This window comes from Haliotis rubra, unplaced genomic scaffold (genome assembly GCF_003918875.1).
Source record: "Haliotis rubra isolate DU_JTF1 unplaced genomic scaffold, ASM391887v1 Scf156, whole genome shotgun sequence".
Taxonomy (NCBI): Eukaryota; Metazoa; Mollusca; class Gastropoda; order Lepetellida; family Haliotidae; genus Haliotis; species Haliotis rubra.
The window spans coordinates 669,672-738,413 of record NW_025765514.1 but is presented as its reverse complement, the minus strand read 5'-3'; the positions used below and the strand labels follow the sequence as shown (position 1 = coordinate 738,413).

The 68,742-nt window shown below is 42.4% G+C and overlaps 1 protein-coding gene and 1 long non-coding RNA gene across 2 annotated transcripts; both read left to right on the top strand.

The window, feature by feature from the left end:
- The first annotated feature begins 11,542 nt into the window (after window positions 1–11,542).
- Window positions 11,543–12,637, top strand: LOC124270909 (5-hydroxytryptamine receptor 7-like). Its single transcript, XM_046705969.1, has one exon. The coding sequence runs from the start codon at window positions 11,543–11,545 to the stop codon at window positions 12,635–12,637; it is 1,095 nt and encodes a 364-aa protein (XP_046561925.1).
- A 14,104-nt stretch (window positions 12,638–26,741) lies between these two features.
- LOC124270905 lies at window positions 26,742–51,039 on the top strand. The gene is made up of 3 exons (XR_006896902.1): window positions 26,742–26,752; window positions 39,711–39,718; window positions 50,966–51,039. It is a non-coding gene; the product is annotated as an uncharacterized LOC124270905 (long non-coding RNA).
- The last annotated feature ends 17,703 nt before the right edge of the window (window positions 51,040–68,742 follow it).

Below are 68,742 nucleotides of genomic sequence, written 5' to 3'. Positions count from 1 at the left end.
TAATTGAAAGTGACTCATAAGCTGAGACGGTTAGGTCAACATAGTTTTCGATATTGTGTTATGCAATGCGAATCCAGGGCGCATCTATCCAAAGTTTATGCAACTAGAATTGTGGTGAAGTTTCACTAGATCCCTAGACACCATTCACTTTGGTAGTGGCTGAGCACATATAACAAGGCAACACCTTGTCAGAACCCGATATATAGCTTTGTTATGGACTAGAATTCCCAACTTGTTTAAGTGGTACTGAGATAGTGGTTAATGAACTGTGACAAAGTCTTGAAATAGATTTGATACACATGTGAACCTTGTTTCATCTACAGCATACAGTATGATTGAATATGTTTTGTGTATGATTGTTAATTAGTTATCATGAATCAGTTATTCCAATTGAACCATTGATCATCCCAAAGTAATGAGAAGCCTGTCTTCAAGGAGTTGCTCTTTGTGCAATTGTTTATTATGTAAAGTTAGATCTGTGGGGTGTTGGTCACACCCAAACTTCAGAAGATAGTCCTTCTGTTGTCCTACCAGTAACATGATGCATTTAAAGCTATACTTAGTGAACACTGTCCTTGTATAGTCAACCCTCTTCCTCCCCATATAGCAGCATAATTTATACCCATGTCCACCACATCCACTATCTTGTTGTGTTTTACCTGTGATCCAAGTGTGTTCAGTCTTTCGCTTTGTGGAAATGTTCCTAGTGAAGCAATATCATTACTCCCACGATTACCAGAAATATATGTACATATGTGTTTGTATGCTCAGCAATCACGATGCAAGAGGCCCGTTTATTAGTCTACAGAGTGGTGTCAGATATATTTTATTGAATATTTTAACACAAAAACATCATTGCACTCATGCTATAGTATTTTATTATGTGATTGATTTTATGTCAAGGAGATGGTTGTTTCTGGGTATATCTTGTATATGAGTAGATTTGTGTTCATAATAATTGTACATAACTCCCCACAAAGCATTGTCAGTTCACAGTGAACAAGATTCAAAACACATTGTACAAATGGTGTGCTGTTTAGACTTGTGTCATTTTTAGAGTAGGGACGTTTTGTTGGTACCTTGTTGAATGCATGCCTATTAAGACACTGTCTTTGTCTGAAGCAAGACAGCAGTGTATTGTGAACATGTTGTCTTGGCTAATAATCTCAGACGAAATCATAGGCAGCAACTGACATTCCAATACCTCCTTTGTGAGGGTCTTCAGTCAGCATGTCACAGTTCAATCACACCATCCCTGGTTTACAGAACACGGAGGACAGAGTATCCAGGCTAACATTATGCATGCAGAACAAATCCAGCCTCCATGAACATGCATGTAGGAAAGAATGACAATCCGGCCTTCCATCTTCATTCATTCATTGAACATGCATGCAGAACAGAACATGCATTCAGAACAGCACATCAGAACAATCAATGACCATGCATGCAGAACAGCACATTCATAGAACATGCATGCAGAACAGTGCACCATGCATGCAGAACAGCACATTCATAGAACATGCATGCAGAACAGTGCATTCATTGACCATGCATGCAGAACAGTGCATTCATTGACCATGCATGCAGAACAGTTCATTCATCAACCTTGCACAATAGTACTGTCCATTCTAACATCCACATGCATGCTGTAAATGTGACACTCCAACTCTACACACATTATGACGCAGCAAGCACCTTACAATCATGTCTCCCATCAACATGCATGCAGAACACATACAATCCAACCCATGTTAATGCATGCAGCACATGTTTAACAATCATATCTTCCATCAACATTCATGCATCTCACACACCACTATCTAACATATTCGTGCAGTGCATACATCAAGTAGTCATCTTTATGAATGCAAAACATAATCAACCCGGTCACCATCATGCCTGCAGAATATTACAGATTAATGTAACCTGCCACTGATATGCATGCAGACCTTTGTCACCATTGTGCATGCAGTTAATGTAGACGGCCTACTGTTCAGTAGACACTTGTGGCACATGGAGAACACTTCACTATTCAAAGAAATATACCGCAGTGGCTCAGTACACCGTTTCATATGTAGAAAAACTAAACTGGCCCGTCCTCATTATCATACAAGCTCTAAACATACCAGTTTTGTGACGGTTATTTACCCGCACAGGTTATACATGTACCTTAGGATGAGGTACTGGTTGATATTTCCGTGCCGGATTTCCAACGTGAACGAAGTGTGTACCTGAACCATTAGGGTTACAAGAGAGCAAGGCCTTCCTAGAACATGTGTTTATATAGATGATAACCTGTCATGACTGATCAAGCAGGATTTCGCCAAGTACCCTTCGTGATGGGGGTACTGCTTAAAACGGCTTACACTTCCATCACCGGAGAACAAGCCCACATGCTGACGCTACTAAAGAATCAAAACTCCTTGATCATAGTGTTCATCAAACCGTGATCGTTGTTGCACTAGTGGACGTGAATGCCTTTCTCCCATATGTCCACTACGTGGACAGGAAGCACAAACGTGTGTGGACTAAACCTCCTCGAACCGTTCAACAACGTACGCTGTTCATGAACACATGATCAGTCGATATTTCCCCACATGTTGGGTCTCATCAAACGCACTCTTCAACCTTGCCATTTTTCTCCATTAGCCACTGAAAAATATACATTTTATTTGAATTCATGTATTTATATCAATGTTTGTATGAGTGTTTGAATCTTAAACCATTTATCTTGGGTTTATTTTTCGTCATGAGATTTATACGCAATTGGTCATTATTGTGACAGGTAAATTTGGCGACGTTGATTTGACTTCATGCAATGAATGTATGAGAATCTATCAGTATACCCGCTCTAGCTTCCCCCTGTAAAGTCATCCCCTCCACCGCCACACTGAGCATCTGTACATATGTAATCATTATGGTATTGTGGCCTTACACGTTACACCACCAGTCAGAACACCGTCTCCTGGTTATGATAATCATTAAGTAAAACAATACACAGCCGAGTTTTTCAAATGATTAACTATAGCAATATGAAATCAGTATGATTGTTTCAAATGACGCTAATGCATGTTACGGATAATTTAGTTCCATACTCTCTAATCTTAGTTTGGATTATATTCAAACGTTTAGTTTTTTAACTCTCAAATCTTAGTTCATTTAGCATTTGCTATAACATTGTTTTTAAATCAAATCATGTCAAAATAATATTCAAATCGTTTCTGGACATTTTGAGAAAATGTCTTTCTTTCTGTTCGTGTCGGTGATGCGACTTTTGATGAAACGACGGAGTCGAGTGCTGTTACTGGTGGTGTTGTATCCTCTGTGTTCACCCCATGCCTCCCCCTTTCTCCACGCCCTTTGTCTCACACGTGTCTTACCTAGTTTACCAGACATGCAGTACCGTGTATTTGTATATATATGAGACAACTGGTTACCGTTGGGTTGTTCTTGTTGCTACGAATGTGTTTGACAATTAAACTATTTGAGATATCGGCCTGGTCTGTCTTATTTATCATGCCCGTGAACATCTTCAGAATTGGTCTACACCAACCCATGCTTGTATAGGGGACTAATGGGATCGGGTGGTCAGGCTCACTGACTTGGTTGACACATGTCATCATATCCCAATTGCGTAGATCGATGCTCATGTTGGTCACTGGATTGTCTGGTCCGGACTCGATTATTTACAGACCGCCGCCATATAGCTGGAATATTGCTGAGTGCGGCGTTAAACAACAAACCAACCAACCAATCTTATTTCTGAAGTGGAGGTGTTGCCCACAGTGCGCGTCCTGTGTTCAGGACTGCCCGTGAAGGTCCGGCTGAGAATTGTTGTTAGTCACCATCCAATACCTATTACGTGGGTCGATGATCGTGCTGTCAAACATTGTATTGTCTGTACAAACTCGATTATTTAGATACTGCCTTCATACACCTGGACTAAGGAGATCGGGTGGACTTGGTTGACACTTTTCATCGTATCCCATGCGTAGTTCCATGCTCATGCTTCCGATCACTCGATTGTCTGGTCCAGACGCGATTATTTACAGACCGACGCCATATAGCTGTGTTTATATGGCAGGGTCAACGTGAGGCAAAGCTTACCAACACTCTGCTGGGGTGTGAGGTTATGTATTTCTGTAGGATGAGGACTGATAAACCGACACCCTGTAACAATAAATATAATAATATACTATACATCTTACACAATTCATACAAGATCAATATAATTCCATACAAGGGTTTTATACATATAGATAATTACCAATAATACTGTAGTTACTCAAAGTATGAATAACCATTACTTACTACATATATGGAATATGGGAATTATGAAATTACATCATTACGTATAATGTAATGATAATACATGCATACAATGTAATACACACAAGATTGGTAATAATACACCATTACGCTTTAGTCGTAATAATAATATACACGTTTCATCACCACGCATTACGTGATGGTACTATATACAATACATGGATATAAAAAGACATATACACACCCTGTGGGTGGTACAAGGGTGTACAACAATCAGGCACAGCACCAGTCTTATGGACGGGGACGTATCTGTTATAAAAAATAATAAATATAATATGAAAGGTAATGTGGAGTAGGTTTAGGGCTATATTCATGAACATAAAATTATTTCCACACATTGATAATTATACTTATAGTTATCATAGTTAAAACAGCAACTTATATTAAAACACATTCTCTCATCTCACACATTCAGTGAAAGGGGATAGTAAAGATAAGAATATATTAGTGATACTTATTTATGTTTATAGCTTAGGATTGGAAAGCTAGCATAATTACATATAGCACACTTACATGCTATACAATTTAATACCTATTTAAATGATAGTAAATAGATATACGTTTATTATATATATATAATTCAAGGATTAAATGCAATATTACTTTAATTACAACAAATACTAACCTTAATGTTACACTGTGTGTCTGTCCAAGCTGTGTTCACGTGGCAAGAGTCGGTGCAGAATGAGAGAAATTGTGCATGGAGTTAGTGAGACCAATCAGCCGAGAAGCGTCATGGCTTGGGCAATTAGTGAGAGAGGCCAAGCTCTAAAGCTTTAACCGTTAAAGTGCCTATTGATAACATAGCTAAAGGGAGAGAATAATAAGATTAAAATAATATATTTACACTAAAATACATCTGCCACATTTACATCTATTCCTCGTGGTGTGGTGTTTATGTTAAACTACCCTCTTTGCACTAACCTTCTCTGTTTACAAGAAACAGCAACAAAAACCTGGTTGAACGTATTCATTTGTGTTTCTCCTCTATTATTAAGCCTGATCCGACAGTCGATTTGGTTTCTTGTTACTGAAAGACGCCTTCCAAACCGGTGAGTCACTGCGTGCTATAGATTACGACAGTCTACAGACTCCCACCTAGCACCTGTAATCATGTGTTGTGTGGGTTACACCCCACTCGGCAATGTTCCATTTTCGTCATGGCGATTGAGAGGTTCAGGTCGTGGCCAGTGGCACCCAGTCACCGAAGTCCACAGAGACTGTCCACCGGACTCCACCCAATCCACTTCTTCGTCCTCGTCTCGTCCAGAATCACCACAGTGGTAACATATACTGTAAACAAATGAAATCAATATGGATCAATATCAATTTCGACGGCTTTTGTTTTTAAAACTTTTACATTCACTGTCCATATGGTAACAGCCGCAATTCGTTATACCGAGTAACGTCCTTTGGTTACGACTGGAACCCGTGATCGTGGGTTGTTTCCAGATTTGCCCTGAATGTGTTTAGAAGGTTTACCAGCTCCCAACCGTGTCATAAACGTCTGTGACCAGCTTTATTTTGGTCTTTCTTCCCGTCTTGTAACAGTAATTCCAAGGGGCAATAGACCCTACTCACTTATTCCCCAAATACATACACAGGGGCGTAGCAAGCCTATTTTTTCGTGTATTCCCGATAGGCTGCAAAGCTTTATGTTTAGATATCATTGAGGGCTTGCTCAACTAGTAACAACAATCATGTGTATTCCCGATAGGCTGCAAGGCTTTATGTTTAGATATCACTGAGGGCTTGCTCAACTAGTAACAACAATCATGTGTATTCCCGATAGGCTGCAAGGCTTTATGTCTAGATATCATTGAGGGCTTGCTCAACTAGTAACAACAATCATGTGTATTCCCGATAGGCTGCAAGGCTTTATGTTTAGATATCATTGAGGGCTTGCTCAACTAGTTAACAACAATCATGTGTATTCCCGATAGGCTGCAAAGCTTTATGTTTAGATATCATTGAGGGCTTGCTCAACTAGTTAACAACAATCATGTGTATTCCCGATAGGCTGCAAGGCTTTATGTTTAGATAGCATTGAGGGCTTGCTCAACTTGTAACAAAAATCATGTGTATTCCCGATAGGCTGCAAGGCTTTATGTTTAGATATCACTGAGGGCTTGCTCATCTAGTAACAACAATCATGTGTATTCCCGATAGGCTGCAAAGCTTTATGTTTAGATATCATTGAGGGCTTGCTCAACTAGTAACAACAATCATGTGTATTCCCGATAGGCTGCAAAGCTTTATGTTTAGATATCATCGAGGGCTTGCTCAACTTGTAACAACAATCATGTGTATTCCCGATAGGCTGCAAGGCTTTATGTTTAGATATCACTGAGGGCTTGCTCAACTAGTAACAACAATCATGTGTATTCCCGATAGGCTGCAAGGCTTTATGTTTAGATATCACTGAGGGCTTGCTCAACTAGTAACAACAATCATGTGTATTCCCGATAGGCTGCAAGGCTTTATGTTTAGATATCATTGAGGGCTTGCTCAACTTGTTAACATCAATCATGTGTATTCCCGATAGGCTGCAAAGCTTTATGTTTAGATATCATTGAGGGCTTGCTCAACTAGTAACAACAATCATGTGTATTCCCGATAGGCTGCAAGGCTTTATGTTTAGATATCATTGAGGGCTTGCTCAACTAGTTAACAACAATCATGTGTATTCCCGATAGGCTGCAAGGCTTTATGTTTAGATATCATTGAGGACTTGCTCAACTAGTAACAACAATCATGTGTATTCCCGATAGGCTGCAAGGCTTTATGTTTAGATATCATTGAGGGCTTGCTCAACTTGTTAACAACAGTCATGTGTATTCCCGATAGGCTGCAAGGCTTTATGTTTAGATATCATTGAGGGCTTGCTCAACTTGTTAACATCAATCATGTGTATTCCCGATAGGCTGCAAGGCTTTATGTTTAGATATCATTGAGGGCTTGCTCAACTTGTTAACAACAATCATGTGTATTCCCGATAGGCTGCAAGGCTTTATGTTTAGATATCATTGAGGGCTTGCTCAACTTGTTAACAACAATCACGTGTATTCCCGATAGGCTGCAAGGCTTTATGTTTAGATATCATTGAGGGCTTGCTCAACTTGTTTACAACAGTCATGTGTATTCCCGATAGGCTGCAAAGCTTTATGTTTAGATATCATTGAGGGCTTGCTCAACTTGTTAACAACAATCATGTGTATTCCCGATAGGCTGCAAGGCTTTATGTTTAGATATCATTGAGGGCTTGCTCAACTTGTTAACAACAATCACGTGTATTCCCGATAGGCTGCAAGGCTTTATGTTTAGATATCATTGAGGGCTTGCTCAACTTGTTTACAACAGTCATGTGTATTCCCGATAGGCTGCAAAGCTTTATGTTTAGATATCATTGAGGGCTTGCTCAACTTGTTAACAACAGTCATGTGTATTCCCGATAGGCTGCAAAGCTTTATGTTTAGATATCATTGAGGGCTTGCTCAACTTGTTAACAACAGTCATGTGTATTCCCGATAGGCTGCAAGGCTTTATGTTTAGATATCATTGAGGGCTTGCTCAACTTGTTAACAACAATCATGTGTATTCCCGATAGGCTGCAAAGCTTTGTGTTTAGATATCATTGAGGGCTTGCTCAACTTGTTAACAACAGTCATGTGTATTCCCGATAGGCTGCAAAGCTTTATGTTTAGATATCATTGAGGGCTTGCTCAACTTGTTAACAACAATCATGTGTATTCCCGATAGGCTGCAAGGCTTTATGTTTAGATATCATTGAGGGCTTGCTCAACTTGTTTACAACAGTCATGTGTATTCCCGATAGGCTGCAAAGCTTGATGTTTAGATATCATTGAGGGCTTGCTCAACTTGTTAACAACAGTCATGTGTATTCCCGCTAGGCTGCAAGGCTTTATGTTTAGATATCATTGAGGGCTTGCTCAACTTGTTAACAACAGTCATGTGTATTCCCGATAGGCTGCAAGGCTTTATGTTTAGATATCATTGAGGGCTTGCTCAACTTGTTAACAACAGTCATGTGTATTCCCGATAGGCTGCAAAGCTTTATGTTTAGATATCATTGAGGGCTTGCTCAACTTGTTAACAACAGTCATGTGTATTCCCGATAGGCTGCAAGGCTTTATGTTTAGATATCATTGAGGGCTTCCTCAACTTGTTAACAACAATCATGTGTATTCCCGATAGGCTGCAAAGCTTTATGTTTAGATATCATTGAGGGCTTGCTCAACTTGTTAACAACAGTCATGTGTATTCCCGATAGGCTGCAAGGCTTTATGTCTAGATATCATTGAGGGCTTGCTCAACTTGTTAACAACAGTCATGTGTATTCCCGATAGGCTGCAAAGCTTTATGTTTAGATATCATTGAGGGCTTGCTCAACTTGTTAACAACAGTCATGTGTATTCCCGATAGGCTGCAAGGCTTTATGTTTAGATAGCATTGAGGGCTTGCTCAACTTGTTAACAACAGTCATGTGTATTCCCGATAGGCTGCAAGGCTTTATGTTTAGATATCATTGAGGGCTTGCTCAACTTGTTAACAACAGTCATGTGTATTCCCGATAGGCTGCAAGGCTTTATGTTTAGATAGCATTGAGGGCTTGCTCAACTTGTTAACAACAGTCATGTGTATTCCCGATAGGCTGCAAGGCTTTATGTTTAGATATCATTTGAGGGCTTGCTCAACTTGTTAACAACAATCATGTGTATTCCCGATAGGCTGCAAGGCTTTATGTTTAGATATCATTTAGGGCTTGCTTAACCTGTTAACAACAATCATGTTTAAGCCCCGGCTTTCTTTTCAAAATGGTAGCTACGCCCCTGACACAGACTTAACTTGGAGAAGCTCATTTTATCGTTACTTGAAAATATTTCACCATAAGAATTAATTGTCTGTTGTTCGCCTTTTGTATCATTCATGAAGCACGATGGATGCCCTATCTAAGGTTAAAACACAGGAAGGAAATGAACAAGGATGTATGACAAACCTCTAGTTATTCGCAGGCTCACTGAATATATGTGCTACTGAAAAGACACGAGTTTTTCATATGATTATATATAGTTCATCAGTCATAGCTTCGTTTCTAGGGGGGGGCGGTGGGGTAGCCTAGTGGTTAAAGCGTTGGCTCGTCACGCCGAAGACCCGGGTTCGATTCCCCACATGGGCACAATGTGTTAAGCCCATTTCTGGTGTCCCCCGCCGTGATATTGCTGGAATATTGCTAAAAGCGGCGTAAAACTAAACTCAGTCAGTCGTTTCTAGGTACCCGTGAAGGTCCGGGTTAGAATATTGATCTTCAGTAACCCATGCTTGTCGTAAGAGACGACTAACGGGATCGGGTGGTCAGGCTCGCTGACTTGGTTGACACATGTCATCGGTTCCCAATTGTGTAGATCGATGCTCATACTGTTGATCACTGGATTGTCTGGTCCAGACTCGATTATTTACAGACCGCCACCATATAGCTGGAATATTGCTGAGTGCGGCGTAAAACTAAACTCACTCACTCACTCACTCGTTTCTAGGTATAACATATATTCCTCTCTGTTTCCTACTGGCTGAGGTGTATATTTGACCACGCACCTGCGGGAGAGCCTACTTGTATATCGATCGGTTTACTGTACGATGTGAGTGCGTTCATTGTGACCTAGGACATGGATAGGTGCTCATGCTTTCGGTCACCAGTTTGCCAGACTCGATAGTTTACTGGCCGCCGTGATATGGCTGAAGCAGGCTGACCGTGGCTTCAGAAAAAGAAACTGAAAACCAGTGTGGGAAAGTACGTTAACTAAATGTGTTTGTGTGTGTATGTCATAATGATACGTTTTCACCAATTCCGACGCTCGTAAAATCTCACACACTCATTCAATGTACTTCTTACGTCCTACAGAATGAAAACAGTCAGGGCAATGGAAAAACACAAGGTGACCTGGCGGAGAGGAAAGGGCCACCACTTGGGTACTGTCGTTGTGTACTATCTGCTTCTTAGTGAGTAAGGGTTTACTTCGCTCTTAACATTATTTCAACAATATCAACCATTGTACCAATGTGGGGAATCAAACCCGGGTCTATTTGACGAGCGAACACTTTAACCACTAGGCTACCTCACCGCTCTTCATCCTTCAGTGACCCGTGAAGATCCGGGTAGAATAGATCTTCAGCAACCGACCCGTGAAGATACGGGGTAGAATAGGTCTTCAGCAACCCATGCTTGCCACAAAAGGCGACTATGCTTGTCGTAAGAGGCGACTAACGGGATCGGGTGGTCAGGCTCGCTGACTTGGTTGACACATGTCATCGGTTCCCAACTGCGTAGATCGATGCTCATGCTGTTGATCACTGGATTGTCTGGTCCAGACTCGATTATTTACAGACCGCCGCCATATAGCTGGAATATTGCTGAGCGTAAAATAAACTCACTCACTCATCCTTCAGTGGGGGCGGTGGGGTAGACCACTGGTTAAGCGTTCGCCCGTCACGCTGAACATCCTGGTTCGATTCACCACATGGGTGCAATATGTGAAGCCCATTTCTGTTGTCCCCCACCGTGATATTGCTGGAATATTGGTAAAAGCGGCGTACAATCATACTCACTCACTGATCCTTCAGCCTCTACTTAACAGCTACAGAGCATCAGAATGAAAACAGTTCTTTTGCAGCAAATTTTGTGTATTACTAATATATACAACCGAGTTAAAGGATTTAGCGTGTCTGTCGTGCAGAGGGTCACCTGAAGGTATGTAGATAGAGTGTATACGATACTATCTATACAAGGCATGTGGCTGTATTAACTAGCGGTCGTACTCTGAATACCAATAGATTATCAAGTCACGACATCATGCTATACTTTCAATGAGAGGGAAAAGAATCTGGTGAAGTGTTTATGTTGTTGTCAAGGGTGAAATATGGACAGCAGCTCAAAGCCTCTAGATCTAGACAACGAAAGTCAATCATTGGCCAGGACGGTTCTACATTCAATTGTGCTACACATGTACACGCATGGGTCGCCATTGTCTGTTCTCTGGTTGAATAGGGTGTCATTGTAGCCGTGTTTTCAAGGCAATTAACCACGAATCTCGCACTCCGTTTACCCATACAGCTGAGGAGCAATAAAGGCTTCTGATTGTTTCCTAGCCTAGAGTCTCTCTTGCCCAGGGGACGAGGTAGATGTTTGGGTGAGACTATGGCAGACATAGCTTCCCGGGTTTGGCTCGGTGTCACTTTGGTTCTCATTGCTGTGGTGTCGCTAGTTGTCAACATAATAGTCATAGTTGTGTGGGTTAAAACCCAGAAACTCCGAGATCCCAAGTACTATTTCTGGATTAACCTAGTTGTGGTGGATATCATCGGAATATGTATGTGGACATCCTTGTCCGTCACGGCCGTCGTCGGCGATGCATGGATCCTACCAGACGTCGTCTGTAACGTCCACGCGTACTTCTCCACCTTCTGCAACGTCATCAACCTTCACACACTCACAATCCTGGCCCTGGAGAGGTTTCTGAAGTTCTTCAAACCGTCTAAACATGAAGACATATGCATCGGGTTCTTCCTGATTCTTCTTATATGCGGCGTGTGGTTCTTTGATGGTGTCGTCTGCGTCTTCACGGCCATTCATTGGGCGCAGGTGAGATACTACCAAGCCCAGTATCAGTGCATCCCGGAGCACCAGCTCAGCACCTCGCACCTGAACTTCATGTTTATACTGTCATATGGAGTTCCTCTTGTTGTCATGGTCGCGACTTACACGGCATGTTTTATAAAGGTCATCCACATGCGGAGTCGTGTCCAACCAAAAGGAGCCCTGGTGTTGGAGACCAACAAGAGCGCCAAAGGAGACTCGTACTCAGAGAGGATGAAGCGATACACTGACAAGTTTCAGAACGCAGGAATGAAAAACAAGAAGCCCAAGTTGGAGAAGACGTACGACTACACTAAAGATGGCTACGTCGTGAAGTCGGACACTGAGGACGACGTTCAGCCGAGTGATACTAAATCTAGGTTCAAGAAGAAGGAGTATTCACTGGCTAAAGAGGATTACATGCTACTGAAGGTTTACGTCATCACTTCTTGTGCTTACGTAGGCACGTGGATACCTTACGTCATCAGCAGTTATGTGTGGACGTACTCCCGGTTCAGCCCTCTGCCGGCTGGTGTGATTACCTCCCTCGTGTGGTTGTCCCACTGTGGCGCGTTCGTCAAGCCGCTTGTATATGGACTGTGTTTTGAGAAGTTCAGGTCACGTTTACTGACTGTGTTGAGGAGGCAGGAGACGTGACCAAACAAATATACAGTCACGCTTTTGGACCCGACAATCAAACATATGATGGAATGCATTTATTACACATTTATTCACAGTCAGGTGAAAGGTTCTGTTTCATACAGTTTACGTTTAATTCTGGTTGGATGGTTTTACACAGACGCCATGTTTTGTTTGACTGTACAGTTGATATAATTTGGAGCTGACATCCTCCTCGCTTTACTACTCTGCACATCATGTAGAATAATATCATGGATTGCGTGCTAGTCTAAAGCAGTTGCTTAAACGATCATTTAACGTCATTTTAAGCTTTCAGAAGAAGAATACAATTACATAGAATATCATACAACAATTTCTTTATGACATTCGTTTAAAACTTAATTTTGTTTTGAGTATTTTCTCAGTTACAGCAACCAATTATTCTCAGTGACTTTCTTCAGAATCTATCTATGAAATCGATGACACGCATCCGGTAAGGACGGCCACATGTATCGTTGAACATATTTTAATACATGCTCATTGAAACGAATAAGGGAACACATGAAAGTGCAAGTGTTCCTTTATTCTTTTCAAGAATTTCACCACAGTGCAAAACAAAGCTTGTGAAGAAACCTGGAAAGGAAAAAAGGAACACTTGTACTTTCATGTGTTCCCTTATTTGTTTCCATGAGTATTTACCTGTTGATCGACATCCATTAGTTGATATTAATCTACTTGTTCGTTCTCTGTTGGTCACTTTTACAAACGTGTCTATGACACAACGTAATGCCTCTTTGATTGACATCTATTAAAGCCATGTAATGTCTCAAAGATAGTTGTCTATTTAAACCCAATAATGGTTTCTATGTGATCCACGTGATGCCCAGGCTGTACGGTGAGTGAGTGAGTATTATTAACGCCGTTTTAGCAATATTACAGCAATATCACGGCAGGGGACACCAGAAATGGACTTCACACATTGCACCTATGTGGGGAATCGAAGCCGGGTCACCAGCGTGACGAGCGAACGCTTTAACCAGTCGGCTACCCCACCGCCCCTCTATGCTGTAGAAGATCGTTGGCTCGATCCCTACCGCGCCATATGGGAATTAACAGGATAAAACACGACTGGGCCGTTCTGAGTGAAGTATTAAAGTAAAACTGCAGCGTGGTGTCTCGCTAGGCTAACACTGTAGTCATATAGTCCACACACACACACGTCTTTATATACTCAGTGCCATTATTGAAGGGTCATGTGTCTTTTGCATTGATAGGAATCAGTTCAATATTATGAATATATCAGTAATGAGAAGTCAATACTGTTTAAAACCCTGTTGACAAAAGGCACCATAGAACACATTAGGCTACGCACATGTCTCAATGATTGAGAAGTTAAAGATATACAGTGTTTCAAAATTATGATCATGTTGAGAATAGTTTTGTTTCCGTGAACACTGTTAATGTCTGCATCGTGGTGGAAAGGCAGCATTTTGTCTTGTATTGCATGAGAAAGTGCGACTTCCCATGCACAGATTTAGGCTATAAATGTCAACTGTAGTCTCGTCCTGACATCATGGTTTCTGATACGAAATGAGACGTTTCCTGCAGTAGCGGAGAGGGGTCAAGCAATTGGTCTCATGCAAGCTGGTCACAGTCAACGACAAGCTGCAAATCACTTCAATGTGAGTCAGAGTGTCATTTGGAGACTGTGGCAAAGGTTTCAAGCCACGGAATCGATGGAATATGCGAGAAGACCAGGTCGACCTAGAGTTACCACTGCAAGGCAAAACAGGAACTTGGTTAACGTCACTTTACGTAACCGATTCTTGACCGCCGGTGACCTTCAGACTGAACATTACAATGTTCATGTTGTCAGGATAATCAGGAACACTATTCGACGCTGATTAAGTGCCAGTGGGCTCCGTTCAAGGCGACCAGCAGTCCGTCCACCACTTGTGCAACGTCACAGACATGCACGTTTAGCCTTGAGCAGACGTCACGGACGTTGGAATCAACGTCAATGGTCGACCATGCTCTTTACAGATGAAAGCCGGTTTAATTTGTATTTTAATGATGGTCTTCGGAGAATATTCCGCAGAAGAGGTGAACGGTTCACTAATGCTACAGTTGTCACACACAATAGGTTTGGTGGCGGGTCAGTCATGGTTTGGGCCGGTATCATGGCTACAGGAAGAACCCAGCTTCACATTATTGATGAAAATTTGACTGGTCAGCGGTATCGAGATGAAATCTTGATCCCCTTTGCTATTCCCTTTTAGCAAGCTATGCATGGATTTTATGGTCGGGATCCTCTTCTACAGGACGATAATGCCAGACCTCACAGAGCCAGGATAGTCACTGATTATCTTCAGCAACAGGGTGTGGAACGGATGGACTGGTCGGCATGTTCACCAGACCTCAATCCAATCGAGCATGCATAGGATGAACTTGGCAGACGTGTTTACAGACGTCACCCTGCTCCACAAGATCTACAGTGTCTTCGGAGAGCTCTTGTGCAAGAACAGGAGGCTGTTCCACAGGCATTCCTCATAAACTTGATCAGAAGAAGAAGAAAAGAAGATTGTTTATTATCAGAAGCATGAGGTCTCGGTCTAACTCTGTCCAGGACCAGAGAGGCGGCTACACAATGTACTGTTTGGTCATGGACTCTATTGTTATGACTTTCCGTTTTGGGGGTATCCCTTTGTTTGATGTCCGTATAGATACAGTCGTGATCCTTTTCTCACAACTTAGCACTGAACACTTCCCTCAGTTAATAAACTATCTTAAACTATAATCTTGTCACAGCATACTTTATTTTACATTATGTTATCTTATAGCTGCATGACCCCTCAATAATGGCACTGAGTATATAATTGCAATAATCGTGAACGTGTCTTCAAACCCCATATAGGGGCGGTGGGGTGGTTGAAGCGTCCGCTTGTCACGCTGAATACCCGGGTTCGATTCCCCACATGGGTACAATGTGTGAAGCCCATTTCTGGTGTCCCCTGTCGTGATATTGCTTGAATATTGCTAAAACCGGGTAAACCATACTCACTCACTCACTCCCTCACTCACTCCAGGCCTATATCATCTCCACTCGTTTGGAGAGTCATGTAATGTATCGCCAATGGGCATGAACAAATTCTTGATAACTGTTGTTTGATTGGCACCATTATGTCGGTTAGATGATCGATTTTAAATAATGAGCTTTTTAAAAAAAATGATTAATTCTATTATTTTTACCACTTTAGCGAGTGAATATATATTTATGTCATATTTGGTGCACTTATTTGAAAAGGGGAAATATTGCTAAAAGCGGCTTAAAACTAAACTCAGTCAGTGAAAAGGGGAAGCGTAAATTTAGGTGCGGTAAATATATATAAATATAACAGACCTGTATATCAGTATATGGTACGATACCAGAAAGATTGTTTGAATGGACAACAAGAGCAACGGTAAGTGTATCTGGGCACCATCTGAAGTCATGCGTGCAAATCGATCTACGCAAATGGGATACGATGGCATGTGTCTCCAAGCCAACGAGCCTGACCACTCGATCCCGTTAGTCGCCTTTTACAACAAGCATGGGTTGCTGAAGATCAATTCTAACCCGGACCTTCACGGGTGCAAGTGAAGTATTCACCTGGGTAAACACGTTAAAATACAGTACATGCAAACTTCGGAAATTATAGACTTTTAGACTTTTAGACTTTGAATGGCATTTAGAAGTGCTACACATAAAAGGTGGAAAGTTTGGGATGTCAGCTTATGTATATAATCTGAGGAACAACGTTTCGGTGTGTTCTTATAAATCTTCAACTTTCTTTTTGGTCACTGATGCGTGAAACACAGAAATGTCTTCCACTATCTACCATTTGACGTTTTGGCATCATTTCTAAGGTCTTGAATGCTGTAAACCTGATCAAATCATTTTCATCAGGAAAGTTTACTATTGGAAAGTTGAAGTCATCCATCTTGTCATATAGTCTAGGGGAGAGTGTGTCGTCACTACCGTGACAGATGCTGCTGTTTTATTGGACTTCTATTTCTAGTTCGGGTGGGGACATCAGAGGAAGAGAATGACCTCTGTGACCATCACTGATCGATATCAGATCAAAATTGTGCCCTGAAGATTAATCTAAACCTTTTGGCCTCTTAACCTTGTTTTGATAGTACCAACCCTAGCACCACTGGTGCCCATTGGGATGTCTATTTCTTGAGTAACGTCACATCCTAAATTTCACAGCATCTCGGTTATTCTTTTGTCAGAAAACAGTATAGTGTTTGCTGCCATATGGACAAATCGTCGTGGGCCCTGGAAGATTGAGACGTAATTATCTCTGCGCTATACATGTATATGGTCATCGTGATTAGTTTCATGGAGGGGCGGTGGGGTAGCCTAGTGGTTAAAGCGTTGGCTCGTCACGCCGAAGACCCGAGTTCGAATCCTCACATGGGTACAATGTGTGAAGCCCATTTCCGTGATGTTGCTGGAATATTGCTAAAAGCGGCGTAAAACCAAACTCAGTCAGTCAGTCAGTTTCATGGATGAACTGGTGGCTGATAATAGAATGGGTAGGGCTTATGTTGTAAATTGTTGTGTTTTGTTTTTATTTTTATTATTATTATTTTTTGCTTGTTGTTGGCTTTACTTTTTATTTATATCTGTTTTACTTATTTATTTATTTTGGAGGGAGAGAGGAGGGTGTGTGTTTTGTTTTGGTTTTTGTTGGTTTTCGTATTTGTGTGGATAGGTATATGTGTACGTGTTGGGACATACAAAGTAAAACTATTACGTTCTGAACGTGTGTCAATACGAGCATATGTATTTCACCTGTCTGAGACTTTGTTTTGTTCGTGCACTTTTGAATAATTATTGCCTGCGCCGAATGAGTTGTACTCACAAATCACCAATATAAAACATGACGTAAATGGTTTGATACGTATCTATGTTTTTGTAAGAAATCGTGTAATGTGTATCCTTGAAAAGCAGTAATAAACCCCGCCAATATTCGTCGGATGTAATACCAACAGCAAGAAGCAGACAAGTTATAAAACCTGAAACGAAATAATGAATCAAGGGAAGTAACTCTGTTGAGACTTATCTAAGATTTCTTTTAGCTGCGCGAGATGGCTGGTAGACTGCTCTGCCCTTCAATGTCGCCATAGGTATGTAAACGTTTCACTTTAGGCTTACACACGATCCCATTACGTAACTCACTCTGGACACTATCACCAAGGAGAGTCCGGATGAGGACAGACAGATTACCTATCCTGCTTTTGGCAACAGGCAAGCAAACAGATCGGGTTTGAGGTTTGAGTTGCTTGTCTTCGTACATATGGGACTCTGCTCATGATATCAATCACTGGATTGCCAGGTTCAGTCGATTATGTACAGGCCGACGTCATTATAGCTAGAATATGTCTGAGTGCGGCGTAAAACAACAAACGCAGTTCATACGTTTTCTGGCTTCAGCACATTCGTTCAAGACCTGAAATGAAATCTTGTCTTGTTATTAATCCTAACTAGAAAGAATGTAACACATAAATATTGTTTGATCATATGTATGTATGTGTAAAAAAATGCAGACGTACTTTAATGTCTTACATCGAGAATGACACACTGTTTCTGTTGCGTGATCACATCTACAGGCTCCATATATATCAGTGTGACAGTGACAGCAAGTGGGCTGTAAATCTCCTACTGAAGGCCTTGTACTGCTGTTGTTCGCAACCCGGCCTCCTGAGCGGAGAGTTGAGAGGCTTTCTCGGGCTTTGCTAATAGGGATGATTCACGGGGAAATTGATAGAAATTGCAGCAGCAACAATAGTAGCAGTAGCAGCAGCAACAGTAGCAGTAGTAGTAGAAGAGGTGGCAGAGGCAGTTGTAGTAGCAGTAGTGAGTGAGTATGGTTTTACGCCGCTTTTAGCAATATTCCAGCAATATCACGGCGGGGGACACCAGAAATGGGCTTCACACAATGTGCCCATGTGGGGATTCGAACCCGGGTCTTCGGCGTAGCAGAGTAGTAGTAGCTAGTATAGTATACGCTGTATAGCTACTAGCGCCTAGTATATCCATCTGACTAGTTGCTCACTGGACGCTGTAATCAGAATCTGATTATTATTACCCCGGATAACCCAAGCTGCCTGTGAGGCGCTAGAAGGTTAATAGTCACATGACGTATCTCACCGGGTACCCATTTTCTGCTGGGTGAACAGAGGGACTTGCCTAAGGTGAGACACGTGTATCACATGTATGTTCTTCGTTGTGAGGCTGGACTGAAGTCCTAGAAACTCTCAGGAGTGAAGCTGCCAAATACGGTCACCCATCCAAGGACTCTCCGCGCTCGACGTTGCTTAACTTCAACTGATTTGTGACCTGAGCTCTACGCACAGGACCACACACCACTACTACTAGTAGTAGTAGCAGTAGAAGAAGAAGTAGTAGTAGTAGTAGCAGTAGTATTGGTGGTGGTGGTGGCGGCGGCATCAGCGAACGCTTGCACAGTGGTTTGCCATGAAACAACACATATCTAGACGTACTTCTTTCTGTTTGCACACTAAAGTTAATTTCTACGACAGATATATATACATGTTATATCAAACAAAATCTGCTGTACAGCTAAAATGCATAAGTTGCACCTCTTTGGAATTCCAGTCAGAACCGGTCCGAAAAAGTGATTGCCGTTAGACGGTGTCAGTCAGGCTCGGGGACCGAGTTCCATGTCACGAAACCTTGGGAACCTTGACTCGTAACAACAATAATTGGTTTGTCTGGTCCAGGCTCGAACATTTACTCACTGTCGCCATATATAGTGAGTGACTATGGTAACACGCAGATTTTAACAATATTCCAGCAATATCACGAGGGGAACACCAGAAATGAGCTTCACACATGGTACCTATGTGGGGAATCGAACCTGGGTCTTCGCCGTCACTAGCGAACGCCTTAACCACTAGGCTACTCCAGCCCCGTCATCTTATACAAATCATGTTGCTGAGTGGGGCGCTGGCAGCAGAGACCAGTAAACAGCAGATCATTGTAAACAACAGCAACGCCTTGCTAACTAAACATAACGTACATTTAATAGAATAATCCCAGCTTAACCGGGGGTCCTACTGTATTGCTGTACCGTGCATGTAGTTAGCCAGTTATGGCACCCAGTCAACAGGTTAATCGATAAAACTGATGTAATACAGCGAAAGGAAGTTCTAGCAATAGAGTTTTGAAGAAGATTGATTTTTAGTTATCACCTGGTTGTGTCACACAGGTTTGTCACAGAAACCTAGCCAGCAGACGACACCGTGAAATCGATATCGAGGCTGTCAGATTGCCGCGCCTGGAAAAGGTACGGACAAACTTGTACAGAGCTGGGATGCGTTTGTGTTGTCCGCGGTGAAAGCTGGTATAGCGATTGTACCCACAACAAAAGCGAGTGTATACAACTCGCTAGTGGCGTCAGTGCGGCTTTAAGCAGGACCGTAAACATACTTTACACCGGTGACGGATGGCCCAAACTACACTAGGTGGTTCGCGCAGTCGACATTCCATACTCCGAGGTGAGAGGCTATCGTCTGCTACCTTCACTAGCAGACGACAAGAGAGCACCACCGGAAACGTCGAGAAATAGAGAAGTTTGTGTGTGACTGATGTTAGAAGGGATGTGCCTGTCTGTCACTTTTGCTGGTCGCGATCACGTATGAATGGCATCTATTCTACGCTAGCCTGGAATGCCCAAATCTAATTGTTTCGTCTGGAGAAGCAGGAATTAATTGATTGTGATTGTGTTTCAAGTGAATCCCAAGCATCGGTATGGTTTCCTGAGGCGTGTGGTCAAACTGTTACAGGTAGGCAACAACGTTGATGATGTTGCTAAGCTAATACACAAGCGCGTTATGGATGGTTACATATTTATGTCATATTCAACATCGCATGGTCCCTAATCTGTGACCAGGATTTTATATTAATGACAAGTTCCAAAAGGAAGATATCTTTTCCCCCGGACTCTGTCCTAACAGCCGTTATACAGGATGGAGATATAGCCGAACTGGCACGAATACTACATTCGTCGTCGCCGTGCGTCGATGTCAACACCGGCAGCCACACTGGACTTACTGCCCTCCATCACGGTGTCCTCAGCAACAACCTGGACGCTGTGAAACTTCTTCTAACACACGGAGCTCATGTTAATACCCAGGATATCCACGGATTTACTCCGCTCCACACGGCCTCTGCGTGTGGATTCCTCCAAGTCGCTAGTATGCTGGTTCTGCATGGGGCTGACGTGTTTGCGCTCACTCGTCAGTCTGAACTACCTATAGATCTCGCCAAGGATATAGGTGTCGTTCGGTTGATATCGGAGGAGATGACTCGTCAAATCCACGCCGAGTTGTTCGTTCCCTCTATTGTTATAGCAAAATTCTGGGAGTTGTGTGTCCTTTGCCAAAAGATAATCATTTTGTTATTGACACTGTGTTCCCAGAAACTCAAAGAGGTTTGGCATCGGTACAGACGGAAACAGGATTAAGGAAGGTGGAGCTAGATATGTACCGATACCTATCCGTGAACCTGTTAACTGTGAGGTATGCATGCATGTGTTGATGTTTGAGTGAAGGGTGTGACGCAGTATTTAAATCCATTATAAATAAACACTTGTTCGTTCAAATCGTGTAGCATAGGCTTGAATAACTTGTACATGACTCAGACTGAAAAAACATTTACATTTTCCATTTGCTGTATTTACCTATTGTGTCCTATCCTAAGCTCACCTGTAATATCGCCAATCGCTTTTACAACGTTCAACCATTAAACCATGTATCAATTGAGCTCAAATCTTATTCAGCGCATGTGATATTATACATCTGTGAATACGAGCCCCGTTGAACCACCCGGCATTCAGTAAATCATGCTCACTGTACAATCTATCGGTCTTCAATAAAAACGCAATGTGCAGAATATGCAGAAATCCATCCACATTTTGTTTTTTACGTATTAATGTGTATCAATAACACACGCGAAGGAAGACATGCACATATACGCCATTGATGAGAGTAGGAAATTGATCTAAGTCTTCCTGGTGTCTGTTAACATCTGTACATAAACTGGCTCTGACACACACAAGTGGAAGCGCAGCTGACGAAGGAGTGTTGAAACAGCGTTTTATGAGATCGTTTGAACATCCTATTACAAAATGTTAAAATCTTCAGTTTACTTCTAGTCAACAGTGGTATTACTTTGGCAAGTATTCAGCTTAATTAGGGCGCATGTCGTTAAGCCTTAAAATAATGCCCTTCAGATAAAAGCAATATAGGTTCCCAAGCGTATTTGTTGACATTGGGCCAATTCCTTCATTTGCTGGCTTGCTTGTTGTTTAACACGGCACTCAGCAATATTTCAATTAAATAAGGGCGGTCGGGAGATCATCGAATCTGGACCAGACAATCCAGTGTTTCATGAGCATCAATCTGCGTTAATGGGATGCGATGACATGCTTCAGTCATTTCAGTGAACCTCCCGATCCCAATAGTCGGCTCTATACCAAAAACAGGCATGGGTTGGTGAAGATCGGTTCCAACCCAGAATTTCAAACTCTGCTTAAGTGAATGAGTTATTTTCTCATATTCTTTGATGTATTTTTATCGATTTGTTTATAGGGTTTCTTCCCAATCTAATGCGTTCTGTGACGACAGGTAGCCCGAGGCACCGCTGTGTTCTGGGGGATATGGTGCTGGCTCATTAAGCGCTATTGCAGCAATAGAGAATGGACGACAGAAAACGGTTGAAAGGCTGAACCTGTGAAGAGTGAGCATTTAAACCACTGGGCCACCCTTTCTATCCAACAGCAGGCGCCTGGAGACATTGACATTGAGAGACAATTTACAATCCATCTTTCAAGATATCAGATATACCAGCGAATAGAATGCCCCAGTCTGTCTCTCAGTCCCTGAACAGCATTATTTTATTTACTGCCAAGCCCTGCCTGCAATGCTAAAGCCCTGAATGAAGCAAGTCTAGATTTCCCCAGAATGTCCCAACTCAATGGGGCTCCTTTTCAATTTTAATGAGTATGTTTGTTACTTTTATAGCAAACTTCTATATATTCAGGGACTAAGCGTTAGTCTAAGAATGCCCCAGTGTGCGATATATCCAAGTAGGTAATACCCTAGTGTGCTTATATATCCGAGTAGGTAATGACCTAGTGTGCGCTATATCCGAGTAGGTAATACCCTAGTGTGCTATATAACCGAGGATTAATACCCTAGTGTTATTTATCCAAGTAGGTAATGCCCTAGTGTTCTATATATCCGAGTAGGAAATACCCTAGTGTGCTATATATCCGAGTAGATAATGCCCTAGTGTGCTGTATATCCGAGTAGATAATGCCCTAGTGTGCTATATATCCGAGTAGATAATGCCCTAGTGTGCTATATATCCGAGTAGATAATGCCCTAGTGTGCCATATATCCGAGTAGATAATGCCCTAGTGTGCTATATATCCAAGTAGATAATGCCCTAGTGTGCTATATATCCGAGTAGGAAATACCCTATTGTACTATATAGCCCAGTAGGTAATGCCCTATTGTTCTATATATCCGAGTAGATAATGCCCTTGTGTACTATATATCCGAGTAGATACTGCCCTATTGTGCTATATATCCGAGTAGGTAATGCCCTTTTGTGCAATATATCTGAGTAGGTGATGCCCTAGTGTGCTATATATCCGAGTAGGTGATGCCCTAGTGTGCTATATATCCGAGTAGTTAATACCCTAGTGTGCTATATATCCGAGTAGGTAATGCCCCAGTGTGCTACATATCCGAGTAGGTAATACCCTAGTGTGCTATATATCTGAGTAGGTAATGCCCTAGTGTGCTATATATCCGAGTAGGTAATGCCCCAGTGTGCTACATATCCGAGTAGGTAATACCCTAGTGTGCTATATATCTGAGTAGGTAATACCCTAGTGTGCTATATATCCGAGTAGGTAATGCCCTTTTGTGCGATATATCCCAGTAGTTAATACCCTATTTGCTATATATCCGAGTAGATAATGCCCCTGTGTGCTACATATCCGAGTAGGTATTACCCTAGTGTGCTATATATCTGAGTAGGTAATGCCCAATTGTGCTATATATCCGAGTAGGTAATGCCCTTTTGTGCTATATATCCGAGTAGGTAATGCCCCAGTGTGCTACATATCCGAGTAGGTAATACCCTAGTGTGCTATATATCTGAGTAGGTAATGCCCTATTGTGCTATATATCCGAGTAGGATTTTGCCCTTTTGTGCGATATATCCGAGTAGTTAATACCCTAGTGTGCTATATATCCGAGTAGGTAATGCCCCTGTGTGCTACATATCCGAGTAGGTACTACCCTCGTGTGCGATGTATCCGAGAAGAGAATGTTCTGGTGCACACTATATCCGAATCCGTTCTGTTATTTGTGTACGCAACATCCGACTTATTTTATCTCAGTGTACGCAATATTCCGAATTCGTTTTGGCCTAGTTTTCGCCACATCCGATTTCGTTCTGTTACTGTGTTCGCAATATCCGAATTAGTTTTGGCTTAGTGTTCGCCACGTCCGACTTCGTTCTGTCACTGTGTTCGCAATATCCGCATTAGTTTTGGCCTAGTGTTCGCCACATCCGATTTCGTTCTGTCAATGTGTTCGCAATATCCGAATGTGGTTCTGTCACTGTGTAGCAGTACCTTTAATCTCCAGTGCACGATGTAGGCAGGGTACACCAGGGATGTTATCTGGGATGACGTTTATGACATTGTTTACTCGACCTGGACATCAACAACGTCACGATCGAGGTCACAGACACAGACACATTACGTGAATGTACATGGCTCCCAGCAGCCGTCTGTGATAGATGTGTACATTCCTGCTTGGACGTTAACAGGTGCTGGAGTGTATGTATGGAGACCAGAGGACGTGTCGTGGGGGACTACAGACCGTTACACAAACAGCCTTCTGTCACAGACTTACCTGCAAGGGTGGGTGGGTTAGGTGGGGTCAGTGACGATGATTTTAGGGGAGTGGGGTGGGTTTCACTCATTTTGTTCTGAGCAGGTAGTGGGTCATCAATAATGTACACGTGTAGTGAGGGTGGGTGGGGGTAATTGATTTTGTAGATGACATGCACGGGGTGGGTCGGGGGACTTCCTTTGTGCATAAATTTATAAAGGTGAGTGTCATTCACATTGTACATGCTTCTCCACAAAAATCATCATCACTCTTCCGAGACATAAATTTAGACCGGTCTCTAAGTGATGCGTCGGTTTGCTTCATCACACCTTTGTCCTTTCAAACAATTTTCTGAACTTGCCGAGAGATGCTTGAGTATTTTTATGAATGTTGTTAAATGTTCAGAATGCGTTCCCTATCGATGTCGGGACTTCCCATCATGCCAGACCCCTTCCATCAACCCCCTCACCCCATCTGCGACCCCTTCCATCAACCCCCTCACCCCATCATGTCAGACCCCCTCCATCATCCCCCTCACCCCATCTGCGACCCCTTCCATCAACCCCTCACCCCATCTGCGACCCCCTTTCATCAACCCCCTCATCTCATCATGCCAGACCCCTCCATCAACCCCCTCACCCCATCTGCGACCCCAGATATGTACATAGCTTGCAATTCCACCAGCCACAACCTGCTTGACGTGAGCCTTGAAGTAACCTAGCTGTTTGTATACTCTCACAGAGACCTTGAGAAATAATCGTCGACCTCTCGAGGGATGACTTGCGAAGCTTTTTGATGAATTTCCACTCAAGCGTACTCCAACAGCTAGCTGCGGGCTTCTCCGTTCACAGCTGGCCGGGCGTGTTTCACATTCCATTAAATAGACCTTACTCGTTACTTAATTGCTCCATTACTGAGCTGATATCACGCCTCGGCTGAACCAGGTACTGTCAAAATAATCTTACTTTCATTTGTACAATTTAGTTTATAGCCAGACAGGGTGAGCGAGACATTGCTTGCCCGTTGTTCCCAACCCAGATGTGTGACGGCGACTTATAAATAACCAAGTCTGGACTAGAGTGAGTGAGTTCAGTTTTACGCCGCTTTTAGCAATATTCCAGCAATATCACGGCGGGGGACACCAGAAATGGGCTTTAAATATTCTACCCATGTGGGGAATCGAACCCAGGTCTTCGGTGTGACGAGCCAACACTTTAACCACTGGGCCACCCAACCGCCTCTGAATTAGAGCAACGATCATGATGGCTGATTGTATGAACAAACGCCCACTATGTCATCCAAGATGACCGTCAACCACGTGACAGGTCAATCAGTTTCAGTCCAAGGATGACCAGAAGCTAATAGGCCTCTGAATCCTAAAAACTAGAATTGTCTGCTTGCTATTTTTCAAACTTATGATGTGAGAAGACTGTAGATATTTTGTTTGGACAAAATCCACTTCCAGGCTGAAGGGAAATTTTCTTTCCTTGACTGGTTTGTTTCGGTACGCCGTTATAGTGGGGAACCGGTGAAATACCTACAACGGCAGCATCGGTCGCTGGGAATCTTTTCCAAATCGTGTTTGGGGGTAACCTAGTGGTTAAAACGTTTGCTCGTCACGTCGAAGATCCGGTTTTGATTCCCCATATGGATACAATGTGTGAAGCCCATTTCTGGTGTCCCACGTTGTGATATTACTGGAATATTGCTGAATGCGGCGTAAAACCATACTCACTCATTTCTCTAGGTAAGATGAAACTGCATTTCGTGAAATTTAACACACAGGTGTCTAATGACTAAACACGAATTCACGTGTCTCTGCACCGCAGCAGATCCGTGAAGGTCCGGGTTAGAATTGGCGTTGACTTCAACAACCCATGCTTATAGAAAGAGGCAACTAACGGGATCGGGTGGTCAGGCTCTCTGACTTGGTTGACACATGTCATCGTATCCCAGTTGCGTAGATCGATGCTCATGCTGTTGATCACTGGATTGTCTGGGCCAGACTCGATTATTTACAGACCGCCGCCGTATAGCTGGAACATTGCTGAGTGTGGCGTAAAACTAAACTCACTCACTCACTCACTCACTCCACTGCAGCAGCACGATGTGTATTTAGGTCAGTAGTTCCACAATATTTCTTTTGGCCATACCACGTTCCAGGAGGCAGTCAAGCGAATATGTTCAACGGCCGGAACTGATGCAGAGAAAACAACCAGCGACGGCATGTGTATATCAACCTAGCAAACAGGTATACACAGTTTACACCTCTAAGTGCACACACGTTGGAAGGGTGGATTTGAATTAATAAACGGGTTTTAATCGAGGACTAGTCATAGATGAAACACACAGGTAGAGCCAAGGAATATAATTACCTTCATCGGAGATTAATTATCATTTCCGGTATGATCAGATCTGCACTAAACGTGCTCGTAACAGATTTTAATTGGAATATTATTAACAAAACCCGCTCGTAGTTCATGGGCGGATCCAGAGGTGGGTAGCACGGGTGCGCACCGCCCCTTTTCTGATGAAAGTTTATTAAATGACCAATGAACATTGCAACCCCAACCCCCTTTTCTCAAAAAGCTGTATCCGCCCCTGTAGTACATATAAGGCAGTACGGAACAATATGAATAATGAATTTGTCATGACCACAGTTTTTCAGATATATCAAATTGCATTGAATTTATTGCCACAAAAACATATCCCGAGGCCAAAGCTGTTTTGAATTACCTCCCGACGTATTAAAAAATCCATAAATTCATCTTCATATGTTCAACAGGAGTATTCACATTTTATGTCTTGAGTTAAACTGACAAACTGCGTCACGGTGCGTTATCATAAGTCACAGGTAGGTTGTGTGGATTTATGATTACATTGAAGGCTTGGCCTCATTCGTTACATTAGCGTTTGTTTACGTAAAGCTCAGCTTAAATATGACACATATGTTTCGTTGATTGATTCCAGCCACATATATCTTACCAATGACGTCATTTTATTGGTTTCGCCAGCTGTTCGTGACGTAACACGAGGGCGAACCACTAAAAATGTAAACTCCATTACATCAACTTTTACTCTCATAAAACTGAATACATACATATGACGCATGAAATCTCGGATGTTAACGCGGGTTTTAAGTAGAAGACTCTCTTAAAACTTCAACATCTAACACACCCAGAACAGTTATAACAGAGCACCTGCAGATCACGCGGCGAGTTCCATATCCCCGTCGCCGTGTCATTATGTTTCTCAAGGGAAGAGATAGTCTTGCCTACATGTGAATGTTGATATTTTTGTCAATATTACTTGTGTTACGGGAAGTAAAATTCTGAAAGAACATTGTAAACAGACTTCCTGCTACAACTTCCTCGTGCAGTGCAGTAGAGATACAAATTGGTCATAAAATGACATAAAATAGCTAATGTGAGATAGTTCAAACAATTATGGCGACATCTCACTATTGTTGCTGTTGCTGTGCCTGGAGTTTAATTAAAGGCCATTATGAATAAATTCTGAAGACGTAAAACTGACAAAACTAACTGTTTTCAAATTAAGGAGAAATTATAAACCGTTACATGGTTAAATCGGAGAAATCACGCAAATCTGTTGCTACCGGAAGTAGAACCGGAAGCTTCCGTTACGGCCCGTGGGCGCCACGTGTGGTATTTAGGAGGAAAACCCCATGGCGCTCCAGGAAGCAGTATGATAGACACGGTGCTCTGCTACAGGACGTGGATTTCCAGGTACCAGGGAAATACAAAGAAGGAAAACAGACTACTGGCCGTCAATCTCATTACCGTATTTAACCAAGATTAAATAAATGAATAAATGAGTGATGAACGAACGAATGTAAGTTGACGTTATTCATGTTAAGAGTAATTAGGCATCCAGATTTATGCCTCTGGACGTGGATTTCCAGGTAGGAGGTAAGTACATGTATACGAAGGAAAGATCATCAATCTCAGTACCGTATTTAACCGTAAATAAATGAATGCGCACACACACGCACACACGCACACACGCACACACACCACATACAATAATTGCAAGTCGGCATTATTATCGATAATCTTATTTCTCCATTACATAACCGCTATCTCAATTCCCGTTGAGTAATTATAATCAGTAATTAATTAGGCCCGCGTGTTAAACTTCACGAATCCACGAATCTCCCATGCGTTTAGAGAGAGAGAGAGGAGTGAGTATGCTTTATACCGCTTTTAGAGAGTATTCCATCAGTTCACGACGGGGGACATCAGGAATGAGTTCACACACTGTACTCACGCGGGGAATCAAACCTGGGTCTTCGGCGGGACGAGGGGACGCTTTAACCACTAGGCTACCCCGTCACTGTTTCACGAGGGGAGATTCGGGGGTTCTATTACATGTGTACGGGAGTGGCAGAAACACAATGAACGTGTTTGATGCCGACCACGTTGTCTGTCCATTTAGAGACGAGCGGACTATCTAACTATCAGGCTAACCAGCAACCCCTGTTTTAAAACAAGTAAACCATGAGGTCGTGAATGAATATTGTTTTTCGATCCTTATAATAATATCCTAGCAAACCAACGACTGCACGTGTGTCTCCATCATATTACAAATGTGTAAAAACCACAATGTATTTACAATTTTCAAATATATTTTTCAAATCCATCATCTAATGCATTCGGTTATTAAAATGAGTTATAAATATATCTGTAGAAGGGAGTCTGTTAGGACTGTTTATTTACTCTGAGATTAATTCTGTCTTTGAGTCTTTGCTTGCCTCATTTCATGTTTTAGCCTCAGGTACTGAAATATATCCATTTTCTTCAGAGACCTTTGAAAGACATAGCCCGTATATATTTCAAGCACATCTATATTTGTACTTGTAACCAGAATAACCTTGAAAGAAAGAACCACGGGGTGATAAACAAACACTGGAAGTAACCTCAAACATCACAAGTGGAGGAAATGGAACAGTTTGTTCCCCGTGCATCTTCAGAGGATATTACTTTTTGGCGTGTGTAAAACGTCTCTAATGTCAGTTAACCTCAACTCAGCTGCAACCAGTTAGGTCTGACTTTGACATGATCTATTGTTTCGTAATCCGTCTATTTCTATAATGATTTATCAGTGCAAGTTGAGAATGTCACTTTCACTTTTTTATTGGACGTTATCGTCTTTGCCAAACAGTCACGAAGGCGTAAGAACGTGCAAAACCTGATGACGGACCAACAGGCAAAAGGGAAATATGCACCAATGTCTGATCGAGGTTATAAACGAAAGACCAAAGATGGTGATGTGGTTTTATATAGGTCTGTATGTTTTGGACCAACGTTTCCAACGTTGTTTCGTGGAATGTTTTCAGCCGAGTGACGGTTTGATAAAGTTTGTGATTGTTCGGTAAGATCCAATTTTCAAGTGTAAAGGTTTTTTTTAGCCCGACAGTTAATGAAATCAATGTGTCACTCGTGTAAATAGAACTGCTTAAGCTGATTTGAGGCTTCCACCGGGACGTCATGACGTCTGCCTGAGATTAGTGCGATAAGGTTACATAGATCATATAGCTTACACTGACATTGTCTTGTCCAGTCACGTGACATTTACTCTTGAGTCTGAGACACGCAGGAATTGTTGTTTAAATTTACGTCGAGATAACCAGTCAATTTGAAGAGCCGAATATCTTCAATGTTTTCAAAAGCGGTAGAACGACTGTCACAAGTGAGGACCGCCTCCGTGGTGTAGTGGTTAGAGCGCCGACCCGGAGAGCGGAAGGTCGAGGGTTCGATCCCCGACCGCGTCATACCAAAAGACGTTAAAATATGGTACTTGTTGGTCCCTGCCTGGCGCTCGGCATTAATGGGTACAACAAGGACTGGTCGGCTCGGAGTCAGTATAATGTGTCTGAGTGGGGTATTCATGCTTCACTGCGGCATGGTATCTCAGTGGGCTAGCACTATAAAACCAGCTTCAGTCTGGGCTAGTACAAGCAGCCGCACATACACATACACACGCATGCACGTCGTCATATGAGCGAAATATTCTCAAGCACGACGTTAAAACCCAATTTCACCTCACCTATAAGTGTTACGTGTGATTGTAAAATGAGTGGGTTAGTAAGTAGGTTGGTTAGGTGGTGAGCTATTGAGAAAGTGAGTGAGTGAGTTTAGTTTTGCGCCGCCTTCAGCAATATTCCAGCAATATTACGGCGGGGAACACCAGAAATGGGCTACACACATTGTACTCATGTGGGGAATCGAACCCGAGTCTTCGGCGCGACGAACGAACGCCTTAACCGCTGGGCTACCCCACCGCCCCTATTGAGAAAGTGATTCGTGAGTGAGTCATTGGGTGATAGAGCTTTCCCCCATGACGATCATTTGACTGTGAAAACATTGAACATTGTGAATAGACAAGAAAGTGGGATTTGTGCATTGTAAGCTGGTCATGTGTTGTGAAAATAGTATTAAATACTCACTTGTCTGATGCCTATGATACAGGCTTAATTAAACACTGGCGTTAATCTGTAAAAAAACACTCACGAGCTTAGGGAAATAATTTTGTACCCTGACTGAATTAATTTCACGACCTTGGCAACTTTCTTCATTATTCAGGAAGGGGAGATAATCCGCAATTCCCAGTTACTAGTTGTGATATAAGACATGGCCTTTTTCTGACATATCGAAGAGAGGATTGGTTCTGGAGCACCGTTGAAGACATGAGCTCATGTGATCCAGTTTTACCGTAACAATGCTGCTTAAAACGGATTGTGAGGCCACGAACAATGAGTGACGTCATCGATAATCATTTACGACAATCCGTTTATATGACTGACGTAACATTGACCTATTTGGAAACCGTTCCACGTGAGGCAATGGTTACAATGTCCAATAAGAATTACTGAAGCTAATTGCAACGGTATCTTTGTCCCTCTGGAGAACTTACGCCAAACCTTACCGCTCTCTATACGTTACAATCATTATCCATGAAAGATTCCTATTTGAGATATCACAAGTTGCTGTGTTTTTCAAATATTTGGGTTTTACAAATCAAGTTCCACGTCTAGTTCGCACATCAAACCATTTACGCTTCTGTTTTGACCTTAAGTGTGAAGTGGGGTGGTGAGGTAGCCCCGTGGTTGGAGTGTTCGCTCGTCACGCCGAAGTACCAGTTTCGAGTCTCCACATGGATGCATGTTGGAATCTCATCAACCTTTGCGTCCCACATCGCTAAAATGACATAGGACGTTGCCAAACCACACTCACTATTGTATTTCCTCTATTTAACTGAGCTCGGGGCCCGGTTTTTGTCATTATTATGTTTATGGTTCCTTCAGACCCCTATTTGGTTCAAATGTTCCCTAAATGCTTCAGTGTAGCGGGGACAATGTGTTGTATATGCACATATTTCATTCCTTTGTATGTAACTACCGGCGTTTCATCCAGTCCAGGCGCGTGCTATCGTTTCAACGAGGAAATACGGTGTGTCCTTGAGCCGTATGTTTACTATTAGAATAAAAGAGAGGCGAAGCCCCAATGTTTCGCAAGGCACGACAAACACATCTACTACTACAAAACATCAAAGGAAGAATTAAATACAACAGTTTGTTAAGAATTACATGCAGTAGCATTCAAACATGAGCCTTTCTCTAAGTCTAAAAGCGGTTTATGTAACACTCTTACAGCAAATAGTCGATATCAGAGCCTCGAGACCACTTCCTCAATTCTGTTTACATGATAGATCGAATGTCGTACGAGTGGTAATTTTAACACCAAAATACATGGCTTGATTAAGATCCCAAACTTAATGTTTTGCAGGTCTCAGTTCCAAGTGGCACGCGTAATACGGAATTCTTTTCATTGAACTTGTTATGGCTACTGTTAAGTCCGTACTAAATGCCTCTCAGGTAATGGACAAACGTGAAAATATTTCGGATAACGCTGTATTCATTGCAAATAGAACTTTTGCTGCTGTTATATCCAGGCCCATAAGTAACATATCACATGCAGCATGGTCTTGAACACAAAACGCCCCGACCTCCCGTGAAATGAGGGTCATGACGTAGGTCCATTCAGCTGGAAGGGAGAACAAATGACCCAGTCATCTAAGTCGGCTTCAATTTGCCGTTCAGAGTTGCGTCCCTTCGGCACACCTGGAACCTAAGATATGGGTTCGAATCTCGGTTCGCACCGATTATGTTTCTAGATTTGTCAGCACCATACCCGGGCTTATTGTGTTTCAAACTGGTTTCGTAAGTGGTGTACGCCGAGGACATGCATTACTTCGGATTTCTTCCTATATAAGTTGTCATGCCGTGATTGTAACTGGAATACTGTTCACACTTGGGTTAACCAACTCTGTCAGCTGGGCTAACTGGATTGGAAATACCACATGAATTTATACAGAATGTTCATATATAAATAAAACAAAACTTCATTCAATGAAATATTTTAACAACATAAAAATTATAATATCTTTATGTAACAACCTTGACCACTTGTCAAACTCTGACTGACCAAGAATTTGTTATAAACAACGCACACCCTGGAGAATATACTGAATCCATCCCATCATGTTTGTCTCTGAGAGTGAGCATTGTTTTACACGCGACATATATTCCAGCAATGACATACAAGAAATGGGCTCCATGCATCCAACCCGTGTTACGACGCGACGAGCGAACCCGTTGAACACTGAACATGCTTAACGCCAGTTTTAGTTTTAGTTTGTCTCCCTGAACCAAGAACATAATCAAGATTAAGTCCAGATTGTCTCAGCTCGCTTTGTTAGTTTAGTTAGATTTACCCGCGAAGATCAGGGTTAGAATTGGCTTTCAGCAACCCATGCTTGTCGTAAGAGGCGACTAACGGGATCGGGTGGTCAGGATCGCTGACTTGGTTGATACATGTCATCGTATCCCAATTGCGTAGATCGATGCTCATGCTGTTGATCACTAGATTTGATTATATACAGAGTGCCGCCATGTAACCGGAATATTACTGAGCGGCGTTATACTACAAACCAACCAACCATTGGGATTTGACTTAATTTGGTGCTTTAAGGTGAAGATATTTGTGCGGCTAAATGTTAGTCGAAGTACAACCAGACCGCCATTATAGAATAGCTCTCATGATGCACGAAGCACTAACTCACTTCCTCTACATCTTCTAAAGATTCTCGTCCACTATAAAAAGTATATATATCCTTTTAGAATAACTGACAATGCTTAACCTATCAATTATGAATGCAACTCATTGTGCGCCGTTAAAGTGTCATGTAAGCCCCAGGGTCTTCTCATGGAGGCATGTATACTGACAGTCTGCTGGTTGGCTTCTACAGCTCTTGACAGCTCACTGCAGCGGTTTTTGTTTAGCTTGAAATGAAGATGTTAATAACCGACAGAGACTAGATCACAACATACGTGTTACAAATATGTTGACTCTAACCTAGACATTAAACTATTTGATAATGATGAAATATGAATGTACTTCAACGAAGTGAGCTTGTATCTGTAGACTCTGCACACCGCCCCTAACATGATGCACGTGTAGCAATGACGTCATTATAGAGTGGCAGAATGGATTGCTGGGATACATGTAAACATGGCGGCCGCCGTGATACTATCTGTGAAGAAACATGTTGAACGTGTAGCTCTGTTGTCGTGACGTCATGTTAACTCGTGCTGACAAAGTTTTGTCGATAACCTGATGACACGAGACGCGGTTGACCAGGAAATTGCTCTATTATTGAATTAAATGTTTCACGCCATCTTTGTTCTGTAATGGGCTAACTAATTAAAGTGAGCGACGCCGCTTACAGCAATATTCCAACAATATCGCTGCGGGGGTTGCAATGATTGGTTTCATTTGAATGTTCATTATTATTTGTAGTTTGCCCGTTCCATTGTTGTTATTTTTTGGTTTTGAGTAGAACATCTGTTACATGACATCTTGGTGAACTCGAGATACATATTTCTTCCTACACCATATTTGTGTACGTGGAAGTAAATGTTGTTCAGCTCCAGAATCAGTGAAATTGCTGGCTATATTGACGCGCTAAATAAACCTGCCCACTCTGAAAAATTAATTAATTTAAAATACCCTTTAAAATCTGTCCATTCTATCCTGTAGGGGTTGGATGGCAAACGAGCCTTTTCTTCTACATTTGTCAACAGTTACAAACGTTATTAAAACGTTGTAAGGATGACAGAAGTCTATGATAACTATCAAATACATTTATGACTCACCATTTCGCGTTTGATTAATTTTTAGTCTCCACGAAACATAAGCTTATATTTTCTTTAGTCTGACAGTTAATATTCATCTGACATTAAATACGCGAACATTTTTAAGTTTAAAGCAAACTAGTCATACAGACAAAATATATCGATTTGTAAGAACAGCGTTGCTCTTCAATCAGACACCGAGTGTGTTAACAGCACCGCAATATCCCGACTTAAGTTTAAGTTTCCCTCGATGGCCCCAACCCAAGTGGGCCTCGTGTACAGCACCACATCGACATCTAGATGGCAGAGCCCCAACCCACGGGTCGTCCGCCGGCTTATCGCCATCATCAGGCTCCCAATATCCTGCTCGACAGGATGCCATGGCTGAGGATTAAGGTCCACGAATTCGAACGTTTTAAGATTTAAGACGAATACCATGCAGGGCCATGGGATGTGGGGAGCAAGGCAAGAGACAGCTAGCATATTGTGAAGGAACATAGAGAAGTTAGCACCTACACTGCAAGGAGAAACATAAGCTTCGGCCCAACTCCCGGAGAGGAGATTGACTTCCTCTGCACTAACATGGATGAGGACAATCCATCAATCATCCAGTTTCTGCAGACGGGATTCGCTTCATTTTCAAATGCTAAGACGTTAAATCGGACAAAAAAATTCTAAATGTTCATTTGCAGTGTTGAAATGGCAATACATTCTTCATCATCAAAAGGTCAAGAACACTAGGAGTGTTAAGTGATATATGTAATGTTCAACTGATTTTGAACATCCACTTATGAAAGCAAAATATGTCAAATTATTTTTACCTCATACAAGAGAGCCAAAGATATATAAAAGTCTAATACTAATATCTTTTGCATATAAGATCCAACAGCCGAGTGACGTTAGTAATTCCAGCTTCTTAAGACGATACTAAACTACGTGTGTTTCGAAAGTTGATGAATCTAGATTTGAATAAGAATCATCGGATTCTGGCATGACTAGGGGAGACAACCCGTGACCCGTCATACATCTGGACCACTCGTGCGTCATGTGCAGAGACTTACAGATGATAGTGTCGGGTGGAATCAACCAGGTAATCAGTCAGACCCTGACAGGAGAGTCTCTGATGGAATCTCTGTACACGCTGGCAACAGGTTTAGCCAGTTCAGGTCCGGTACCAGCAATGATATCAGTGTCTGTAGCCACATGACAGCTGTAAACAACACCAGGGTCAAATCTGTCTACATATATAGCACACACAACATACAGTAAAACGATATGAAGTCCGTGTAGTTGGGTGTATCAGTCACCAAGATTCTACACTCCATTCTCTGAAAGTGAGACCCAGCCATTGTATTTCTGTAATGGACCAATTCATCATACCCCATCTGACACCCAGAGGAGGCAGGAAGTAGCTTGGCCGCCAAGCGTGTAAGTGAACATGATAATGACGGACACAATGATCCTGCTGATAGATAGTCCAGGAATACAGTGACCCGACACTGACCAGGGTCAACCTGTTACAGCGCGGCTTGGTTTTCCTGACAAACGGACTTCTAGTACATATGATGTGTCGTAATGGTATCGTAGGCAACTTTACAGGACCGAGGATATTTTTGGTTGGTTTTGCTCCCAGCACCTATTACGTGGTTGTTTGTTGTAGCAATTAGCAATATTCCAGAGCCCCGTTCCTCAAAACGATCGTAGCGCTACGACAATCATAAGTCTATGTTAAAATATGGGGTTTACGATCATCTTAGCGCTACGATCGCTTTGTGAAACGGGGCCCAGCTTTATGATGCCAGTCTGTGTATATTTTGGTCTGGTCCAGACAATTCAATTTCTCATCAAATGTTGAAGGCGGTGGATTGTGCTGAATAATGGTTAACACAGATACGTGTGTGAGTCCTGGGTCCCGATCCACGAAGCGTTCGTAACGTTACGACCTGTCGTAACTCTATAGTTTACCATAGGCTTACGTATGTCGTAGCGCTACGAACGCTTTGTGGATCGGGACCTTTTTTTAGTAATGACTGAGTCATCATCAATTAGCGGTACATTTGTACTGGAATCCCCCAGTTTGGGGCGACTAATACATCAGTGGCAGAAAAATGTCTGCAGGTAAAAAGTTCATATGTACAATAATATCTGAAACAGATTTGAACTATTCTCACAGCTGACCTTATTAGGTTACTGCAACTTTCATGGCGTGGGTGATCCTGTTTAATGCAGATGTAACACCAATGTATTTTTGTCTCGATCGTTACTGATAAACTGTCAGTCAACAGGAAGTCCACTTCCATGTTTAGCCATCATCAAACATGGATGAAACAAGAAACGGTTATCCGATAATGATGTATTTGATACGAGTGTCCTAGCTGTGTTTAAACATTGAGCTGGTAGAGTTTCGGCGACAGTTTTCAGCCTTGTAACAATATGATAGCAAGTAGGCGATCATCTCTTCTCAAACCCACCCGCACACGCACACACACGCGCACACACGCACACACTCCCTCGCCCCAACGTGTGGCTCTGTCATCCCAAGGACATATCCCGTTGCTCTGTCTTTCAGCCATTGGTATGGTTTCTGTATTCAGTTCGTTGCCTGGGTTAAAAGCTAGAATATTACTGACTGCGGCTCGTCACTATATGGCTGAATTATTGCCAAGGTGACGTTAAATTCTATCTCACTCACTCACTCACTGACTGCGGCATTGAACAACATTCATTCACTCACGCACTCAAGCATGCTACAGACCATAGTTAAGTAAGGCTAGTTCATCATGGTATCAGGCAGTAAATGTTCTACCCCAAACGATGGAACCAACAAACGTAAACGTCATTATAACGTCATTATAAAGATAATGACCGTGTAATTATCTCGTTATCCCCGTCACTTTAAGTACAAGTAATCCATTACAGAACAAAGATTGCGTGAAACATGTAATTCAATAATAGAGCAATTTCCTGGTCAACCGCATCACGTGTCATTAAGTTATCGTCAAAACCTTGTCAGGACGAGTTAAGATGACGTCACGACAACAGAGCTACACGTTCAATATGTGTCTTCACAGATAGTATCACGGCGGCCGCCATGTTTACATGTTTACATGTATCCAAGCAATCCATTCTCCCACTCTGTAATGACGTCACTGTTACACGTGCACCATGTTAAGGGCGGTGTGCAGAGTCTACAGATAGAAGCTCACTTCGTTTCAAGCACATTTATATTTTATCATTATCCGAGAGTTTTATATAATTTCCAGCTTGGAGTCAACATTGTAGTTGCATTAAAAATGCTGCGCAGGATCTTTAGAATATATTTGTAAAACGTATATTATTGTCTCGTCTTGTGCTCACGAACTTCCTGGTTCTCCGTGTATTATTAATATGTTCTTTTCAAGCTTAACGGTACGCTGTTCGAGCTGTACAGGCGGAACAGTGTGTGAAGACTGTACATCTCACAACATGCGCTGAGCAGGAGTTGAATTAATAGTTTTAACAAGCTTTAACCATTAAAAAGGAACTAAAACTCGTCCTATCATAGAGAAGAACGTTGGTTGTAAGAGGAGTTACTTGGGGTTTTCGCCATGGAGGAAACTATTTATCTTATGGCGGCCAGCTAAATCCTGAAATTCGGCTGGCATATTTTAATCCAATCAGATCAGCTGAATGAGTGATGATTGAGTTGTGTTTAACATATATATGTTATATTTGGGATTACACTTTAAACCCGATTAAACCCGAAGTTAAACCATCTTGGTGAAACCCCTGAGCTCGGCTTGGTGATGACAGACCTAGAAACCTAATCCGAGATTCGAACCCGCATTATAGGTTTCAGACATCTCTTAACGACGTGGTTCTCCACAACGAATTAAAGATCATAAGATGTCTGAACTGCCGGTGGTCCCTCCAGCTGACTGAACTTATTACCTGGTCATAACATCCATTTTGGCCATGGCATCCTTATTGGGTTGTCCTGTGCTCAAGAAAATGTGAAGTATTAATAGTGTATGGACATGTAGTCCAGATAGTTCAGTGTAAAGTATTCAATATCATAATTGCCACTGAGATCTGCAACAAACGTAAAGTATGAGATTTGTTTGAGGCCACGTATGAACTGATGGTATAACGACATTCGATCTATCACATACATCGTGGTTGTTCATAATGAGCTACCGTTGTATCAGATATCGACTATTAGCTGTAAGAGTGTTACATCAACCCGCTTTGAGTCTCGGCTCATGTTGCTGTGCTACTCATGTAATTCTTAAGAAATTGTTGTATTAAATTATTCCTTTGATGTTGTGCAGTAGATGTTTTCACCATCAACCGCCTTGCCTTACACTGCAGCTATGCCTCTCTTGTGTTCTGGGAGTAAACACACAGCTTCAATAGATACCGTATTTCCTGAATGAAACGCTGGGCCAAGATAAAACGCCTGCGTACGAGGTATCTAAATTCAATGAGATCTGGGTCTCGATGAAACGTCGGGTAGACAAATAAATAAAATATTGCGGTTTCATACCGCACACAGCATTGTTTCGACTTCAGTATGCGTACACAAAATAGTTCAGAGAAATTTTCAACTACAGAATCTGAGCGAATTCATCGTGGGAAATTATAATAACCATAATGCCTCCGTAAAACGTGGGTTTTTCTTTTGTTTTGAGGGTTATTTTCGTCTTGTTTGTTGTTTAACGCCGTACTCAGCAATATTCCAGCTATATGGCGGCGGTCTGTAAATAAGCGAGTCTGGACCAAGCAATCCAGTGATCAACAACATGGGCATCGATCTGCGAAATTAGGATACGATGTTAGTCGCCTCCTACGACCAATTTTAACCCGGATCTTCATGTTTTGTTAAACGTGGTGATAAAGCATGTAAGGAGTTTATACCCTTAATCATTAATCGAGAAAATACGGTATTGAGTGAGGTTTCACAACATACCACGTGGGTCACACAGGCAGGGCTTATACCCAGCTGGATATCCGGATCTTGGGCGCTACGAGCGAACACGGTGACCACTGGGCTATCTCAATGCTTCCTTTGGGTTAAAACTTGCAAATCTGGAACTGAACCCATCATATGCAAATGCAGATGTCATTGATTAAGATAGGCGCCACCGTCATGGCGAAGATCTGTTGTCTGGAAATTGTGAATATACATTTAAAAAACAAATAATTAAATGCATCTGAATTTGTTAAATACAATACACATCTTTCATGGATACTGAATACATTATATGTCAAGTGGTACAATCTGACTAATAATACCAACAGAGTCCAATATATTGTTGCAATAGTTTCAGTAATTCTCATTCAACATTACCACCTCTGTTTCATGTGAATTAATTTGTGTCCAATTATTCAGATATTACTCATGTTCGCACATACGTCCATAACCCTGTTACGTCACAAATTGATGACGTCACCCATTGTTCATGGTCTCACAGTAATGTTTCATGTAACTCTGTTCTATAACAGATCGATTGTGCTCGTCTCTCGCGGCGCATCTACCTCCGTTATCAAAGAAAAAAGTCTATCAAACGACCTACTCGTAACTCGGAATTGCTGTTTGCCTGCTTCTCTTGAAATAATGTTGAGAGTCCGTCGCCATGGCTCGGAAATTAATTCAGTCTGGGTAGATAATTATCTCTCCAAAATCGTGAGTAGATCTTTACGGGCTAGCGCCAGTGTCTAAACCTGTGTTATACATATGTATGTATAAATAATCTGGTTATTTGATAATGTATTAACTGAAGAACATCGTACAAACAACAAACAAATCATAGCGGGTTTATGTATTTTTATAAAACAATGTTCAAAGATTCAACACAGCCAAACAATTTCATTGTGGGAGACTCACTCTCTGGCTTACTCACTCACTCACTCACTCACTCACTCATTCACTCATTCACTCACACTCACTCACTCACTCACTCACTCACCAGTGTTGTTTTGCGTGCACTGAAATCACGTTGAAGAGGAGTGTAAAACCCAGTGAGTATCCAATGTGATATATTACACCGAGATTTGGAGGAGACTTAACCACAAGTACATACCTTCAATCTTCACTGTGAGTTCATGTTACATTTTAAAACTGATAGATAATACTAATCAGCATGCTTACTCCTGCTGTTTTCCATTTATTTCACGACATAGAAGGTATCTAGCTCATTAAAATAAACAGATGTCGATTTCACCTGATAAATTAGACTGTTTTCACGAAAGACTCAGCCACAAGAGAAAATGCCAAGTCACCGGATAAGATACTGTCGAAGTAAGTTATGTGCTGTCTGTTGCCCTTATCGTACTGATCTCTGGCGGAAGGCATCGCGTCACTATGGAACAGTGAAAAAGGTTCAAGAAGAAAAAATCGATTTCAGGAGCTGCAGGGCAAAAAGAAATATACATTTCTAGGATTTCAACGCAAACTTAATATGTTATGAAAACCTTACCAGGCTGGAAACACTTGCCGAAGAGCAGCAAACTTCATGTCCAAAACGTGACCCCATTATCTAAAACAGCACCATCGAATAAGAGTTCCTTATGTTTCAGGCCCCAGTAAACATCAGTGAATGCTTCTTTGGCCAAGGTTATATTCAGATTCGCGCGTTTCCTAAATCAGATTCACGATGAAAATGTATAATAAAATAAAAATGAAAGTCAACAACATAATCACACTCGTGGATTGCTTCAGAAGGATGACACTTGGCGTTCGCGAAACAACAGAGTATGTCCGCGAAACAACAAACCATGTCCACGAAACAACAGAACATGTCCACAACAAACCATGTCCACGAAACCACAGAACATGTCCGCGAAACAACAAACCATGTCCACGAAACCACAGAACATGTCCGCGAAACAACAAACCATGTCCACGAAACCACAGAACATGTCCGCGAAAAAGCAGAGCATGTCCGCAAAACAAAATAACATGCCCACGAAACAACAGAGCATGTCCAGGTAATAGCATAACGTCAACGTAACAACACAACATGTCCACGAAACAACAGAGGATGTATGCAAAACAACAGAGCATGACCACGAAACAACAGAACGTGTCCACGTAACTACATAACGTCATCGAAACAACACATGTCCACGAAACAACATAGCATGTCCACGAAACAACAGAACATGTCTGCGAGACAACAAAGGATGTCCACGAAACAACATAGCATGTCCACGAAACAACAGAACATGTCTGCGAAACAACAAAGGATGTCCGCGAAACAACAGAGCATGTCCACGAAACAACAGAGCATGTCCACGAAACAACAGAGCATGTCCACGAAACAACAGAACATGTCTGCGAAACAACAGAGGATGTCCGCGAAACAACATAACATGCCCACGAAACAACAGAGCATGTCCAGGTAATAGCATATAACGTCAACGTAACAACACAACATGTCCACGAAACAACAGAGGATGTATGCAAAACAACAGAGCATGACCACGAAACAACAGAACGTGTCCACGTAACAACATAACGTCATCGAAACAACACATGTCCACGAAACAACAGAGGATGTATGCGAAACAACATAGCATGTCCACGAAACAACAGAACATGTCTGCGAGACAACAAAGGATGTCCGCGAAACAACAGAGCATGTCCACGAAACAACAGAGCATGTCCACGTAACAACATAACACGCAATCTAAAAATCACTGACAAAATAAATCTCAGAGTTAATAGTACGTCACAGACTATTGTCTCTCTATATATTATGTTAAGAACACATTTAACTTAACAAATGTTAAGATGCTGGACCTTATGTCTCCCGAGACAACAGAGCATGTCCGCGGGACGACAGAACATGTCCACGAAACAACAGAACACGTCCACGAAATAAGAACATCTCATGTATGCGAAACAACAGAGCATGTTCACGAAACAACAGAGCATGTCCGCAAAACAACAGATCATGTATTGAAACAACAGCATGTATTGAAACAACAGAGCATGTGTGCGAGACAACAGAACATGTTCATGTAATAACAGGGCATTTCACGTAGAGCAAGACCGCGGAACAACAGAGCATATCCTGTCTTACTGGTAGCAACCGAGTTAGGGTCAAGGTCACCTTAACGTCGACCCTAGAAACACACCCAGTCCGTCAAGAAATAGTATCCTCTGAAGATGCACGAGGAACAAACTGTTCCATTACCTCCACTTGTGATGTTTGCAGTTTCTTCCAGTGTTTCATTTATCACCCCGTGGTTCTTTCTTTTAAGGTTATTCTGGTCACAAGTACAAATACAGATGTGCTTGAAATATATACGGGCTATGTCTTTCAAAGGCCTCTAAAGGAACAGGATATATTTCAGTAACGTGGAAAAAAAGACGAAAAAACGCAATCTAAAAATCACTGACAAAATAAATATTAGAGTTAATAGTACGTCACAGACTATTGTCTCTCTATATATTATGTTAAGAACACATTTAACTTAACAAATGTTAAGATGCTGGACTTTATGAGGTTTTTTTATTTTAAATAAATTGCAGGGTAACAGAAAGTATACACCAATGTTAATTATTCGTGAAAATATAACAAGAAATGCCTTGTCGATGGCGTTGTCGTTGATACGGGCATTAGTGTGTACTGTTTCGGCGACTCTTTTCATTCTAGTAGCGTCTTGAGAACGTTTGTAATTGAAAGCACTAGCGTTTGTAACATGACTGAGAAAGTGTGATCCCAAATATAACATAACGTTTGTAACTGTTTGGTCAAATCAGTTGTCAAGACTTTCCTTAACATGGACATTTTTAAAATTTCTTAAAATATTCTTCAATCTACAGAACAGATGGCGTACCATCCTAGCCGACTTCCATTTTTGTACTAGAATTTGTACTTTACTGAGAAAGTGTAATCCCAAATATAACATATGTTGCATTTGACCTCTTTCTAAATGGCATTGTGTAATCATCCTAGCCACTATCATATATTCTGTAACTGCACGCTAATATTGATGACAAAGTATTCTGCACGCCTGCTGGATTCATATTCAACACAATGTTGACCACCCGATCCCGTTAGTCGCCTCTTACGATTGGTTACTGAAGGTTCTTTCTAACCCAGACCTTCACGGGTACCTTAGCGCTAAGACTACCTTAAGTCTATGTTAAGGTATGGGAGTTACGGTCACCTTAGAGCTAAGATCGCTTTTTACAACGGCACCCTGGGTCCGGTTTCACAAAGCCTTCTTAGCGCTAAGACAGCTGGAAGTGTGATAGTTACGATTTCCTTGGCAGCTACGATCGCTCCGATGTTGAGACGTCGGCGGCGGCTCTGATGATTACGACACGAGACGTCGCTCATGGCATCAACCATCACTTTGTGTTGTCAAGACACGTCGTATAGGTTCGATATGTGGACTGTGTCTTTAAACAAGAAGGGCAGGATCTAAAACATAATGTAAGTTTCCAAACCCAGTCGCACTTCGATGTATTCGAAAGGATATTGTATGAAAGTGAGTGAGTTTAGTTTTACGCCGCTTTTTGCAATATTCCAGCAATATCACGGCGGGGACACCACAAATGGGCTTCACACATTGTACCCATGTGGAGAATCGAACCCGGGTCTTCGGCGTGACGAGCGAACGCTTTCACCACTAGGCTACCCACGTCGATGTATAAAGTGGTAGGCATGAGCGTCGGATGCTATGGGGGATATCGACAGTAAGTCTAAACTGTCCCCACACATTCCTGTCAGAGAGCGCTTATGTGTGGGTTAGAGCGTTCCCCCCACATACATGCACACACGTAATCTTCGGGGATTTTAATTTTTTTTTTAAAAAGTCTGAAACACTGGATAATGGGGCATGCTATTGTAATGAGATCACTAAAAACCGTCGTGTTTTGAAAACTTGACAAACATAACTGGATACTCAAATTACAGAAAAACACCTGACGATATACATTTCCGTAACATACAATGAAAAACCACCAAATACGTCAGAAAGGTCAACATAGTAAAGCTTCCTTTTACATATATTCCGACAAGTCCATAACACGCGAAGAAGTCAGTGTATCAACAAATGACCTTGTCTTTCACCTAACTGCGTGTCTGTTATCACGCGATGTTGTCCAGCCCACTTGAGTACTGTATTTGGCATTTGGAGATGAAATAACAAGAACAACAAAAACACAATGTTAAGTATTATTGCCACAGTTACAACTTGAAAACAACGTGACTGAGTCATATTCGATCATAAAATGAAATGCCACACGCATTGGAAAAGTCTGATTGGACAAGGACACGAGACATAAATGGCGATTTGATGATAAGATATATGTGATGAAACAAACACACAAGTTCAAAACCTCGGATGAGACAATCACTCAAGCTGTAGACCTCAGGTGAGACAATCACTCAAGCTGTAGACCTCAGGTGAGACAATCACTCAAGCAAGCTGTAGACAACCTCAGGTGAGACAATCACTCAAGTTGTAGACCTCAGATGGAGACAATCACTCTCAAGCTGTAGACCTCAGGATGAGACAATCACTCCAAGCTGTAGACCTCAAGTGAGACAATCACTCAAACTGTAGACCGCAGGTGGAGACAATCACTCAAGCTGCTGTAGACCTCGGATGGAGACAATCACACAAGCTGTTGATCTCAGGTGAGACAATCACTCAAGCTGTAGACCTCAGGATGAGACAATCAATCAAGCTGTAGACCTCGGATGAGACAATCACACACAAGCTGTAGATCTCAGGTGAGACAATCACACAAGCTGTACACCCTCAGGTGAGACAATCACACAAGCTGTAGACCTCGGATGGGACAATCACTGAGCTGTAGACCTCAGGTGAGACAATCACTCAAGCTGTAGACCTCAGATGAGACAATCACTCAAGCTGTAGACCTCAGGTGAGACAATCAATCAAGCTGTAGACCTCAGGTGAGACAATCACACAAGCTGTAGACCTCGGATGAGACAATCACTCAAGTTGTAGTCCTCAGGTGAGACAATCACTCAAGATGTAGGCCTTGGATGAGACAATCACACAAGCTGTAGACCTCAGGTGAGACAATCATTCAAGCTGTAGACCTCGGATGAGACAATCACTCAAGCTGTAGACCTCAGGTGAGACAATCACACAAGCTGTAGACCTCAGGTGAGACAATCACTCAAGCTGTAGACCTCGGATGAGATAATCACTCAAGCTGTAGACCTCAGGTGAGACAATCATTCAAGCTGTAGACCTCAGATGAGAGAATCACTCAAGCTGTAGGCCTCAGGTGAGACAATCACTCAAGCTGTAGACCTCAGGTGAGACAATCACACAAACTGTAGACCTCGGATGAGACAATCACTCAAGCTGTAGACCTCAGGTGAGACAATCACTCAAGCTGTAGACCTCGGATGAGACAATGAGACAAGCTGTAGACCTCGGATGAGACAATCACTCAAGCTGTAGACCTCAGGTGAGACAATCACACAAACTGTAGGCGTCAGGTGAGACAAGCACACAAGCACATGAGATAATCACAAACTGCTGTAGACCACACAAGCTGGATGAGATAATCACTCCTCAAGCTGTGTAGAGATGAGACAATCACTCAAGCTCAGGTGAGACAATCATTCAAGCTGTGTAGACCTCAGGTGAGACAATCACTCAGATGATGAGACAATCATCAAGCTGTAGACCTCGGATGAGACAATAACTCAAGCTGTAGACTTCAGGTGAGCCAATCAGGTGAGACAATCACACAATCAAGCTGTGAGACCTCGGAGGTGAGACAATCACTCACAATGAGACTGTAGACCTCGGATGAGACAATCACTCAAGCTGTAGACCTCAAGCTGCTGTAGACCTCAGGTGAGACAATCACTCAAGCAAATGAGATAATCACTCAAGCTGTAGGCCTCAGGTGAGACAATGCACACCAAGCTGTAGCTGTAGACCTCTGGATGAGACAATCACTCATGAGCTGCTAGACCTCAGGTGAGACAATCACTCAAGCTGTAGACTGTGAGGCGTCCTCGGAGGTGCTGTAGACCTCAGGTCAGCAATCACTCAAACTGTAGGCTTCAGGTGAGACAAGCACACAAGCTGTAGACCTCGGATGAGATAATCACACAAACTGTAGGCCTCAGATGAGACAATCACACAAGCTGTAGATCTCAGGTGAGACATTCACAGAAGCTGTAGACCCCATGTGAGACAATCACACAAGCTGTAGATCTCAGGTGAGACAATCACACAAACTAGGCGTCAGTCGAGACAATCCACACAAGCTGTAGACCTCACGTGAGGCAGTCACACAAACTGTAGGCCTCAGGCGAGACAATCACGCAAGCTGTAAAAATCAGATGAGACAATCCCACAAGCTGTAGATCTCAGATGAGACAAGCTGTAGGCCTCAGGCGAGACAATAACGCGAGCTCCAAATCTAATATGAGATAATCACACAATCTCCAGATCCATACTGAGCCAGTGACACAAGCCCTAGGCATTAGATAAGACAATGAAACAGGTTCTAAATTTAAGATGGCAAAATGATAATGTAGACATCAGGTGAGACAATTACACAAGCTGTAGATCTCAAGTGAGACAGTTACACAAGTTGTAGATCTCAGGCGAGCCAATCACACACGCTGTAGACCCCAGGTGAGACAATCCATCAAGCTGTAGACCCCAGGTGAGACAATCACTCAAGCTGTAGACCCAGGTGAGACAGTCACACAAGTTGTAGATCTCAGATGAGACAATCACACAAACTGTAGACCTCAGGTGAGACAATCACACACACTGTAGACCCCAGGTGAGAAAAATCAGTCAAGCTGTAGACCTCAGGTGAGACAATCACACAAGTTGTAGACCCCAGGTCAGACAATCACACAAGCTGAAGACCTCAGGAGAGACAGCCACACAAGCTGGAGACAGTGACACAAGCCCTAGGCCCTAGGTGAGACGATGAAACTTCTTTCTACTTAAAATGAAACAAAGAAGGAGGTTCTGAACCTAAGATGGCACAATGATAATGTCACAAGACGTTAGTGTAGGCAAATGACACTCCCTATGAACCCGACAGTTTCCCAGATGCTATATTCGACTAATATCATCTCAGGTCGTATTTGCAGTTTTTCATATGGATGCATCTGTTTTCCAGTTAAATTATTGAAAAGAGAAACCAAAACCAGATTTGAGTGAGCTCCGTTCGTTCCTGTACTCGATCTGTTCTCATAGAAACCTGAACATAGCATGCCAGGTGTAACCATCTGCTCTGTGTTGTCTATTTTCATCATTGAAATTGCGCCCCCTCGTGGAAGGTCTAGACATGGCACTTCCGGTTGTAGTTACTAGCAGGAAACTTGAACAATATCAGGTCGTCCATGACTACTAGCTTCCGTCATGTGTCGTTCGTCAGTGTAATTGATGCGGGTTTGGTCATTAGGAGGAGGGATTGCAAGATTCGTGTTCTCCTGATCATCGCGATGCGTGATTGTTGTAGGTCTTATCCTTGGGGTGCATGATTCTTGTAGGTCTTATCCTTGGGGTGTGTGATTGTTGTAGGTCTTAACCTTGGGGTGCGTGATTCTTGTAGGTCTTATCCTTGGGATGTGTGATTCTTGTAGGTCTTATCCTTGGGATGCGTGATTGTTGTAGGTCTTAACCTTAGGGTGCGTGATTCTTGTAGGTCTTATCCTTGGGGTGCGTGATTGTTGTAGGTCTTATCCTTGGGGTGCGTGATTCTTGTGGTTCTTATCCTTGGGATGCGTGATTCTTGTGGTTCTTATCCTTGGGATGCGTGATTGTTGTAGGTCTTATCCTTGGGGTGAGTGATTCTTGTAGGTCTTATCCTTGGGGTGCGTGATTGTTGTAGGTCTTATCCTTGGGATGCGTGATTGTTGTGGTTCTTATCCTTGGGGTGCGTGATTGTTGTATTATTTGGGGTGCGTGATTGTTGTCTTATCCTTGGGGTGTGTGATTCTTGTAGGACTTATCCTTGGGATGCATGATTCTTGTAGGTCTTATCCTTGGGGTGTGTGATTGTTGTAGGTCTTAACCTTGGGGTGTGTGATTGTTGTAGGTCTTAACCTTGGGGTGCGTGATTCTTGTAGGTCTTAACCTTGGGGTGCGTGATTGTTGTAGGTCTTATCCTTGGGGTGCGTGATTCTTGTGGGTCTTATCCTTGGGGTGCGTGATTCTTGTTGGTCTTATCCTTGGGGTGCGTGATTGTTGTTGGTCTTATCCTTTCGGGTGCGTGATTCTTGTGGGTCTTATCCTTGGGGTGCGTGATTGTTGTAGGTCTTCACTTTGGGGTTGTGATTGATGTAAGTGCTTCCCTGTCGTATATACCACTATTGTATGGTTCAGTATTGAAAATGTACCACATAAAGTAGAATATATTACAGGGTATGCTTATCATGTACTATGAACCACTAATGTATCTTTGATCCATAGAGATCATCAGCAGTGTATATTTGATCAAAGAAAACAGGTTGTCCAGGAGGTATATCCAAGTCTATCAACACAACTGGTTTTGCCTTGTGACGCCATAAGGAACTTAGGGTCGACACTCAAATCGGACACTACTTCCAGTAGACAAACACATAGGACACTACCTACAGTAGACAGACACATAGGACACTACATACAGTAGACAGACACATAGGACACTACACTACAGTAGACAGACACATAGGACACTACCCTACAGTAGACAGACACATAGGACACTACCACACAGTAGACAGACACATAGGACACTACCTACAGTAGACAGACACATAGGACACTACCTACAGTAGACAGACACATAGGACACTACCTACAGTAGACAGACACATAGGACACTACCTACAGTAGACAGACACATAGGACACTACCTACAGTAGACAGACACATAGGACACTACCTACAGTAGACAGACACATAGGACACTACCTACAGTAGACAGACACATAGGACACTACCTACAGTAGACAGACACATAGGACACTACCTACAGTAGACAGACACATAGGACACTACCAGTACAGTAGACAGACACACATAGGACACTACCTACAGTAGACTACACTACCTAGTAGACAGACACACCTACAGTAGACATGGGGAGAATACACAGTAGACAAAGACATAGGACACCTACAGTAGACTTCAGACACAGACACTACCTACAGTAGAGGAGACACATATGACAATGCCTACAGTAGACAGACACATAGGACCTACAGTTGACAGACACATAGAACACGGCCTCTAGTAGAGCTACATGCTAAAAAGCTACACGCGTTTTTTATCTTTCCAACAGGTAACCCTTCGTGACTTTTCTCGTATGCCAATTTTGATTTTGATACAATATGATATTCCATGTGGCGTTATTAACGTCTGGCTGTCGTTGTGACAAGATTGGCATTGTTTCCCCTCTAGCCCCGTCTCCCGAAACACATCGTCACTTAGCGACGACAGCAACGATGGAACACCAAGACGAGAGGAACGCATGGACGGTAAGAAGCTAATTGACTCTCAAACTGCCGAAACAGGATCAAAGTCGACCTGAGCCTGCTGTTGTGTTCGTTAACCCTACAAGGAGAGTACAGCGACATCACGAAACGGCTGTCAACGTGACCCTCTTCTTCCCACGACGACATCCAACGCTGTTCCCACACAACTCCGGTAACTGTGTTATTACTCCAGGGCCCCGTTTCACAAAGCTATTGTAGCGCTACGCCTGTCGTAAGTCTATACTAGAGTATAGGAGGTGTGATTGCTACGAGAAACGTTACGAGATCTTAGACTTACGACAGTCACGATAGCGCTAAGGTGATCGTAACTCCCATATTTTAACATAGACTTACGGCTGTCGTAGCGCTCCTAAGGTAGCGCTCCGATCGCTTTGAGGAACGGGGCCCTGGATGGTAGCGCTCGAACTGGCAGTGTTCCGTTTGTTTACGATACAGCCAAATGTTTCAGGGCACACATTCACCACCTACGGAGTTTGAATTCCTTTTAAAACTGAAAAGGAGCCCCAGTGAGAAGGGAGATTCAGAGGAAATCTAGGCTTGCTTCATTTAGGGCTTAGCTTTGCAGAGAAGCCGCGGTTACATCTTACGGTCATGAACGTTGTTGATAGTGATTCATTTGAACGTAGGTCACCGTAGTGCCACTACGGTGAACTGGATTCAAGTAGGGTGAAGTAGGTTGGAGGTAGTAGTAAACCGTTGTTTTATCGCAGTGCCATGTTACCATCGTGTACTACGGTCAACACAACGATGCAATAGGGTCAAGTACGGTCTACTAGGGAGAACTATGGACAACCACTCCGGTAACAGTAGGGTTTTGGCATTCAAGCTAACTGTAGAGATATTGTGAACATGTTGAAAGGTTTTGGTCTAACCACGGCCAAATCATGGGTTTGCTGAAGTTCAAAGTACGGTCATAACTACGGCGATCTACGTTGAACTACGCTTAAATACGTCCAACTACGTTTAAATACGTCTAACTACGTTTAACTAAGGTCAAATATGGTCTACTACGGTCTACGACGTTGATCCCCTACTACGGTCAACTACGTTCATCCCCTACTACGGTCTACTACGTTCATCCCCTACTACGGTCAACTACGTTCATCCACTACTACGGTCAACTACCTTCATCCCCTACTACGGTCTACTACGTTCATCCCCTACTACGGTCTACGACGTGCTTGTCCGTAACATGTGACCGCTCCTAAAGGGTTAGGCAGATGGGAAAATGACGCAATTCGGGGACTGTGAGACGGACTGAATAGGCTTGCCACTCTCCTACCCAGAGTTCCATGCGGCAAGCCAGCATAGTACCTCTGCCACAGGCCAGAAAAATGTGGCGATTCGTCACATCTTGCAATGTCCATTCAATATAATGTACAGATTTCTTTTACTCTTTTATTTTTGACGAGTCTACACATCTAACTAAACATCTTTAATAGAATGGTTTAGTTTCACTGAGAAAATATCCAAAAACATGTAACACTATTTCGATTTGCTAAGCGATCCTTTGTTTACATAGGTTGTACGGCTCCACGTGCTGTCATCGAAGCTGATGGAGAGCAAACGATGCAGCCAGTTTGATATCTAAATATGTACTGTCATAGACCTTACTGTGGCAGTTATGGAAGAATATATATGTAACAATGTAAAACATTATGAAGAGAGCACCGAAAAGCTTTCGTGAGTCCAGTCTCTTCTTATTATGAATATGCGCGTTTGATTACAAACAAGAGAAAAGTCCGGTCACGTGATATGCAAATTAGCCTGTGGCAGTGATATGTTAAGTCATCGCTGTGCCGGAGTGTGTAGGCTTGCAAGTTCAAATGGGAAACAGAGAGATCAAAATTTAGCGATGTCTATGTCCGATCGCGTGCATTCAATTCAATTCTTTTATTACAGAAGTGTAGGCCATCGGCCCATAACTACATAGGTTACATTTACATGGCAAAACATGGTGTGTACGTCGAGCATGTGCGGCGCCATATTGTTTTTAATTGTTGTTGATTTCTAATTCAGATAGACAACTCGCTCAAAAACATTGGACTCAAACCATACCCTTTTACTCAGATTGAATGTGTTGGTTTCTGATTGATCTGCCATGGGTTCCTAAATCGATTCAGCTTAGTTAAATGTTCAGTTGACCTAGCTCTGAAATATAAACACTGTGTATGTATTTCATAATTCACTCTGTTACTGAAATATAAAAATCAATTATTTTATTGATCACAACTTTCTTATTGATTCTCACAGCTCTACGGGCTCAGCTCTTCTAATATACAAAGATAACAAGATAACAGGGAAACCAATAGGATTACCGAGACAAGGTGAGCTGGTCAGGGAAGGCTTTGTGATTGAGCTGGGATGGAAAAGAGCTTACTGGGACAATATGCCAGTATAACAATAGGATCGGCAATGATGACGGTACAGCACAGCTGATCATACGAGAATATCTCCAGAAATCCATCTGAAAAAATGAGGAGACACCGGATTCATAAAAAGTATTATGTTAAACATGTCTATTTCAAATTGATTTGCTTGTCAGTAGTTAAAGATTAGGAGCCTGAAGAAAGCTATCTAGCGTGTGTAAACTATTCATGATAAAGTTCTAACCTGGAAAGAATATTTTATAAATGTTCGTACAAATTACTAGAATTTGTGTTTTCTACCTGATCCGATTGCTCAGATCAAAGCTGTTTATGAGACTGTGATTTTGTTGTAATGTATAATTCAGTTCATCCCAGTGAATGGCTGTCTTCTTTCTTTCAGTTGCTTTGTGTGTTTTTTAACGAGCTATAAAAGATGTGTTTATTGCGAAATGTATATAATTTCATAATTATCTGTATTTAGTTACCTGCAATCCATTGCATAATTCACTGAAACAAGTTCGCTGTTAATTAAAGTACCTTCCATATATACAAACTCAACATTGCTGGCAGGAAGTTATTCCACGTTGCGATGCTTCAACTCACAAGGGTTCTTGGGAATGAGTTTACATGATTAAAAACAAGCATCAATTGCACATTGCTGACTTTCGGCCATCAGTCAATCTGCTGTCTTCTTTCTTCCTACTGAAGATACTACTCCAGTGAATGCAGAGCGGAATCAACAAGATGCGCCACCGGCAGGTGCCTCTACTTCCCCCAAGAGGTATGCTTATCTCCCTGCCCTCGGCCCCGCAGTAATATACCACGTCGCCACACTCTGCGGCAGTCGTATCTCACAGTGCCAGATAATCGACATGGGGTGATCCTAATTTCCAGGGAATGGCACTCTGCCTGCAGTAATTATACAGACACTGTAGCCCCTGCCCCCGGGCTGCTTGTTTCAGGGAGGGTCACCCTCAAGTACAGCTTGTTAGTGGTGATTCAGGGTAAGGTTTGTGCATCATTTCATGGATGGTGTTGTATTTGGTGCCTACGTCCATATGCAGTCAATTCTCGTAGTGTCGAACTCACGGTTGTGTCGAAGTGAAATCGCGGTGTTCAAGTATTCTTTCTATATTCTTATATTTGTCGGTTGTGTCGAACCCCAGAAAACTCGATGTGTTATCGCATATGTATGTAATACATATTTTACAGTTTTGTCTGTTGGTAGTTCTGAAACCGCTGTTGTGGCCTAGTGGATACAGCGTCAGCCCGGAAGCTAGGTGGTTCGATTCCCGGACGTGAACTTGTTGTAACCCTGTCATGTTTGGTTTTAATATGAGTTGAAATGAAATAGCCGTGTTCAAGTATTCTTTCTTTATCCATATATTTGTCGGTTGTGTCGAAGTGAAATCGCGGTGTTCAAGTATTCTTTCTTTATCCATATATTTGTCGGTTGTGTCGAAGTGAAATCGCGGTGTTCAAGTATTCTTTCTTTATCCATATATTTGTCGGTTGTGTCGAAGTGAAATCGCGGTGTTCAAGTATTCATTCTTTATTCATATATTTGTCGGTTGTGTCGAAGTGAAATCGCGGTGTTCAAGTATTCTTTCTTTATCCATATATTTGTCGGTTGTGTCGAAGTGAAATCGCGGTGTTCAAGTATTCATTCTTTATTCATATATTTGTCGGTTGTGTCGAAGTGAAATCGCGGTGTTCAAGTATTCTTTCTTTATCCATATATTTGTCGGTTGTGTCGAAGTGAAATCGCGGTGTTCAAGTATTCATTCTTTATTCATATATTTGTCGGTTGTGTCGAAGTGATATCGCGGTGTTCAAGTATTCTTTCTTTATCCATATATATTTCGGCTGGACAACTGGAAGTGTTTCCGTGTATGCATGTAATGCATATTTTACAGTTTTGTCTGTTGGTAGTTCTGAAACCGCTGTTGTGGCCTAGTGGATACAGCGTAAGCCCGGAAGCTAGGTGGTTCGATTCCCGGACGTGAACTTGTTGTAACCCTGTCGTGTTTGGTTTTAATATGAGTTGATAAAACTAGGACCGGTCGGCTCTGTGTTTCAGCCACCATTGAGAACTGGCGTCAATAGGGCAGTGTGTACTGACATCCGGTACGTCATAATGTACTGACTCCATGTACGGCATTTATGCTGACGTCATTTGCGACATTGTGACACCAAGCATGGCACTGTGTACTAACGTCATGGGTAATTAGTGTGTAATTATTGTTTTCTGACGTCATGTGCTGCAATGTGTACTGAAGTTATCAACAACACCGTGTACTACCGTCATGTGAAACATTGTTTACTGACATCATACAAGTCGATGTGTACTGACGTCATCAGGGTGTAGCTACCATTATAGAAAAAGCCCGGGCTTACACGAGATTCTTGGTAAAAAGGTTGGACAAGCCCTCAATACTATCTAAATATATAGCTTTGCAACCTATCAGGCTTACACGAAAAAAATGGCTTGCTACGCGCCTGGTCATGTTCAATAGTGTGTACTCAAGTTATTTACAGTAATGCGTTCTGACGTAATTGACAAAACTGTTTCCTTACAATATTTGCGACATTGTGTACTGACGTCATTTAGGTCATTTACAACATTGTGTACGTGCACACTGTACGGTATTGCGTACTAACGTCCGAGATGATAGTGTATACTGACTCCATGTGTTGTGACCCGGTGTTGTTTATGACACTGACGTCATATCCGGTAGGGCACACCGGCTTTGTCATACTGTTTTGTCCCGCCCACGATAGCTAGGTCAGCAAATGGTACCCGGCTTTCTCCACTTAGCACACTTTATTGTTTTAAAAGCCTATCACACTGTAAACTACACGAGGCCCATCTCATCAAGACCGACGTGTTTACTGCAAGACTTAATGTGCTTTAGTAAGTGAAGTGCTCGCTCTTCCCGCTCGCCAACACTCCTCAATAACACAAACATTTTCACACCTGTTGAAACCCTGCCAGATTGATTCAAGCTGCTGAAACTCCATCTCCGCCACCTTTTCCCAGACCATCACCAACGTACGCCCAAGGGACCACGGTGTCGAAACAGATATAGATGGATGTGTTGATGAAGCGGCACTAATTACCCTACCTTGGGACGGTACATTGTGGCACGATGTGGCGTTCATGCTGTTAGTGATTCTACTTAGTCCAGCAACTCTACCGGCAGAGGGATTTAGTGCGCATGTGCGAAATATTACCGTTTTAATGGCGACACATAAGTGTGAAACAATAAATAAGGTAAACTGCCTCCCGTTAGCTGGGTGCAATGCATAGCTGATGTCGTGGTCGGGTTGCTCAAGTGGGTGTATTATGTTCTGATGAGTCAGGTAATTGAAGGTGTGTGCGTGCGTGCGTGCGTGCGTGCGTGCGTGCGTGTGTGTACACTCGCGTTCGTATGTGTAGGGGGTGGAGGTTGGTGGCACACAAAAACAAAGGCATTGCAAATTAAAGAGATTGTCTGTAGACGATCGTTTCTGTATGGCATGTTGGAATAATTTTGATTGATGGGGTGAGTGAGTTTTACGCTTTCTGCGAAGCACAGAGTTGGATCATGTGTTCCTAAAACGCCCATGGTACAACTACACACTGTTCACTGTACATGTACACACACTGAAATGTACACACTATACACTAGTTTCACTAACTGAATGATCCAAAGTACACACACACGTTAATACACACACATCCACTAACACAGGATAACTGTGTGTATCACACACTGGGCAATCCAGAGCACTTTACATCCACACATATTCAAAGATTAGCACACAAGAGTTCGATGAAACACATTCACAGACTGTAAACCTTAACACAACGTGCACATGCTAAAACCTGTCGATATCGTTGGCGGTGAATCCGCCCGAATGGTCCCGCTGATAGAACTATGGAGCGAGGGGAATATACTGTTTAGGTCCTAGGAAACACACACTCTGTGTGCTGAAAGACGTATTACACAACGGAACAGACACAGCCCGTAAACTCAGCTTCGGTTAATGAGGATTGTTAGCTTGCTGTCCAAGAGTTGATGGAAACGGAAGAAAGCCATACTAGTACATGTGTTATAGACGATTGTGTGATGACACCGGACCATGGCTGGCAATATCTGTAGTCACGTGGGGCACCTCCTATATGTCATCACAACCCCTCACCCTAATCCCCTTCCCCGAGTCCACAACAACATGACAATGGCTGGACTCACCAGCAAATAAACAGTTCTCAGACAAATTAGTTATTAATATCATCTCTAACTAGTTCTACCATATCCCACCCGCGGCCACGACATGTTTCCTGGGAGACTTGGTGTAACATGTCTGAAGGGGAAGACGCTCTGGAACCGTTGCAGTCATGGTGTTGTTACTGTCATCACCGTCAATATCTATGATAACATGATGCTGATATATTTTGGGGTTAAACACGAGAGCATGATGATGAAAGCTCGAGCATCATATTCTGGGATTCGAACAAACAATACGCGAATCCTGCTAATTGCTGCGCCTATGGTTACCGATCATGTCGTCATGCTGCAGATGTTGTCGGTGGCGATGATGACGAAGCAGCCTGGCGACGACCCCATCTGTATGCAGGTCTAGTATAGCTTGATCCCTGATACAGTTAATGATAAACGATGCATCAGGCTTTACATCGCCTCCGTCTGTCTGGCCACCAGACCCTGTGAAGCCGGAGATCACAGACTATCAAGCGTGATAGAGGAGACGGGAATAATGGATTGGTCTTCAACAGCTGTGGGTTATCTCCCCTAGGGAGTTGAGACGAACTCTGGCTACAGTAGCGGAATGGTCTGTGATAGCGCTTGCATAGTTGCCTATAGCACTCGAAACCTCCACCTGCCTTTACGAAAAACACGCTATACTCCAAATTCAGTTGTCCACCTTGCTTTCTATGGTGGAATGAAAGGCGAGTTAACCCCTGCAATATTTGGTGTTTCAAGTACCAACAGGGAACACGTGTTTGCCCGAGTGAGTGTGCCGATGATGTCACTCTATCAACAGGGGCCACGTGGTTCCCCGTACAGGTCACTCTACATACAGGGACACGTGGCTCCCCGTACAGTTCCCTCTATCTACAGGGGACACGTGGTTCCTTGAACAGGTCACTGTATCTACAGAGAGACACGTGACTCCCTGAACAGGTCTCTCTATATACAGGGGCAGGTGACTCCCTGAACAGGTCACTCTATATACAGGGGACACGTGGCTCCCTGAACAGGTCACTCTATATACAGGGGACACGTGGCTCCCTGAACAGGTCACTATATATACAGGGACACGTGGCTCCCTGAACAGGTCACTCTATATACAGGGGACACGTGGCTCCCTGAACAGGTCACTCTATATACAGGGACACGTGGCTCCCTGAACAGGTCTCTCTATATACAGGGACACGTGGCTCCCTGAACAGGGCACTCTATATACAGGGACACGTGGCTCCCTGAACAGGTCACTCTATATACAGGAACACGTGGCTCCCTGAACAGGTCTCTCTATATACAGGGACACGTGGCTCCCTGAACAGGTCACTCTATATACAGGGGACACGTGGCTCCCTGAACAGGACACTGGCTATATAACAGGACACGTGGCTCCCTGAACAGGTCACTCTATATACAGGGACACGTGGCTCCCTGAACAGGTCACTCTATATAACAGGTCACACGTGGTTCCCTGAACATAGGTCACGTGGCTCCCTGAACATGTACTCTACTATACAGGAACACGTGGCATCATGGTTCCCTGAACAGGTCACTCTATATACAGCTTACGTGGCTACCTGAACAGGGGACACGTGGCTCCCTGAACAGGTCACTCTATATACAGGGACACATGGCTCACTCTGATACAGGTCATGGCTCCCTGATATACAGGGGACACATGGTTCCCAACAGGTCACTTTATACGGGGGACACATGGTTCTACATGCAAGGCAGTTGTATATCTGCAAGGGAAACACGATGAAACTGATAACTGGCAACCAGATCTTTTGTATAGCGAACGAAGCAGACATTGTCAGACCAAAGTGATAACACGAGATGGGGATAATTTGGTCACGACAGAACAGATATGCTGTTACTGCAATTTGATGGCATCGATTCCATTACCCTGTCACCAAAGACTCTCTTTACTCCGAGTGCTTTCCCCAACCGCCTCCACTGGCCGGCTCCCCTCTTCATCCTCATTAATCTCGGAGAGGCTCACAGGACGTTAGTCCATCTCCGACAGTGCCAGCTTCTAAAAGCATGTCATTAGTCTCATTAGCGCGTCTGTCCCCACCTCTGCTTGCCTCTTTGTCCCCAGAGATACAGATGGCTTAATGCTGAGCCTCCCGTAACCATTGACATCAACTCTGGTTCCTGGCGAACAACATCGTCGACATTGGCGACCTGTAACAGATAACCGGCTTTCCAGGGAGATCAATGCCACGGCTCAATTAATGGCAATATCTGTGGGATTATGGGGTTACCAGATACATCGTATTGAGAATGAACCTACAGAATGCCGTTGATGTGAAACATATGGTTTAGAGGCTCATGTACTGAAGGGAGTGTGAAACGGTGTTAAAGAAGGGGTATCTAACACACAAGTAAATCCCAAGGGACCGTTCATAATTTATGGCTAGGGGGTGATGAAGATGTTTTTTGAGAAGCATGTACAATGTTAATGCCCCCTAGAATGTATGTACAAAGTAAGTGACTCCCCCTGCATGACATGTACAAAATCAATTACCCCTCACCCCTTCTATATTTCTAAAGCATAACTTTTATGTACAAAATTGCTGACCCCCTTGAAATATATGTACACAATTGATGACCCCCTACCTCCCCAGAACAAAATGGGTGACCCCCCCTTAAAATCATCATCACCCATCTAGCCATAAATTATGAACGGTCCCTAATATAAACAAAATACTGCATACTGTGTTCTTAAATCTTTATAGACGAAATCTTTGTCTGTGGAAAGTAAGTAAGGGTCATCGTTCTGAAACCAGCTGACCGGAAGTCCGTCATCCGGGTACACCAATGAAGGCTAACATCCAGGTAGGGATTATCCCCGCAGCCCTGTACAAACATGACCAAACGGAAGTCTTCTGATCGCCACACTGATGAAGGAATGAAAGCACGAAGTTGTACAACGAACTCTCCTCAGATGAGACTTCATTAGCCCCGACGAATCCTTCCGGGAGATAACAGAGAAACGCAGGTGTTGCTTCTACACAGCCGAATGGTTCGGAATCACGTTAATGCTGCCGATGAATACCGCACCGCAGGTTCAAACGGCATATGACGCTTAACAACGGCTTTCACATAGCGCTGGTTATAATGATGTAGGAAATGGCGGTATCGTATACCATCTATTAGGAGTATGAGGTGTATGTTGCTATTGTCCTTTTCATTACTGTTTCGTAATTCTAAACATATGTTTCATATTCGAAAACGGTTACCGCAGAATGTGATTAACCACAGTTTTGAGAAAATTAACCCGTTAAGTGAACCCGAGAGAAAAATTAACTAATGGTTGCCCGGCAACGGTTTTAAACGTTTGGGTTGTGAGGGTGAAGAATGTGGTTATCATTTTTCATTGGTGCTTCTTCTGCAGAAAGAGTGTGTGTGTTTTTCAGGCCATTGACCTTTCCTTACTCGGAAACACTACAGCAGCTAGCATGGCTATCATTGTCAGAAACATTACAACTATATCATGACCTTCATTGTCAGAAACATGACAACAACTATATCATGGCCTTCATTGTCAGAAACATTACAGCAACTATATCAGGACCTTCATTGTCAGAAACATTACAGCAACTATATCAGGACCTTCATTGTCAGAAACATTACAGCAACTATATCAGGACCTTCATTGTCAGAAACATTACAGCAACTATATCAGGACCTTCATTGTCAGAAACATTACAACAACTATATCAGGACCTTCATTGTCAGAAACATTACAACAACTATATCAGGACCTTCATTGTCAGAAACATTACAACAACTATATCAGGACCTTCATTGTCAGAAACATTACAGCAACTATATCAGGACCTTCATTGTCAGAAACATTACAACAACTATATCATGTCCTTCATTGTCAGAAACATTACAGCAACTATATCATGGCCTTCATTGTCAGAAACATTACAGCAACTATATCATGACCTTCATTGTCAGAAACATTACAGCAACTATATCATGACCTTCATTGTCAGAAACATTACAACAACTATATCATGGCCTTCATTGTCAGAAACATTACAGCAACTATATCATGACCTTCATTGTCAGAAACATTACAGCAACTATATCATGGCCTTCATTGTCAGAAACATTACAGCAACTATATCATGGCCTTCATTGTCAGAAACATTACAGCAACTATATCATGACCTTCATTGTCAGAAACATTACAACAACTATATCAGGACCTTCATTGTCAGAAACATTACAGCAACTATATCATGGACCTTCATTGTCAGAAACATTACAGCAACTATATCATGGCCTTCATTGTCAGAAACATTACAGCAACTATATCATGGCCTTCATTGTCAGAAACATTACAGCAACTATATCATGACCTTCATTGTCAGAAACATTACAACAACTATATCATGACCTTCATTGTCAGAAACATTACAACAACTATATCATGACCTTCATTGTCAGAAACATTACAACAACTATATCATGACCTTCATTGTCAGAAACATTACAACAACTATAGCATGGCCTTCATTGTCAGAAACATTACAACAACTATATCATGACCTTCATTGTCAGAAACATTACAACAACTATATCATGACCTTCATTGTCAGAAACATTACAACAACTATATCATGTCCTTCATTGTCAGAAACATTACGACAACTATATCATGACCTTCATTGTCAGAAACATTACAACAACTACACCATAGCCTTCATTGTCAGAAACATTACAACAGCTATATCAGGACCTTCATTGTCAGAAACATTCCAGTGGTGTATCAGGACCTTCCGCCCGTCAGCGGAAGGTTACAGCAACTCGATCCCCGACCTTCATTGTCAAAAACGTTAAAATATGGTACTTGTTGGTCCTGCCTGGCGCTCGGCATTAATGGGTACAACAAGGACTGGTCATGTCGAGTCAGTATAATGTGTATGAGTGGGGGTATTCATGCTTCACTGCGGTATGGTATCTCAGTGGGCAGCACTATAAAGCCAGCTTCAGTCTGGGCTAGTTCATTGTCACATACACATTACAACATGCATGTCGTCCTTCATTTCTCAAGAAACATTACAGCAACTATATCACCTGACCTTCATTGTCAGAAACATTACAGCAACTATATCATGGCCTTCATTGTCAGAAACATTACAGCAACTATATCATGGCCTTCATTGTCAGAAACATTACAGCAACTATATCAGGACCTTCATTGTCAGAAACATTACAACAACTATATCATGGCCTTCATTGTCAGAAACATTACAGCAACTATATCATGACCTTCATTGTCAGAAACATTACAGCAACTATATCATGACTTCATTGTCAGAAACATTACAACAACTATATCATGGCCTTCATTGTCAGAAACATTACAACAACTATATCATGGCCTTCATTGTCAGAAACATTACAACAACTATATCATGGCCTTCATTGTCAGAAACATTACAGCAACTATATCATGGCCTTCATTGTCAGAAACATTACAACAACTATATCATGACCTTCATTGTCAGAAACATTACAACAACTATATCATGGCCTTCATTGTCAGAAACATTACAACAACTATATCAGGACCTTCATTGTCAGAAACATTACAACAACTATATCATGACCTTCATTGTCAGAAACATTACAACAACTATATCATGGCCTTCATTGTCAGAAACATTACAACAACTATATCATGGCCTTCATTGTCAGAAACATTACAGCAACTATATCATGGCCTTCATTGTCAGAAACATTACAACAGCATATCATGGCAACTTCATTGTCAGAAACATTACAGCAACTATATCATGGCCTTCATTGTCAGAAACATTACAGCAACTATATCATGGCCTTCATTGTCAGAAACATTACAACAACTATATCATGGCCTTCATTGTCAGAAACATTACAGCAACTATATCATGGCCTTCATTGTCAGAAACATTACAGCAACTATATCATGGCCTTCATTGTCAGAAACATTACAGCAACTACACCATGGCCTTCATTGTCAGAAACATTACAGCAACTATACCATGTCCTTCATTGTCAGAAACATTACAGCAACTACACCATGTCTATCATTGTCAGAAACATTACAACAACTATATCATGGCTTTCATTGTCAGAAACATTACAACAGCTATATCATGTCCTTCATTGTCAGAAACATTACAGCAACTATATCATGGCCTTCATTGTCAGAAACATTACAGCAACTATATCATGGCCTTCATTGTCAGAAACATTACAGCAACTATATCATGGCCTTCATTGTCAGAAACATTACAACAACTATATCATGGCCTTCATTGTCAGAAACATTACAACAACTATATCATGGCCTTCATTGTCAGAAACATTACAACAACTATATCATGGCCTTCATTGTCAGAAACATTACAACAGCTATCATTGTCAGAAACATTACAGCAACTATACCATGGCCTTCATTGTCAGAAACATTACAGCAACTATATCATGGCTTCATTGTCAGAAACATTACAGCAACTATATCATGGCCTTCATTGTCAGAAACATTACAGCAACTATATCATGTCCTTCATTGTCAGAAACATTACAGCAACTATATCATGACCTTCATTGTCAGAAACATTACAGCAACTACACCATGTCCTTCATTGTCAGAAACATTACAGCAACTATATCATGTCCTTCATTGTCAGAAACATTACAACAGCTATCATTGTCAGAAACGTTATAGCAGCTATATCATGGCTATCATTGTCAGAAACGTTACAACAGTTATATCATGGCTATCGCTGCCAGAAAGCTTTCACGAGCAACAGATGGTCACTATTGCCAACAGCATTATGTTATTACCACGTTCTTCATCGCTGTTTTCGCCCGGTGTGACACAGCAAATCTCTGTTCAATATGAAACGGAACTGAATTCTTATACAGACTAAACAGACTCCATGCTGACACCACCAAGAGTCAGTCCACTATCTGTATATCACCAGTAGCAAAGGATTCATTGTGTCCGGGATCGTAGCTGGAGCGTCTACCGCTGGCAAAATCGAAACCTTTGTCCTCTGTAACGTGACAACATGGCAGTTTTGGAGGTTGATGATATTGATGATGTTAAGGTCAGCTGTCTCTGCCCCGTGGCCATTGAACGGGGTGTTTTCCACGGGGAAGAAATCACCATACTTGCTTCTCAGGCACAACAAGATGATGGCCCTAGTTTCTAGCATTGACGTTATTTCGAATCTGTCGTCCGTATACAGCTTCCGGTATCGGAAGATTCAACTGATTTCTCCATGACAATACTGCCTATGACACTGGCATAACCTAACTCTGTATTGTCACATGCTTGGTAGTGATTCATGAGATTGGTGGTAAGGCCTAACGGTAACCCGCAGCCTTATCTGCTCAATGTCAAGTTGTTAGTCTGTCTCACAGTCCCTGAACCACATTACTTCCCCAACCACCCAGTCCTTTCTGCAATAAAAAAAGGCCTAAATGAAGCAACTCTAGATTTTTCTCAGGCTCAAGCGGGGCTCCATTTCAATGTAAATGAAGTTACTTATTTCTATCAAAATTAGTCATTTTATGAAACTAAGCGATAGTCTACCAAATCTTGTAAAACTTAGATGTGCGTAAACAGGAGACGTACGTCCTACGGCGTCGTAGAATGGTTTGTTGTTTGGGAGCCAGAGTGATGGATTTCCTGAACAGACATCGATTTGCTAAGGAGGCTATAATTGGGAGCTTCTCGCCAGTTTATTGTAACCTTTCTATCGTTTGGTGCGTATACGAGGACCAACCAGCAGTTGTCCCGCCAACAGTATCAGAAGCTCTTCAAAACGCCAACAGGTTGGTGACATTCTACGAATGTAATGGCGACGAAGGATCTGTGAATCTCGTGATGGACTTGGTTAAAAAACTGGATGAAATCAAACCAACGAAACAAACATCAATGACAGACTTTTTAAAGAAATAAATGTGCTTCATGGGAAATGTCAAGATACTGAGTGAAGTGAAGTAAGATGTAATGTGAGATTTACGATCTCTTATGTATATGTTATGATTAATTGTTTTTACTATTAACTATTGATTTATTGATATATATATATATACATGTACATGAATAAATTTTCAATATACATCGACAAAACGTTTTGCTTGTTTGATCCAGTTAACCGGACGCATCTCTATCCGGACGATTTCTGAGTGTAACCAAAATGTCCGGATAAACGGGGTTCGACTGTATTTAAAAGGTTTGTTTGTTATTGTTTACCGCCGCACTCAGCAATATCCCACCTATAGATATGGCGGCGGTCACTAAATAATCGAGTCAGGACCACACAACCCGGTAGTCAACAGCATGAGCATCGATCTACGGATACGATGACGTGTCAATCAAGTTAGCGAGCCTGACCACCCAATCCCATCAGTCGGATCTTGCAAGCATGGGTTACTGAAGACCAATTCTAACCCAGATTTTCCGTAGATAGTGGCTCACATGCAATCACATCTAACAACGATAAAATGTTCATGTTGTACATAATTTCCTGTTTGTTCATCAAGGTGCCTTTCTATGTAAGTGAGGCCCGCCATTGGATGAAGCATTGTGTCATGCTTCCCTATCATGTCCTAAATGTAATCCGCCTAGTATTTATTTTCTCGTCAAGTCTGCTAACACGTTGTGCAATCAGAGAATAAACGATCTTCATCAAAGATCCTTGAAAGCTTGTGGCATTTCGCCGACCTAAACCTCCACATAAATGAAAGGTCAGTCTGCAAAAACAGCAGACCAATCAAAATGTCTTGAAGTAAAGCCACCAAGAAGTGCATGATCTGAAGCACTTTTGCACTCCAATGTTGAACATGATCCAACTCACCAGTGTACAGTTCCACCAAGCCAGCTTAGTGCTACGTACGACCGTCGTGAGTCTGTGTGACACTACAGAAGCAGGACCGGTTTGTTCCACGTTGTTGAGATAAAGAGAGTTCAAAGAGAATACTCCAAGACAGTTGCTATTTTGAAACAACGAATAGACGAGAAGATGAGGGTTTGATGTCTGAAGTCAATAATATGTTTGCTAAACCACTGTGGCTTCACACAACCATAAAAGCTTGATAAAGTTGTATGCCGTCCATGTATACCGCCCACGTAGCCAGATACCGTCCATGTAATTGTATACCATCCATGTGTACCGTCCATGTAGTACTATATACCGCCCATGTAGTTGTATACCGTCCATGTATACCGTCCATGTAGTTGCATACCGTCCATGTAGTTGTATACCTTCCATGTAGTTGTATACCGTCCATGTAGTTGTGTACCGTCGATGTAGCCGTATACCGTTCATGTAGTTGTATACCGTCCATGTAGTTGTATACCGTCCATGTAGTTGTATACCGTCCATGTAGTTGTATGCCGTCCATGTAGTTGTATACCGTCCATGTAGTTGTATACCGTCCATGTAGCTGTGTATCGTCCATGTAGTTGTATACCGTCCATGTATACCGTCCATGTAGTTGTATACCGTCCATGTAGTTGTATACCGTCCATGTAGTTGTATACCGTCCATGTAGTTGTATACCGTCCAAGACAGTCGCTATTTTGAAACAACGAATAGACGAAAAGATGAGCGTTTGAAGTCTGAAGTCAATAATATGTTTGCTAAACCACTGTGGCTTCACACAACCATAAAAGCTTGATAAAGTTGTATGCCGTCCATGTATACCGCCCACGTAGCCGGATACCGTCCATGTAATTGTATACCATCCATGTGTACCGTCCATGTAGTTCTATATACCGCCCATGTAGTTGTATACCGTCCATGTATACCGTCCATGTAGTTGCATACCGTCCATGTAGTTGTATACCTTCCATGTAGTTGTATACCGTCCATGTAGTTGTGTACCGTCGATGTAGCCGTATACCGTTCATGTAGTTGTATACCGTCCATGTAGTTGTATACCGTCCATGTAGTTGTATACCGTCCATGTAGTTGTATGCCGTCCATGTAGTTGTATGCCGTCCATGTAGTTGTATACCGTCCATGTAGTTGTATACCGTCCATGTAGCTGTGTATCGTCCATGTAGTTGTATACCGTCCATGTATACCGTCCATGTAGTTGTATACCGTCCATGTAGTTGTATACCGTCCATGTAGTTGTATACCGTCCATGTAGTTGTATACCGTCCATGTAGTTGTATACCGTCCATGTAGCTGTGTATCGTCCATGTAGTTGTATACCGTCCATGTATACCGTCCATGTAGTTGTATACCGTCCATGTAGTTGTATACCGTCCATGTATACCGTCCATGTAGTTGTATACCGTGCATGTAGTTGTATGCCGTCCATGTAGCTGTGTATCGTCCATGTAGCTGTATACCGTCCATGTATACCGTCCATGTAGTTGTATACCGTGCATGTAGTTGTATGCCGTCCATGTAGTTGTATTCCGTCCATGTAGTTGTATGCCGTCCATATAGTTGTATGTATGATTATTATTTGAAAACATCATGAATATTGTTCAGATACGTCCTGAATAGTGTTTGGATACGTCGTGAATATTGTTTGGTTTGCATACGTCATGAATACTGTCTGGATACGTCACGAATATTGTTTGGTTTTGATACGTCGTGAATATTGTTTGGATACGTCAGGACTAATGTTTGGTTTGGACTGACTGACTGACTGAGTTTGGTTTTACGCCGCTTTTAGCAATATTCCAGCAACATCACGGCGGGGAACACCAGAAATGGGCTTTACACATTGTACCCAATGTCCCCGCCGTGATATAACTGGAATATTGCTAAAAGCGGCGTAAAACCACACCCAATCACCCCATGGACAATATACAAACAGTATTTGTATAGGTTGCTATCCAATCCTACCGGGTACCCAGTTAATGCGGCGCGGCTCAATATGAACATGTGCTGACGGAGGCGCTTGCTTTACAACATGTTTCACTGTCGGCAAGGCAGAATAAGTCAATAGACAACAACAAACAAAAAATCTATATAAGGATCTTTACACATGCCAATACTGTCAACATTTCCAGCAACCGTTCCAATTACTGCGATGTACGGTTTAGACTGGTATAATTATTTCAAAGTACAAGACGCTCTGACCCGACAGCCATTCATTAAACGAGGAAACGCATCTAGTCTCCATGACGAACGCCTAGGCAGGTGATTGGGAAGACGTGGCTGTGAAAGAAATAACCGTCGACATGGATATCCGCGCCTAATGGTACCTAAATGGAGAAGGAAAAGTATCTGCGAGTGTTGGTTCACAACTAATGTTCACGAACATCAAGTGCTTTTCCTCACATGTCGAAAGAGAAAATATATGTTACGTGGTTACCATGGCAAAGTTAATCTATTTCCTAAGGCACCAACAAACCGACGGGTTTTTTCTTTTTACAAAGTGGTAATTCATTTTCCATGGCAGTAGTGAGAGTACTTAAGTGGAACTGATGCTTTGCCAGGAGAGAGGGTTGTGGCGATGGAGTTTACAGGGAATAATACAGGGAGAGACATAGACTAACGGTTAGTCCCTGAATACTAGTATATAGTAACAATAAAAACCCATTTAAGTTTAAAAGGGGAGTTGGGAGTAATAACATCTAATAACATCTGCATTGGGGAACATGGCTAAATCAGGACTTTATTTTAGGTCTTCGCCATTGCAGGGACAGCTAGGCAGTGGGGAATATAATGTGGTTCGGGGACTGTGAGACAGACTAGGAGAGCTAGGCAGTAGGGAATATACATGTAATGTGGTTCAGGGACTGTGAGACAGACTAGGAGAGCTGGGCAGTAGGGAATAGAATGTG

What these genes read in the sequence shown, in the direction of transcription:
- LOC124270909 (XM_046705969.1), top strand. Translation starts at nt 11,543, where the DNA reads ATGGCAGACATAGCTTCCCGGGTTTGGCTCGGTGTCACTTTGGTTCTC.